Raw genomic sequence first — 66,132 nt, forward strand, 5'->3', positions numbered from 1 at the left:
GCCAGAGAGTGTCTCTCCACCTTCACATGGCAGAGGCCCAGCTAAGGCAAAGATAGAAATAAAAACTAAGACCTACCTTATGGAGAAATTTAACGTGAGGATGTGCAATGAGAATTTCATGTAGAGCTTGTTTCTGTTGTGTGAGGATCTGCTCAAATATCTTCATATGTGGACAGCTAGTCTGTCTCAAGATAAGTTGTTGGGCTTCTCCACATCCTCTCTTGGCACACATGGCTTATTGTTATGGTGTTAGCATATGAGACAGTCATAAGGGTAAGAGACTGATAGAAGAGAGAAATCCATTAAGGAAACTATAGTATTTCCCACAATGACAAACCTGGGAGCTTCTTTGTACTGCTTTTTTTAGGAGAGAGGAGCCCTGAGGCCCAGGTATGAGAGCTGCCCAGATGCTTAGACACACTGCATGTAGATCTTATTCCAGGCTGGAGATCTTCTCACTCTATCATGTTCACAAGTGGGGTAGGAAGCCAGAAGAGCTAGGAAAGAGAAGCAACTAGGCCATCTTGAAACATGGAAGCAATGAACATGAGGTCCACAAAGAAAGCGACAGGCAGTGTGACTAATCCATGGCTGTTTGTGACCTCGATCTCACAAAAGCCAGGATTTTTCCTCTGTGACAACATTTACTTTTAGCTCCTTCCCTTCAGATTTGTACACACATGTCCTGGCCTCCATCCTATGCATCCACTACTTGTCACCCCTATGGAGAAAGCAGTGACCCTTGTCCCTCCTTGTCCCTCCTTTCTCCACATAAGCAATAGATTTTACGTGGAGTCCCATTTTCCCATTTTCTAATCTCTTCCCCCCCCCAATGGGGACCAAATCCAGGGCCTTGCGCTTCCTAGGCAAGCGCTCTACCACTGAGCTAAATCCCCAACCCCCATTTTCTAATCTCTTACACAATTCTCTCTGTTCTCTGAGTCCCTGTCAACACCTTCCCTGTTCAAGTGTGCTTTGAACAATCAAACAGACACAACCACTGTTGTCACTTATAACAAAGTTTTCCAAATTCTTCCAGATGGACTGCTACAAAGATGTGAAAGGCACCATCTACAACTACGAGGCTCTGTCTCTTAATGGGAAGGAACGCATTCCATTCAAGCAGTATGCAGGAAAGCATGTCCTCTTTGTCAATGTGGCTACCTATTGTGGTCTGACAATTCAGTATCCTGGTAAGAATTCAGAGCCATGTGACCTCATGATGCAATATTTTAGCTGACTATATTCTAAATTACATTGGATATTCTATTACAATTCCATATGTCATAGTAATTTACTTCCTTTTCTGCCAAACCTTCCTTACATGCCAAACCTAGACAGTTTTTTGTTAAAGGTTCTATTGGAGGACAGCACACACTCACTTATGGCTGCTTTCACATAATAAGGCAGAGATCAGTAGTTGTGTGGATACTAGCGATAGGAAGCATGTGGTCTGCAAAACCTGAAACACCATTCAGCTCTTTTCAGAAAACAACAAAGCTGCTGGCCCTTCCCTTGGGTAGTCCTGGTGTCTTCTATGAGACACTGGAATCAATATATATGAATGAATTTGGTAATATATCAATGAGTCAGAAAATTCCAGAATTTTCCTTGGCAAATACGGGAGAGACGATCCATGTTTTTGAGATTTTTTCCAGGGAAAGTTATAATGACCACAAAAGGGGAACAGGCTTTATTCCTAGTGTAGCCTATGACCAGAATGGGAGCAGGTGGAGAAGCCTTCTGGTTGTGTGAACTAATAAGGCCTTCTTGTGGATTATTATGGTATTTAGTGTGCTTTGCAAAAGTAATATATTCACAAGGCTCAAAAGTCAAAAGAACAAAATCTTTCCGCTTCTTGTCCCCGCTCCCACAAGAATACTGTCACATTTGTGAGAAATATTCTTTCTTCCCAAGCCCCTATTATTAACATTTTGAGCACTATTTGATGACTTTGAAATTAATAGTATAGTCATCCCAATTCCTCATTCTTTTTTAATTGAAGCATAATTCATCTTATCAATTTATAGAGGCCTTAAAAATGAATTATGTTCTAGTGTGGTGATGCATAGCTGTGAATCTTATTCTCTGAAAGCTGAAGAAGGAGGGTCATGAGCCTCAGGCCAGCCTGGGCTAATAAGATGACCATGTCTCAAAGAGGAAAAAAGAGCAATCTACTTATTTAATTTATACTTGGCCTGTAACAGATAAGTAAACCTGGGAAGAGTTACTAAGGGACTGAAAGGCAGGCTTCCTAATATCTTCTGTCTCTCTCCTGGAGAGAGGGATTGTCTGGTAAAGATGAGAGAGTGAGGAGGAAGAGAGGAAAGTGTGTGGAAATAGGGAGGCAATCTCTAACTTTAAAGGGGCCTTTGAGAGAGTCGAATTAGCCAAGCTGGATCCTAGTGTGATAAGCTCATATTTGGAGAGCCCAGAAAGGGTTAATGAAGGAAACAATTTCCTAAGCAGGGCAGTTGGAACACTTCATGGCAGCGGACAATGGGAGCATTAAAGTTGGAGCATTACTTCAACTTTGAGTCCTTTTTTTTTTTTTTTAAAGTAGAATCCATTTTTTATTTCCCCAGGATGTTTGCTGAGTATCAGGAAGTTCAGCTTGAAGCTCTTGGCTTCTTTCTGCTACCTGCCAAATTTGTCTGCACTTGCTCAGCACCAGCTAGCCTGTACCCAGGAGAGAACCACGCGCTACTCATGCATGCCTAGTCCTTTAGAAAAAGAAAGGGGTTGGGGATTTAGCTCAGTGGTACAGCGCCTGCCTAGGAAGCGCAAGGCCCTGGGTTCAGTCCCCAGCTCCAAAGAAAAAGAAAGGTCCATTCTATCAGTAAGCCAACCAGGAGGGCTAGATGATGAGCTATAGTACTCCGAGCTGGGTTTGTTTTAAATATGGTCTGGGTTTCGAGTGACAACATTGGCTGGTACCATCTCGGAGGAATGGGTTTGGGAATGGGACCTGGGAATCCCTGTTTGAAAACAAATAAACTACATGTGTATGAGTTTGAGAAAGGTTGTGCAATAAGGAGGCTCAGAATGTAGGTCTAGCCATAGTCATGATGTTCAGAGTTTCTGATCTACAGATGGTTTTCTACTTCTGGTTCCTTTTCTGTAAATTGACTAGCCCATAGGGTCTTCCTCTAATAAGCCTGGGCTATATCCATTCCCATATGTTAGTTATGGTAGCAACAGACCCAAGGGATCCTTCCTGGATGGGCGTCTCCAGGTGAGGCCATCACGTTGTCCCCTTTCTAACCACAGAACTGAATGCACTCCAGGATGATCTGAAGCAATTTGGCTTGGTTATATTGGGCTTTCCCTGCAACCAATTTGGAAAGCAAGAACCAGGAGACAATACAGAGATTCTTCCTGGGCTCAAGTAAGTAGCTGGGCTCAGTAAGAGGTCTTTTTGCCTTCCCTGTTTCAGAGACAGATCAGATCCTCTGCCAGGGAGGGTGGCTATTCACAGGTTTGGGGCACTTGCAAGCAAATTTTAATTGATGAGAATCAGATGAGGCCCTTACAGTCCCTCTTCATGCCTGACAGCCCTGATGGATGGATGGATGGATGGATGGATGGATGGATGGATGGATGGATGGATAGATGGATAGTGGGGAAATTGGAGATCAGCTATTCCTGAGACAGGAGCAGTTAAAGGAGTGGAGACAGTTTAGAATCAAGAAAACAAAGTGGATCAGGTAGACCAACATGCAAAATGAGCCCTTTAGCTCTGCCACGCCACCACCCCCTGCTGCATCTCTGCCTCTTTCTGCCCTTCCTGCCTGCAACTCACCATTCTAACTTGTACCCTTATGTCCCAACTTTTGACTTGTTACAGGTATGTTCGTCCGGGAAAAGGATTTTTACCTAATTTCCAGCTTTTTGCGAAAGGGGATGTAAATGGTGAAAAAGAGCAGGAAATCTTTACCTTCTTGAAGGTGAGTGAATGGCTGGAGTTTGTACAATTCCTCTCCTCCAGTCTTCCTACCATCCCTTAGGAGATTAAAATCTCCATAGGCTGTTTATGGTAGAAACAGACCCAAGGGCTCATTCCTGGATATGGGGTCAATCTTTCTGGACAAAATCTGCTTAGCATAGAGATGTGAGCTCATATGTCACAGAGATATGGGTCTGTTAGCATCCATGGAACTCTGGCTTTGTGAGGAACAGACAGTGTACAATGGCAGCTTTTACTCAACCTGTTGCTCATTGACACTCATTCTCTCATTCATCCAAGGAATGTCTGCCATGGGTATGGTAGGCTACATAGTAACAACAGGGAGAACTCAGAGCTGTACAACTGCATTCATGGCTCTCCATAAACTGCTGGAACAGTGTGAGGAAGGATTCATGAATTCTATCCATCTCATTTAAGATGAGCCTTTATTTGAAGGTCATGGGCCAAATGTAAGTTATTCTTACAGTGATCTTTTTAAAATTAACTGACAAAATGTGGTTTAGCCTTTTTCTTTCTTCTTTGATAAAAATCCTAGTGGCTTTAGTTGTTCCCAAAAAGAATTTTTGAAATTCTACTGGTCCACAGAACCCTAGACCTGTAAATAACATTCTAGTTCAAGTCATTCACTTTGCAGAAAAGAAAGATGAACCTGTACAGTGGTATTCATCTGTAACCCCAGCATTGGGAGGTAGAGTCATGAGGATCAGGAATTCAAGGTCGTCTTCAGAAACACATTGACTTTGAGGCCAGCATGGGCTATGTGAGATCCTGTCTCACAAAACAAACGATGACAAGGACAAAAAATGAAAGCTTGAAAGGCAGTAAATACATCTTAAGCTATGTGTTGTGAATGGGACAGAGCCCTGGGGTAAGGAACAAAAAGAGGGAATATACTTAGGCTATGAGATCAGAAAATTCTTGGTTACTGGCATGATGGTGATTAGCAGAATGTGTGGGATTTATCAGGAACCACAGGAGGATAGGATGTTTAGGTATCACAGGGACGGAAGTGCCTATGAACGAGGATACCCTGGATCATCTAGGAAGAGAAATAAAGTGTTTCCTCTTCTCTCCTGCTCTGCTGCAGCGCTCCTGTCCTCACCCCTCAGAGACTGTGGTCACAAGCAAACATACATTCTGGGAGCCAATAAAAGTCCATGACATCCGCTGGAACTTTGAGAAGTTTCTGGTGGGACCCAACGGTGTCCCTGTCATGCGCTGGTTCCACCAGGCTCCTGTCAGCACTGTCAAGTCTGACATCCTGGCGTACCTGAATCAATTCAAAACCATATAGGAAGGCAAGCTTCTGATCTCTTCCTCCTCTTTCTCCCTGAAAGCTGCTCTGAAAAAAGACTCCACCTTCTCAGCATGCTCTTTACTGAAATGGACTCTACCTGCCCAAGTCACCCCTAAATTACCTAAGTTCTTCCCCTGCACAAGCAGATTTGTGTCTGGAAAGCTGAAGATGTTTTTCCTTGTTAGATTTATGAGTTAAAGAAAGAAAAGAGAAGAAAGGAAAAGAAAAGAAAAGAAAAGAAAAGAAAAGAAAAGAAAAGAAAAGCTAAATCCAGAGGCCTCAGTTACAGGTTTGGCTGGGTGTGTTAGTATTCACCTACAATGTGAACACTCAGCAGACATTACAGACATTTCAGACAGACAGAGACAAGAGGAACATGAATTCTAGGCCAGCCTGGGCTACAAGAAATCTTGTGTCAAAACAAAAAAATCCATCAACAACAACGTAACCTGTTTGAACCACTCAAATTCACCAAAGGACATTAGGCTAGCTTGGTTGGACATTGTATCTGGAGGAAGAGTCCCCTTGGCCATTCTGAGTCTTTCTCTTCCCAGCCTGAAGGTGGAGAAAGAGCAATGGAGGATGGTCAGACAACCTAGGTTGTTCCTCCTAAAATGTGTGTCTCCCGAGACAAATGCCTTGTCAGTTCCTGAGTTCTTTTAGTTCGGTCTTCATCCCTGTCCCATCCTGTCTGCCCTTCTCCTGTGGCCAGTCCAAGGGAGAGTAGGAGAAGATTGACTCACACAGGAAGAGGGCATCTCCCTGCTGTCAGGATCCGGGACTTGTCCCTGATGCTGCAAAAGTGCACCTTCTGGTTTGATCTTCACTGGTTCAGCTAGTGCTTTTGAGCAGGGATGTCATTTGAAGAATAGGACCCCGACCCTACCCCAACCTGGGATTCCTCAACTTCAGAACTAGACATATTATTTCCAATAAAATGTTTTCTGAAGCATTCAAGACCTCTGTGGTTCATTCCTAATTGATGCATATGTTTAAATCTCTCCTCCCGCTTTCATTACAAGTGACATCCACATCATGTACCTTCTTGGAGGTAGTGTATCACTCAGGGCCATATAGCCATAGAACTTATGGAATGAATATATAATATATAATACATAATATATAATACATATATTAAAGGGAGAATGTTGGAATAGGTTTCAATCCAACTAATCCAACAATGGCCAGCAGTGAATGGAAAGTCCAAGAATGCAGTAGTTGCTCAGTCCCACAAGGCTGGGTGTTTAGGCTGCCCTTCTGCATAAGCTAGAATCCTGAACAAGTAGATTCCAACAGATGTGCTGGCAAAGTAAGTACAAGCAGGTGAAGAACTTTTTTCTCCCATTGTCCTTATGTAGGCCTCCACCAGAAGGTATGGATCAGATAAAAGGTTTGCCTTTGGATCTGGGATAGAGATGTGTGTATTCCAGCCTGAAAATCTGGATCAAACACTTGTGTCTTCCAGACTCAGGATCTGGGTCACAGGTGTGCTCTCCATTTCTGGATTGTAGTTTATTCCAGATATATGGGAATAGCCATCTCAAAGAGTTGTCACCTGATGGCTCATAGCTGGAACCTGAGTTTAGAAATTGCCTCAGGCCAAGTTTGCTGCATGAAGCCTTGACCTCTCAGCTCCAGAAGCATCTGGGGACTTGACTGGTACCCTTTTGTCCTTGCCCTGCAGTTCAGTCTTCCTCTCTAGTAAAACCCACTTCTCTAACTTGTTATATGTTCTAGTGTCACTCAAGATGAGCATTAAATTCAGAATATATTATTAATTGGAATCCCAAACCCAGGTGTTGACAACTCACTAATGTCCTAGTAAATTTTGTTCATGAAATATTGGGTGTCAAACTGGAACTTGCTCATGATAGGTGGATCCTGCGGACACTGAGCTGCACACCCCAGTAATCCAATAATCAAGGTGAATTAAAATTTCTGTTTCACAGTCTTCTTTCTAACAACTCCAATGTGCAATTATCAAAGCAGGGGGAAAATGCTTATCTAAGGAAGAGATACTAAGGTGACTTTTTAAAGGCTAAATTATCCACACCTGGTTAGTAATTAGAAAATAAATGTAGCACCAATAGCTACTGCCACAAAGTAACTGTGATTATTGAAACTCCCCTCCAATTTGGGTGGTACAGTTTACCAGAGAGGGATACTCACTAGTAATATGCTAGCACTGAAAGCCCTGGGTGGTAATAGAATGGTTATCATTGCTGAAGGAAATACACAGTGAACAGTTGGGGTGACACTTCATAAAATAAAAGCTAAATGTGAAACCATGCCTGCTGGATCCTCTAAAAAAATGCCTCGGGCCCAATGCACATTTATAATGCCAGCATTAAGAAAGCTGAGCCAGGAGAGCCACCCAATCAAGGTCAGACTGAGCAACAAAGAAAGGAAGGGAGGGAGGGACAGACGGAGGGAGGGACAAAAGGAGGGAGGGACAAAAGGAGGGAGGGAAAACATCTTTCATGTTCCGTTACTCAACTGCACAAGAAAACTAAGTTAAATGTCACATTTAGACTGCACCTCTATGCCAGCTGGCAAACGGGTTGGGAAAGGATAGATCCTCTAGACACAGATGTTTTGATGAATCAGCACTTCCATTAAAACAGATGGTGCATGCTGGTGTACTCACTGATTAAAAGTCTAAAATGTCAGGTTCCCACCTCAACAGTGGCAAGGACAGTGGCATCAATGGGGCCAAAAGCTGATGACTTTTGGCAATTTAAGTCTCATCTTGCTATTCGGGGGCCAAAAGCTGACCAGCTTCTAGCAATTAACTCCTGCAGCAAGGGAATTAAGAAAAGAAACTTTGTTACTTGGGCTCTTTTCTCTTTGACTCAAAGGCAGGCCTCTCACTGGTCAAGCAGGAAGCTCAGGGGAGAGGCTCAGGTTCCTTAACTCTTTGTGAGCCAGAGATAAAAAGAAAAGGAAAGAAGGAAGGAAGGAAGGAAGGAAGGAAGGAAGGAAGGAAGGAAGGAAGGAAGGAAGAAAGGAAGCAAGGAAGCAAGGAAGCAAGGAAGATAAGAAAGATAGGCATACACACAGATGCATGCACACTGGATGAAGCAGAAAAGGGTTACAATGCCACTTAGCTTTTATACCTTCTCAGGATAAATGATCATATAATTTTCTAAGCACTTTTACATTCTGTAAGTTCACAGTATGTTTAAAGTAATAGTTCATGTCCTATGTTGATAGGGCTTAAAGAATTGCAGCAGTATTGTTTACATGTCTTTCCATTAAGACTAGTACCTGAGTAAAAATTCATTATCTGTTTTTAAGCTCCATAAGTTCATTATAAGTTTAAAGCAATACTTTTTATGTCCTAAGTTAGCATGGTGTTATCAAGAGATAAATCATCTGCCTTGTGTTTTATTATTTTGAATTCTTGTATAGATAAACTAGTCCACCATTCATTTTCTCTCCTTATACCTACAATAAGTAGCCCATTCTCGGTTTATAATCCTTAGTTACCAAATAATGGCCTTGTTTATTTTATATGCATTAGTGTTGTGTGTGCATGTGTGTCTGCACACCAGATGATGGCATGGGATCCCATAAGACCACAGTTATGTAAGGTTGTGAGTTACCATGTGGGTGTTGGTAATTGAACCCAGGACCCCTGGAAAAGTACCCAGTGGAGCATCTCTCCAGTCCAGCAACAACAACAGCAACAATAGCAATAACAATAAATATGTTTAAAAGAGTTTCTCTGAACCATTGAACCATCTCTTCAGCCTGTCCCCAAGTCAGAAGTCTGGAAACAGACCAACGACTCATTGCAATTCAAGTAAAGATGTGTGTATAAAAGAGTATACAGGGGTTGGGGATTTAGCTGAGTGCAAGCGCAAAGCCCTGGGTTCGGGCCTCAGCTCTGGAAAAAAAAGAAAAAGAAAAGAAAAGAGTATACAGTGTGATACACCATGACACACTACAATTTCCAGGACAAGACTGTTTTCCCTTTCTATTTTATTTAATTTTATTTTATTTTGGGAGGGAAGTAACAAGGGTGGAGGGTAAATACGTGTGACAGGAAGATGAGTGGGATCAGGGCATATGATGTGAAATTCAGAAAGAATTAACAAAAAGTTTAAAGAAAAAAAGAGTTCCTCTTAATCCGAAAATCTTCATAAGGAAAAAAAAGGTAAACCATAGATTAAAAAAATCCCCAATGTAGCCTTGGCAGTACATGCCTGTCGTCCCAGAAATGGGGAGGCTGAAAAAAGAATATTGCTGAAAGTTTGAGACAAGTCTGTGCTGCAAAGTAAGTCCAGGAGTAGCCTTGGTTACTGTGACGCTACCTAAAAAGAAGCCTGACCCTAATAAAAAAATGGGGTACAGAGCTAAACAAAACATTCTCAGCTAAGGATTATTGAACAGCTAAAAAAAACACCTGAAGAAATGTTCAACATCCTTAGTCATAAGGGAAATGCAAATCAAACCAACCCTGAGATTCCACCTCATACCAGTCAGAATGGCTAAGATAAAAAAACTCAGGTGACAGTAGACGCTGGCGAGGATGTGGAGAAAGAGGAACACTCCTCCATTGTTGGTGGGGTTACAAACTTGTACAACCACTCTGGAAATCAGTCTGGAGGTTCCTCAGAAAATTGGACATTGAACTACTCGAGGACCCAGCTATACCTCTCTTGGGCATATACCCAAAAGATAACCCAACATATAACAAAGACACATGCTCCACTATGTTCATAGCAGTTTTATTTATAATAGCCAGAAGCTGGAAAGAACCCAGATGCCCTTCAACAGAGGAATGGATACAGAAAATGTGGTACATCTACACAATGGAATATTACTCAGCTATCAAAAACAATGACTTCATGAAATTCATAGGCAAATGGAATGAACTAGAATATATCATCCAGAGTGAGGTTACTGAATCACAGAAAAACACACTTAGTATGCACTCATTGATAAGTGGATATTAGCCAAAAAGCTCGAATTACCCAAGATACAATCCACAGACCACAGGAAGCTCAAGAAGAGGATGACCAAAATGCAGATGCTCCCATTCCTTCTTAAAAGGGGAAAAAAATATCCATGGGAGGGGATATGGAAGCAAAGTTTAGAGCAGCGACTCAAGGAATGGCCATTCAGAGCCTGACCCACATGTGGCCCAAATATATACAGCCACCAAAACTAGATAAGATTAATGAAGCTAAAAAATGCATGCTGAAAGGGACCGGATATAGATCTCTCCTGAAAGACACATCCAGAGCATGTCCAATACAGATGTCAATGGTAGCATCAAACCACTGAACTGAGAATAGGATCCCCTTTGGGAGAGGGGCGGATTAGAGGTAGTATTGAAAGAGTTGAAGGTGCTTGCAACCCCATAACAACAACAATGCCAAACAACCAGAGCTTCCAGGGACTAAACCACTACTGAAAGACTATACATGGACTGACCCTGGGCTCCAACTGCATATGTAGCAGGGAATAGCTTTGTTGGTGCACCAGTGGAAGGGGAAGACCTTGGTCCTGCCAAGGTTGAACCCCCAGTGCAGAGGAATATGGGGCAGGGGGGCAATAAAGGGGATGTATAGGGGGAATACCCGTATGGGGGAGGGAAGGGGAAGGAGAGAGAATGGGGGCTTAAGGACAGGATACCAGGAAGGGGAATAACATTTGAAATGTAAATTAAGAAATATATCTAATAAAAAAGCAGCGCACTGCCCAGATATTCTCGCAGGTCACCATGAATGAGTCCATAAATTTGCGGCATGCTCTGACGATAGATTCCTCTCAAAATAACTATGAGGAGAATCACCACAAAAAAATAAATAAATAAAAAATAAAGGAGCCTGAAACCTTAGAAATTTTAAAAATTTTAGCCATGTTTTTTCTTTTTCTTTTATTAATGATGATGATGTTCAGTAGGAGTAGTATTGGGTGCTGAGTCTAAAGGTGTTTTTTTTTTCCTTCCCTAAGAAAATGTTATCTTTTTAAACGTTTTACAGCAAGCTGTTTTTGACAGTCTCAAGCAAACCCTAGTGAGGGTGTCTGGAGGAGTCGGAAGACGGCCTGTAATGCAGAAGCCAGCTGAGCAGGCAGGCTAAGCATTCAATAGCCACAGAGTGAGAACCGTGAATACAGGCCACGGTGAACTTTAGTTTCTCGGGAGTGAAACAAACCTTGCGGCGACAAATACATCTGGTTTGCATCCCGGACACCTCCTTTTGTTCAGGCAAGGTGATTTTTAGCTAAATGATTTCATTTAGAGAATCTAAATGTTGAATTCAAGGAAGCCACAGTAAAACCAAGGTTTGCGTGAAAGTAGTGTGGTCTCTGGAGCCTCAGTGTTGAGAGGAAAGGCTTGAGATGATGAATTTTGATATCAACGGATCATGGGGAGTCCCATCCTAACTGATACATCTGTGTCTCCTAAGCTGCGTCATGGCTCAGGGCCATCACTGAAGAGTGAAAAAATGTATACGGGCCAGAATACCAGGAAGTCTGATGTGAAACAGTCTCTCCTAGACATGGCTGCACAAACAGGAAACAACTGGCAACATCAATGGACGTGTTAACACGGAAGGATGGAAAATTTGGGGTCTCACTCCCAGACAAACTATAGGCAACTAATGACTGCTGAGAGGAGAATTAGCCTCTCCTAGGGAGGAGCCTCTTATTCATTGTTTACACAGCAAGCACAGTCAGTCTTGAAACTAACAAAATACACATTAACAAATGGACTTAGAAAGTTGTATTTATGTATACTGGTGTGTGTATGTTTTTGTGTGTGTGTAAAAACAATTAAGTCAAAGAATATATATGTAACAATATATATATGTAACAATAATCAAAGAAAAGAGCATCTCAACTTGAGTGTGGAGGCGGGAACATGGGAGAAGTTCAAAAGGAGGGCAGGCTGAGAGGGACCAGAGTGGGAAAGTGGGGAAACGGATATAATCCTATTTTAACTAAAAACATATTAAAGAAAGAGAAGAAGAAGAAGAAGAAGAAGAAGAAGAAGAAGAAGAAGAAGAAGAAGAAGAAGAAGAAGAAGAAGAAGAAGAAGAAGAAGAAGAAGAAGAAGAAGAAGAAGAAGAAGAGAAGAGAAGAGAAGAAAAGAAAAGAAAAGAAAAGAAAAGAAAAGAAAAGAAAAAGAAGGAGAAAATCCCTCCACCAGACTGGCCCATTCACATGTATTCAGGTCATTTTCCTGATTAATAACTGATGCATGTGCCTGTAACCTTGTATGTCTCAGTAACCTTGACAGTCTCAGATCAACCCCTAGTGAGGTGGAGGCAGGAAGATCAAGAGCTCAAGGCCATCCTAGGCTTCATAAAGAGTTTAAGACCAGTGTGCCTATAAGGTTCCAGTAAATGGGGAGCACTTAACTATATAAAACTTACAGGGATATTTTTAAACGTCTGTTCTCTGACAAGGTTTCAGATACTTTGGGTTCTCAGGCTCCACCACATGCACCTGATTAATGTGGGTGATCCAGCTCCTTTGAGGTATGAGAAATTTTCCTTTCCAATAGAGGCGACCTTTAAATGAACTTGAAAAAGAAAACTCTTTTTATATAAATTCTTTTTATTGACAGTTGTATGCCCAGGGGAAGGTAAGGGTGGGTAGCACCGCAACACCGACACATACTTTTGGGCAAAGCAAGATTCGATACACTCATCCCACAGTACCCATCCACACAACCAACACTACTGCCGCCACAGAGATATTCTGGTTTATGCAGAATTTGTGGACTAGACCCCCACGCACACTCTGTGCTCTGGAGACTTCTAACTAACCAGTCATTTCATAAGCAGCAACAAGAAATACAAAAATTGCCAACCACGAAGGGATTCGAACCCTCAATCTTCTGATCCGAAGTCAGACGCCTTATCCATTAGGCCACGTGGTCGCTCTGAGTTAAGTGTTGGAAAAGTGTAACATATGTCCGAAACATGAACAGCTAACTGTATCCTTTTAGTTTTAATTAAATGATGAGTTCTCCCCTGTGAACATTATTCCAAAGATATAATTGATACTCTAAACAGCTAAATCATTTCTTGAATGTCGCACAGTAACAAGCAAATTACAGATCTCACTCATTTAATCCCAGCACTCTGGAGGCAGAGGTTGGCAGATTTCTAGGAGTTAAAGCCAGTTTGTCACCAGTGAATTCCAGAACAGCCATGGAGGGCTACAAACAGAGACATCTCAAAATAAAAAACAGCAAGAACGAAAAAAAGCATATTCCAATATTCTCCAAACGCCCAAAGGTGCGGAATTCGCCAGGTGTCTCTCAACTGATAAGGGTTTTAGTTTAAAAAAAAAAAAAAAAAAAAAACAGAAAAGGGAAAGAATCCCTCTGTAATCCTTGCTACATGTGGTCGGCCAGTTTAGTCAGATCTGAGACCCTTTGGAAATAAACAATAATTCTGAAAAAGGAGAAGAAAGACCTTCCCTGTGACCCTGCCTTCTGCGCCTGCCGCCAGCCCAACAGGCTGTGAGTAAACCTTGCTATGTATTTGACCATTGGAGTACAGGTGGTGGTTGGTTCATTGTCAATTTGCCACTCAGAAGCGCGTGAGTAAAGAGCCTCACCTGAGAAATTATCTTGATTGCCTTAATTGATGTGGGAGGACTCACCCCTAAAATGGATGGTACTTTCTGATAGCAGCACTGATTTGAGTGAATGGGAGGAAGGAATGGAGGAAGGAAGGAATGGAGGGAGGAAGGAAGGAAGGAAGGAATGGAGGGAAGGAAGGAAGGAAAGAAGGAGGGAAGGAAGGAGGGAAGAAAGGAGGGAAGGAAGGAAGGAAAAGAAAGAACAAATAAACAACAAATACAAAACTCTGCATGGTAGAAATATCATTTGCCTTGGCTGTTTTGGACCAGTGTTTCTAGGCCTCCATCGTTGACAAAAGACCAAGAAACCTCTAGGTTTTCCGTGACAGGTTGGGACTGCTGAGGTCCCCTGCAGAGTGGTCTCTCTGATTTGAAACTGCCACTGTAGGTCTGCACGACCTCGAAATCACCTAGCTTCAAGGATACCACTACAACTGAGCTCCGGGCCTCTCAAGTGTGCGACAACTGTTGTCACTATTTCGACATACGCTGATTTATTGATTTATTTATTTATTTTTAAATAAAGCAAATTATGTAAGAAATGTGGTTACAAAATTCGATTTAAGAAGAAATGAAAAACATTAATATCTCTAAAGTCAAATTTTCTCAGAGGAAAATGTTAAATCCAGATATGTTTAGTGGGTTGTTCTTCAAAATAATACCAGAATAACTATTTCGCCAGGCTCAACCGCTTACAAACACAGCCACAGAGGGAAGACGTTCCTAGTTCATGAACCCTGCCTATCCTAACTCTAAAACCAGAGACAATGTGTGTGGTCAGAGAGGAGTCTTAGTCATGCTAGTGTTTAACTAGCATTTAAGTGTCTCCCAAAGGTTCATACACTGTCAGCTTGGTTCGGTGTGACATTCTTACTAAGCAAGGACAGCTCCCTTCACAACAAACTTCTACACTTGGAATGACCAGATAGCTGCCACCCTTTGGAAGACTGCTAGTGTACTTGCACGTTTCTCTTAATTTATTTCAGCTGGAACGCTTAGGAGAAAAAAGACTAGGTCACTGGGTCATCGCCTCTGCTTTTTAGTGCACCTGGAATAAATAAAAGTAGCACGAGTGTTCTCCGAGTGTGCCCCTGTGTGTATATATATGGACTACGCAATAAAAAAATTAAAATATTGCTACTATAAGATTGTTCCATTGCTCTTCTTAAACGATCATTACTAAAAAGAAAACTCCCTGGCCAGATATGGTGGCCCACGCCTTTAATCCCAACCCCTGAAGCAAAGGCTGCGGCCAGAGATACACAGGGATCCCTGCATCTCTGGTCTCTTCAAAGTAGAATCCTGAGCCTGAGCAGGATAAGAAAGCCGAGTGGGCGGGAAGCGGAATGGATAGGGGAGGTGGGCTCCCCTTGCCCGCTGATTAGGAAGTTTTGGAATAAAGAACTTGGGACCCTGTAGTACGTGCGACCCCTTCTGCACCGACTCTGTACAACTAGCTCAGACTAACGATTCTTTAATCCCCAACCGTCATCAAAACCCTAGGTGATGTAGACCCAAACCCACTACTAAATCACAAAGCGAGCAAAAGAATTGAAGGAGGCTAAAAAGAAGAGGACAGACAGACCTGCCTTTGACCCTGAAGGTAGAAAACGCAGAGACCGAGACATCACTTCCCTCACTCATTCACTCAACAAACCGCGGAAACATCCTGCTTGAGGAGAAGCAGCAGAAAGGGCTCTTTCCAAATTGTTATAATTGATGGTTGGTCAGGAGTTCCCTGAAACCCTCTAGAGTTACCGAGCCCCACAAACAGCTTCCAGGCTGGCAACAGCCTTTTTCTGTTCTAGAACAACAGCTGAGATGTCCCATGCCCCCTCTCTCCCACTGTTGAGCCACTGTAAGCGCGGAGGGCCCAGGCATGCAAACGCGCCTGGAAATGAACTTGGCCTGCGTTTAGCTTTTCGCTCTTTTTATTATTGTAAATTTTATTCATTTGATATGAGAAGAGGGCTTGCAGAAGTTTAGGGATATCCTTTGTTATCCCTCCATTTTCAAAACCGCTGATGGCACCTTGTGGAGAGTATTGTCTTTATCCACTAAAGAAAAAAGGTAGCAGCTAGACAGGCCCCACTGGGATTCGAACCCAGGATCTCCTGTTTACAAGACAGGCGCTTTAACCAACTAAGCCATGGAGCCAACTGCTGCAAGACACCTAAAAACAATCCTCTATTTAATTTCTATGAGTCATTTTTATTTATTTTAAAATAACTTTCATGTAATTTTAAATTTGGCAATTTTTTTTTTTAGAGTTTTTTACGACTAATTTCAATTTATACTATATTATCCACGGGGAACGCTCTCGAAAAGACCAAGAATATCAATTGTCTGTGAAAATGCTCAGCCTTCATTCGGTTCATGTCCACGGGGTCCCTACTCTCACAGAGACACGGCACAGGATGGGTCCTATGCCTGCAAAAACCCACTTTCTGATTACTGAATCCTCTCACCGGAGTCTTTGGGACCAGGGGGACATTTACTATCATTCTCCCCTTTGATTGAGGTTGTTTGCACGTTTAACTAATTAAATTCTTTTCTTCTTGTTTTGTTTGAGATACGATCTCACTTTGTAGCACAGACTCGCCTCCCATTGAGGGCAATTCTTCAGTCCTGGGTGCTGGGGTTACACGTATGAGCCGTTACACCTGTCTGTCTTCTTCGAACATTTGGGGAAATTCTCCTGGTTACTTATTTAAATCCTGACGTATCTTTCCACCCTGAAATCTCCTAATTACTCTTACTTCCCAAGGATTAGGGGACTCCTTTATCAAGTCAGCTAATGTATAGGCAGGCTATATTTTCAGAATTAGGATAACAATAAACGCACTCTTAAACAGTAACTTTCATGTGGTCGCCAGAGGGACCCAAAGGGTTGCTTACAGCAGAGCAGAATCAGGATAGTCTATGATTTTCATCCAACAGCACTATATCAATTCGGCTTATATTTCTTTATCCCAGCACGAGTCTAACTGACTAAGCTGTGCAGTGGGCAGAGTAATCTCACCCAGGAAGAGACAGCAAATGTTTCTGATAATGGTCTACTCCAACAAACAGCCGCGGGTTCTGTGTGCAAAACTCAGAAAAATGTTTTGTTCGTTTTTATTTTCTGTGTTTTTCTCCCTGTGTTGTTGAAAACACTGAGTGTTGTGACTTTAAAGTTGGACCATTGAACACCGAGCATCCGTTTTGTAAAGGTAAACTGAATTCTGCAGATGATGATGTTGCGTAATTGTAGTCCCAGCAATCAGGAAGCTGAGGCGGGAGTGTGGCACCACCCTAGCCTCGGGTACTCAGGGAGCTCCAGGCTAGTCTGGGTTATAGATAGCCTATCAAAAAGAGGAGAGAGGAGGGAGAGAGGGAGTCGGGTAAGCCGGGAGAGAGAAGCAAGATTCATGTGAGCACTGTGGACGAATTCAATCAATATAATCTATAATCGATACATGTATGTGATAAGAGGAGGACTGCAGGCGATAAAAGGTCATGTGAAGCCCGTGAAGACAGAGAAAAGCAAGGTGTTCTTGAGGGCCAACCTAAAGGGTGTGGGGTGGAGTGGGAAAGTATAAGGTACATAATTAGGAAGAAATAATGTAGTGAAGGAGGGAAAAATAAAAACAGAAAGAAGGGGTGGATAACACATGATATTCCGAGTTACTGCAAAAGTTCTGTGGCAGGAAGCCATCCATGGTGGGGCTGTGAGTAGAGGAATGAAAGATTAACTTGTGCTGCTGAGAACACACTGAGGGAGGCTGCCTTGGTTGGTTTATGCTGTTAGAGCCAAAACAGTAGACTGCGTAGCATATGAACATATATATGCAGTTCTGGAGGTCCAGGCATAAAATAAGCCTACATCATTACTAACATTTTTATGATGAACATGTGTTTAGATTTCCCATGCTTACTACTTTAGCTACAATTCTTTTCTTGAGCTCAGCTTTTTCTCCAGGCTCCTCCAGCTTCTTACTGGTTTGATGGGATCTTGTTCTGTAGCCCTGTGGCTGTTTCTTCCACGGCTGCAGTGGAAACACAACTGGAAAAATACTTTGGTAAAGTTTTTTAAAAAAGCATCCTAATATGACCAAGTCATTGATCTCCATGGTCCTGGGAAGACCCCACGGAATTAATAAGACATGTTTGGGGTTAGTTGTTTCAGTAGAAGCTTATCATTGTCAAGTCTCTCATGAAGACTCTGAAAAACTTTATCCTGCCCTGAATCACTTGCTGTTTGCTGTTTTCCTTTATCACTACTTGAGCATCTCTCTGCCACTATGGTGGTCTTGTTTATTAGTTTAGTTTTAACTCTCTTGCTTTGGAACTGTTTTGCAACATGAAGATTTGGGACTTGTTATCAGTTCCAGAATATTCTTGTTTTTGTTTTTGTTTTTTTTTTTTGGTTCTTTTTTTTTTTTTTTTTTTTTCGGAGCTGGGGACCGAACCCAGGGCCTTGCGCTTCCTAGGCAAGCGCTCTGCCACTGAGCCAAATCCCCAACCCCCAGAATATTCTTGCCGTTGATCTTGAAGCTTGCACTCACCTGTTCTCCCCACAGGTGAATTCTTCAGTCTTTCCTCCCTTACTTTAATTCTTCTATGGTATTCTTTTTCCTGATCTATTTGGCTTTCAAGATAATTCCTGTCAGCTCTGAACTAAAGAGTAACTGAATTATTTGAATTCTAAACATTGGAAGCACATAATGGAATATATGTGCAAGTCACTTAACTCGGTGCATGACAGACCCTTGTAGACATCACCCATCCTATGGGCAGTGCATGATAAATTCCCTGTAGGCATCACCCATCCTATGAGCAGAGTATAAACTTGGTGGCTCTATTCCTGTGGCCATCCTTCTTCCTTCTCTACTCAGCTAAGCCCCTCTCTTCAAAATTCTGCAACAGCATTGTGAGCACTTTCTCTGTAAGTTTCTATTCTATAGGATTTCTCATTTATGATGCCATTTATGATTTTTATATAAAAGGGACAATATGGGGTTGGGGATTTAGCTCAGTGGTAGAGCGCTTGCCTAGGAAGCGCAAGGCCCTGGGTTCAGTCCCCAGCTCCGAAAAAAAAAAGAACCAAAAAAAAAAAAAAAGGAACAATATGTTTGTATTCTTCTACAACCTGTCTTTTAAAAAATTACAGTGGTATGCATAACTGTAAGCTATTCATTCTTACTTACTCTTAATTTTTAACTTACTTGTTTATTACTTTAAGACAGGGTTTTGCTATGTAACCCTGGATTGCCTCGAATTTCGAGAATTTCCGGCAGTCTTTCTGATTCTGCCTCTTTAGCCCCGGGGCTGCTGGCCTGAGCTATTGTCTCAGTTACAGTTTCTACTGCTGTGAAAAAGCACAAACAAAACCACTTGAGGAGGAAAGGGTTGATTTCAGCTTATATTTCCAGGTAACAATCCATCACGGAGGGGTGTCAGGGCAGGAACTAGAGACAGGAACTTAAGCAAATGCCATGAAAATGCTGTTTACTGGCTTGTTCGGCCTGCTTTCTTGTAAAACTCAAGATCACCTGCCCACAGGTGGTACCACCCACAATGGCCAGACCCACTCACATCAATCACCAATCAAGAACAGGCACCAAAGGGTCTGAAAGGTGACTGAGTGATTAAGAGCATTCACAACCTTTCCAGACAGCTCAGGTTCATTTCCCAGCACCTACATGGTGCCTCACCGCATTTACAACTCCAGCTTCAGGGGATTAAAAAAGAAAGAAAGAAGAAGACAGTGCACCACAGACTTGTCTACATACTAATCTTATGGGGGTATTTTCTTAATTTAGAGTCTCTCTTTCCAACACATCTGTGGCTTGTATCGGGTTGGCATAAAACTAACCACCACAATTGACCCCTTGTTAACCTGATAGGCAAACACATCACCATTAAACCATAACCTTATCTTTCTTGTTGTCCCCAAGATGTCCATTCATAGCAACATCACAATATTGAACATATTTTTTTTTTGTTCTTTTTTTTTTTCGGAGCTGGGGACCGAACCCAGGGCCTTGCGCTTCCTAGGCAAGCGCTCTACCACTGAGCTAAATCCCCAACCCCGAACATATTTTAAATTTTAAAAATTATATAGTTTTGTAAAACTTAAAATTCTTTAAAAGGACAGTCTCTTTAAAATATTCAAAGTCTTTTTAAAATTCCTAAGTACCTTTAACCACTGACTTCTATAAAATCAAAATAAGTTTTAAAACAAAGAACTTATTATTTCAAGAGAGAAAAATCAGAGAATGGTCACAACCAAATCTAAGCGAAACCCAAGCCCAACAGTGTAAAATCTCTATGTTAGACTTCTAGGCTCCAAAGGGCTTCTTGTAATCACTTTAGAATGCCATCCTCTCTGGTGGTTCCTTACTTTTACAATTCTACCTCCATACAGAACAGGCGATTTTCTACAAAAAGCTTTCTGTCTCTCCTTTTGTATCTGTTTTTGTTTGGTTGTTTTTTTTTTTTTTTCTTTAAGTATCAATAAAGACTTAGATTAAAATCTATTCTACCTTTAATTGTTCTGATGCTCAAATTGCCCCTAATTTGTTTAGTGGAGGCCTATTCACCCTGCTTAGAATTTTAAGGCTATTCACACATCCAACACAATAATATCTCTGTTTGTATTATTATTATTATTATTATTATTTTACTTATTGGCTTCACATCCTGCTCACTGCCCTACTCCCAGTCACCCCCTCCCACAATCCTTACCTCATCTCCTCCTCCCCTTCTCCTCATGAAAAGAACTGTAAAACTAGTCCACTCTTGTGTTTTATGGATAGGAAAACCAGTAAGCTCATCCTATGAACAGGTCTGTGGAAGCACGACTCCAAAAACCTAACAAAGTCTGCATGAGAGGCAAGATAGAGAGACTGAGATTAAGGGAGCATGAGAAAGGGAAGGAAACGAGGCTCCTCAGTGTATCTTATCAGACTGTAATTCTATCCAAGGCATCTCCTGAGCCACTCGAGATTCTGAGTTGTAATCTGAAAGGCATCAAAATGGGATTTGCAGCTGGTGCTAAGACACTTGTGTGACTCCCCTGCCTCACAGAAGCTCACAGCCGTGCTCTAGCCCAGCAGTTCTCACCCTTCCTAATAGCATGACCCTTTAGTATAATTCCTCATGTTGTGGTGACCTCCAGCAACAAAAGTATTTCTTTGCTGCTTCATAACTGTCATTTTGCCACTGTTATGAATTGTGATGTATTTTTGGAGATAGAGGTTTGTCAGGATGTTTCAACCCACAGGTTAACAAACACTGACCGAGACTGTCTCTCTTTCTGAGAATTTCTTTCTCTTAACCTCATGCTGAAAATCTAGGTGTAAAATATCTTGATAAATAAGTTTCATACTGGCTCATCTGGACATTCTATTTTGCAATAAGGCCACAGATCCTGTTTTGTCTGAGTCAAAGTGAGTAAAATATTAGTAGTATTCTTCAGTGCTGCAGGTAACAGTCAGAGCTGTGCCTGCCTTTGCTTTGCTTCTGCTGACAGATGTTCTTTGAGAGCTCCACAAATCACTATTGTGGTTACCAGGAAATCCTCCCTGGTCCATTGTTCTCCTGGCACTGTGACCATCCAGGAAAGGTATTTGCTGGTGTTCTGGTCTGGCACAGCTGGCTGAATGTATCTAATCTACAAGAAGAAAGGGTTGTAGCCACCAGTGTCAACAGCACATAGGAGCATAAGACTCCTCCCATGTTCTAGCTTTGCAGTTCACTTCCCCTCTTCACCCCAGTGTACCCTTAGGAATAAGTACTCTTAGGAGTACTCAACAGAAAAAAGATGCCTGAAAAATGTTGATGAATTTATCTTTCCTCTCTTTTTCTTTCTTCTTCAGTCTCTATTTGATTGTTCATATTTTGGCATTTCTAATTTGAGTTTTGAATAATCAGAGCATTTAAATAGATTCTTATGAGGCCTGGGATAGAATGGTCACTAATTCAATTATATTTAAGTATTTTGTTCAAGTCTGTAGATCATGAGTAATGAGACAGGAGCGTCCCTTCATTTTCCTGACCACAGTTAGTATGCTGCCCTCAGCTCTCATTCTTCTGGCTCCTTCACCCTCTGCCTGTGTAATATAACCACAGCCATAATTTGCAGTCAATACAGAGTAAACATCACTTATAAGAAGGTCTCCTGCTGAGGGATATTTGACTTTTGTGGATTTTTTATTGTAAATACTAAATTAATATATACCAGCTAAAAACTACGAAAGCCAAATACCACAAGCACAGCAAAAGGTGAAGTTACTTCATCTCCAGGATGAAGCCAAGAATTTGATATGTATCTCTCCAATCTATTTTCAAGTGAATATACATTTCATATATTATGACTTACATAATAATGCTACTATTGACAAGAAATAAGAGAACAAATCACAATTCTCACATTAATAACGCTGAGATTCTGAAGTTAGTTATGAGTGATCATGGTCCTAGAACATCTAGAACACCGTATTTAGGTTACCCCAATCTCATGTTCCAATGAGGAACAATGTAGTTTCATGAATATGGTAACAGAACAAAGAAAATTATAGGTCAGCACACTTTTGAAATGCATCTGCAGAAACATCAGAAAGGTGGGTTACAGACAAGTGGAGAAATATGAGCTACAGGCCCCAGATGCTGTCTGAGAGCATTCTTAGTCCTTCTGTTTATCAAAGTAAGGTTTTGGTAAGTTAATAGATTCCCATTGATTTTTATCTGTTAGTCCACAGCATAGGTGGACAAGCAATAGCTCTTTAGAGAGCTGTCGATAACTCAGGATAAACCGCAATTGAGCTCAGGATCTGCAGCAGCCAATCACCCATGGCAGACACAGCCTCTCTCCAGGAATTCTCCTGTACAGTGTACATAACACTCCGACGATAACAGTATCTTGTTTGTTTAACTTAAACCCCTGTTCCCCAAACTTCCAAACCATCAAATAACACACACAACTGTCACATTATTTTTAGTGGCAGTTAAATAGACCTGCATTATTCCAAGTTTGTAGGAACACAATGACTATTCTCGGACATAATTCTGAAAATATTTCTGGGCATTATTAAGGGAAAAGCCAACTTAGATTGTGTTTAACTTCGGATTTTGATGTGTGTGTGTGTGTGTGTGTGTGTGTGTGTGTGTGTGTGTGTGTACACGCGTGCCTGTCTGCTTGTCTGAATGTTATCACGTGTGTGCCAGTGCCCTTGGAGACCAGAGGGCATCAGATCTCCTCTGGAGCTTTAGGTGATAGGGAGTTGCCTGAAATGGGGGCTGGGAATTGAACCCCGGGTCCTCTGAAAGAGCTGCAGGTATTCTTAACTGTTGAATCATCCCTCCAGCACAGGGAGGTTATTTTTATAGACACATTCAAATCACATGCTAGGATGATATTTATCAAGTGTTAAATTAAACGTCAAAATTTCTCATCAGAGGGGCCTTTTCCCTAGCTTTAGTAGAGGTCACCCTAAATAAAATGTGTTTTTTAATTTCCATAAGCTTATTATAATGCAAATCACCTGAAACTCCGAAGGAATTCTTTGCTCCAGTTTTATCCCCATACATCACACTTGGCTTTGGAAGGGCTGTATCTGATTCTGTGTTGCTGTCGGTCTATTCTTTCTCTCTCAGAGGCCCTAGATTGTGTAAGATGCAGGGCTCATAAATCTAAGTCTAGACTTACTGTGTTCTCCAGACTAAAAGAGAAAGATGGCAATTTCTCCCTAATTAGTTAGTTAATCTCTCTCATTAATTAACGTGTTACTTCCACACACACACACACACACCCAAAAAAATCCTTGTCAAAACTGAAGCTTGACTTTACAGTTCATAGAAAGTTCCACAACTCTGGTTACATATTCGTTATCTTTTGTCGGTCCCATGGTGTAATGGTTAGCACTCTGGACTTTGAATCCAGCAATCTGAGTTCAAATCTCGGTGGGACCTACAAAGGCTCTTTTATAAAGAACCTTTTATAATTTCCAGCCTGAGGTCTAAGTGTGGAAAAACTTGTTCCTCTACTACACGTGACATTTGACTCTCAAAACACACGGAGGTAACCCTTCTCAGGTGAATTCCTTCCCCAACAGCTGTAGAAAAACCTTCTTCAGACTGCTCGTGCTCCCCTAGTCCTGCTCCCTCCTGTTTCTCTTTGTCTTTTTCCTGTCCCCAAGCAAAACAATCTCTCTCCGGCTGAAGCCGGGATCTCACACCGGCAGGAGCTGTGATGCCTAAGCCAGCTACACAGGCCAGGCCCTGAAACTGAATCTCTCCAAGGTTCCCCAGCTGAAGATACTGCTGCCATAGCATCCCTTCTCACCTCTCAGCATCCCTCAACAAATAACTCTCCCGAAGAAACAAGAACCTGGACTTGCAATATAAACTAGGAATGAGCCGATAGAGCGTTATGGGGGAGAGGGAGGAAAGCATTCTCTCAGCAGGGTAGGAACTAAATTAGGAAGAAACAAAGATTTCCTTGGTGTTTATGCTTTTATTTGTTTTGTTTTTGGTGGTAAGGTTTTCTGTAGTCTACTCTGGCCTCTATCTCCCAAATTCTAGGATTACAGGCAATGGGCCATCTCACTTGCAAACTTTAAATCCGGCGAACTGTTTTCTCATGCTCTTTTTTTGTTTTAATTCTTTTCATACATAACAGGAAAGCAATTGGAGTCCTATTTCAGAGTCCAAGTGCCCATTAATCCATAAATAATACATTAGCTAGTATTATGAGTTACCACTAGTTATGCAGAGAAACTATAACAAATTGTTTGCTAACCTTGTAAAAACAAGTCACCAAGATTCCTATCATGGTTGTGCTTATTTTGTGTGGCCTCCTATTGTGTCACTTTAACTGGAGGAGAAAATGACCTTTTTCCTCATGGTGTTGCCTTAATGAAGGTGGAGAAGTAGCCCTGTCTTCACTGATGCTATTTAGATGAGCTGTCCCTCAAAGAACTTTCTTTTCTGAATCCTAACAGATCCCTCTACCCCTTGCCATGCATGATGCTTATAACCCCAGGCATTCTTGCAACTAACACATCCAGCCTATGGTTTTCTGAGGGATCCTGTCTTAGGTAAGGTTTTACTGCTGTGAACAGACACCATGACCAATGCAAGTTTTATAAAGTACATTTAGTTGGGGCTGGCTTACAGGTTCACAGGTTCAGTCCTGTATCATCAAGGTAGGAGCATGGCTGCATCCAGGTAGGTGTGGTACAGGAGGAGCTGAGAGTTCTACACCTTCATCCAAAGGAAGCCAGGAACAGACTGAGCATCCTTGGGCAGCTAGGAGGAGGGCCTCCAAGCCCACCCCCACAGGGACCACTTCCTCCAACAAGGCCACACCTTCTAATAGTTCTACTCTCTGGACTGAGCATATGAAAACTATCACAGACCCCCAGCACTGCTTTCCTCCCCAACAAAGTGACTCTTCAAACAGATTCCAAAGACATCTTCCAAAACTTTATGGAATGATAGAAGAGTTCATTTTCAAAATTAAAAGATAATTTAACAGCATGATTCTTACAATCATATCTATCAAGTGTCCACCGTCCTAGTTCAAATCTAACAACTCAGACTTTATCAAAAAGCCTTCAAAGTAATGTGGTAGAAAAGCCCTGATTTTGTGTGGTGCAGAACAGCCATGGAGAGCCTGGGATCACACAGGGATGCTTCTCTTGCTGCCTCATGTACCCACGAGTTTCCTATTCCTTTGGGAAGCTGAGAGACACCCTTGAGAACAAGATGGGAGCAGCATGGTCACAAGAATGCCATCTTAGCCAAACTTTAATTAGGCTTCTTTACTTCTTTAGTCCTCTTCTCAACTAGGTCTCATCATCTGCAACCAAATTTCAACAAGAATCCAGCTAAGCCAGTACAGGCCCAAGTGCTGTTGATATCTAAGTAGGCCTTTCTTTCTCTAACTTTAGCATCAACTCAAAATCATCTTGAGAATTTTCTGTCCAATAGCCCTTACCCTCCCATTGGCTGTGAATCCCCTGATGTTCCTGTTATATCTGGCTCTAAGTTTAATCTCTCTCTCTCTCTCTCTCTCTCTCTCTCTCTCTCTCTCTCTCTCTCATATTACAATACCCTTGAATACAGCCTTCTTGCTTGTTTAACATTATTTGGTATGAATTTTGACTCTTTGCTCAAAGTAACCCAGCTCAGGATTTAGGATGTGATCAGCTTTCCAAAGAAGATATCAGGAACAGATGTCTAGACATCATTAGTAGCTAATTTCCTGAAGAAATGAAAGCAGATCTTCAAACTTATCCTAAACAATAGAGGGAGTGACACAATGATAAAATAAAGTTAAAGAATCTTGCAATCTCAGTATAAGCAAGCAATATTACTCAATGGAATGCAATGTCTTAGTTTGGATTTCCATTGCTGTGAAGAGACACCCTGACCAAGGCAACTCTTATAAACGGCAACATTTAATTGGGGCTCCTTACAGTTCAGTTCAAGCCATTATCATCATAACAGGAAACATGGCAACATGCAGGCATACTTGGTGCAGGAGAAAGAGCTAAGAGTTCTGCATCTTGATTTGAAGGCAACCAGGAGAGACTGGCATCCTCAGGCAGCCAAAAGGAATCTCTCTTCTGAAATGGGTAGTGCCTGATCATAGGAGGAGACCTCCAATGCCCACCCCAACAGTGACACACTTCTTCCAACAAGGCCACACCTCCTAACAGTACCACTCCCTCTAAGCCAAGCATATTTAAACCACCACAATGTCCTTGCATGATTAAAAAACAAACAAACAAACACTTCTTAGCAAATTAGAGGGAGCAGAAATGAGCTTCAACATAGTAAAGGCTGTAGCTGACATACCCTTTGTAAATGTCACACTCAATGAGGAAAAAAAGCTTAAAAGACTTTTCCCTCTTTCAAGGTCAAGACAAGAGCTTTCTCTCACCAGTTCTTTTTAATTTAGTCTCAGACTCTACTAGTCAGGCAAGAGGGGAAAATTATAAAAAGGAATCCTGATAGGAAAAAAATAAAATTGTCTTTCAATCCTCAGTACCACAATTTTTACTAAAAAAAAAAACAAACAAACAAACAAAAGGGAAAAAATTATCTGGTCTTGCTAATGAGATGATTTTACATAGAGAAAATCCTAGAGACTCCACAGAGAAACTATTTGAACTTATAAACTTAATGAAGGTGAGGAACATAAAATGTACTTTAACGAGATGATAGTGTTTCTACATAGTGATATTATAATGTCTGAAAAGGTAGCTCTATGGCAGGGAATTCACCTAGAATGTGCAAAGACCTGGGTTTGATCACCAAGTCAGCATCAATGAGAAAGAAGGAAGAGAAAGAAGCGGGGAGGTGGGGAGGAAGAGGAAAAGAGGTGTGAGCAACAGTTCCTGGAAAGAATGGGTGCCTTCCATTGAATCTTCCACAAGGCTGATTAGGTGCTTAGAACTTCAGGGAATGTGGCTGTTCTAAATGCTGCAAGTCCAGCCACATTATCTTGAGCCACCTTAGGCTCACCCTACAATCATTTATTGCCCTCCTCTCTACCTGACCTAACAGCTTTGTGGCCTCTAGATACATCACTTGCATGTACATATAGGGCACTAGTTTTCTGAGCAAACACAAAACTAAAAATACCGTCAGATAGCCAGAGGCCTGCAGTAGAACTTTCCCATTGAACTATGATTTGGTTTTAAGTTGAAGTAATGGGTCTGTCTCTCTTGACTTCAGATAATCATTATATTGTTGAGTTAAGCCAGAGTATGGAGTCTTCTATCCAGGCAAGATTCTCCTAAAAGGAGAAAATTGATGATGAAAAATAGCTGTTCATGGATGGAGAGATTGTTCAGAGGTTAAAGGCACTTGTCACCCTTCCTGAGTTTGGCTCCCACACCCAAGTCAGGTGGCTCACAACTGTATGTAACTACAGTTCCAAGGGATCTCATACTTCTGACCAAGACACCACCCATCTTTTCTTGTAGCATGGAGGTGACTGTCTCATCTCACTGGTGAGAGGTGAACCTCACAATCTCATAAAATCTGGCTAATCAGTGCAAAGGGGGAAAGCTTAGGAAATATGACTCTTTCTCAGCTAAGTATCTTCAATTGAAGGACATTTTTTATGACTATAAAACCTGAAACTGAAACTACTAGAAGAAAACATGGAGAAAGCTCCATGACATTACTTTGCACAAGCAACGACAGAAACAGAAGCAGATGAGCAGGATTGCACCAAATACAAAGTAGCTGCACAGCAAAGGAAGCACTGAGCAAAATGAAGACACGTGGTGTGGTAATCTCCACAGGATTCATATAAAGACCAAAGAGCTCATGTTGGCACTATTTTCCACCTCCTAAAAGTCCCTGCAACTCAATACCATGCTGGGGACCAAGTAGACAGCACTGAATCTGCAGAGGACAAGCCACTTCCCAACCAAAGCACAGAGTTAGCAGAAGACTGTCCCTGCCTTTCCAGGCAAAAGTGCCGTGTGCAGCAAGTACTAGGAAATGTGGGATGGACACGTGCTGTGATTGACACATTCTGTCCTCTTCATCGCATGACATATGTGGATTCATTCCACTCAGGCTCATCTTCTTGTCTAGACCTAAATCTCTTCAGCAGCTCTCCTGCTGCCGTTGTCTCATCCCTGACACTGGGAGGTACAGGCAGAATGAAAGGAGGGTGCTAACCAAATCTGCTAGAAGCCTTTGCAGTCTCACGGCTATGAAATAACCCAGCAGCATTCCCTCCCTCTTCAGAAGCATCACAGCAAAGAAACACTGCCATTTCCTCTCGAATTTTGGAACTAGGCATCTACTTACATAAGAATAAATAAGGTGTCCATTTATATAAGAACATATATAAGAATACAAATTTAAAAATGTAAGATGTGTTTTTCCTCCTTACTGGGTCCAGCATGGCCTCAGAAGGGGTGGAATAACTTGGTTCCTAGCCGTGGAACAGGACCAACAGGGCATGGGTCTCCACAAATGTCTGTGGCTGCTGTGGGCATAAAGCTTATTTGTATAATAATGTATATATTTTTACGTTCCTCCTTCAAGGAATGCTCCTGTGGTTAATGTTAATGTTTCCATGATTATTAGAAATAGCGCGAGTCCAGGAGTGGAAGGTGTGTCTATGTCTTTAGCAAAATGGTGAATGCCAGGATCTTCAGGACAGCCCACGAGGCTGTGGGAAAGAACTCTAAAAATATGAATTTGAAAATACATAATTTCTCAACTATGCAAAAATGTAAGGATGCAATGAATTGTAGAAGGAGCTTCACAGATCTAAAGGAAAGAGGCAGCTACACTAGGAGCCAGCTTGCCAGAAAGATCTAAAGATGGGCAGATACAAATACAGGCAGACCCCCTGCATTCAGGAGGAAGAGGCAGGCAGGCCTCTGATTTACATAACAAGTTCCAGGCCTGCCAGAACTACCTAGTGAAACCTTGCCTCAAGCAAAATGTGGGAGGGGACATAAGGCAAAGTGTATTGGGTGCCTTAAAAGAGGAAGAGGAGGCAGTTGTCTGACTATGACAAAGGCTCATTGTTGGTATATGTTCTGGCTAGCCTTCTCCTACTGTGATAAAACACTATTTCAGCTTACACTTCAGATCAGAGCTGTAACTCAGTGAGTCCAGGACAGAAACTCAAGCAGGAACTGAAGTAGAAACCATGACAGAACTGTTCTTACTGGCTAGCTTCTGGGTCAGGCTCAGCCAGCTTTCTCATACAACACCCTACTGCCTGGGATGGTACTCCCTCCAAGGCACCACACCTTCCTATATCAATTGTCAATCAATCTCTTGGACATGGCTGCAGGCCACTCTGATGGATGCAATTCTTCAATTGAGGTTCTCTCTTTCCAGGTGGCTCTAGGTTGGGTAGAGTTGACAGTTTTGCTCATGTTGGGCAAGGAGAGGAAGCAGATGGAATTTATACCCTCTTGGAGCTATTATTAGGCAAAGACAATGGATGTAATTGTTTAGTTTTCCTCCAAATTTTTACACTTTAAATGTCTCACAGAAGAATCACTTTTAAACACTAAGTCTTCGAAAGTTGAAAAGAGAAAAGACTGCCAGTTCTGGGACGTTTGATTACGCCATGTCTGTACACTCTCTGTACTTCTGGTTATAGTGCTTCATACCCTTTCTTTTGATTTAAGTATAACTCTACTTTCAAAAACAGAGAGAAAGGAAACTTAGAGGAACAAATCTCAAATGTTGCAGTATTTTCCCTGCCTGGTGATAGTTGGAAGTGAGTGTGTATTATGTCTCCTTGGCTGCTCTTGGCATAGACCGACATCCTCCACCAGAACCTGGTGATGTCTTTGTCTTCTGCGTCCTCTTTCCTAGTCGTGCTTGCCATTTATTCTTGCTAAAGCAGAGTTTGTTTCAATCCCATGCATGTGGCCTAATTCCCTTTAACTAGATTGTTCCATACTCTGCCTTTTTCTCCTACACACTGCTCTCTCTTTGCAGCTGACGTGTACCCTTCTCTGATGTTTCTAGAGTGTTAGTTATTTTCATACTGCTGTGATCAAACTCCTGATAAGAAAAGAAGAGAGGTTGCTTTGGCTTGCAGTGACAGGGAAGGCAGGACAGTGGGGGAACCTGTGACAGCTGTTTGCTCACCCTTCAGCAGGACAGGACCGGAAGCATAGCTGGGCTAAGAACTTCACCATCCAACCTCCGTGACCTGCTTCCTCCATCAAGGTCCCTTCTTTACAAGTGTTGCCAGTTGGAGAACATTTAAAGGAGTCTGTCGGGAAAACTTCACATTCAAAGCATAAAAGCTGATTAAAGAAAATCCCTTTTATATGTTCTCCTAAACATCAGACATCCCTTTAACACTGCCCCAAAGGTGTTTTTATGTTTGTTATTATGTACTGTCTACGCATTTCCTCCTAAGTGAGCTTTTATCTCTCTTGGGTACAAAGATCACTTACCTTTCCATATGCCATATGATCATAAATACAATTAAGTTTTTAATAAACGAGGAACTGAATTGAGCTGCATAATTACCAACTGAAATAGATCAGTGTGTGTCTTCCATTGTACACTTCAGAGAGTTCCTTCCAGAAGCCACTTCAGTCACCCCTCATCCAGAAATGTAACTTAGTGGATTTGACATGCCCATCTAGAGTCTTGCTTTCATTGAGTAGACATGTGCCTCTAATAAACCAGTGGAGGAAAAAGGATGGCTGTCATTTTGTGTCCAGTACTCACCACACACACCTGAGACTCTCAGTTTCATGCTCAACACTGCCAAAGCAAAACAAAGTTATGTTTCCCTAAATCAGCTAAAATCTTTGGAATATTCACTTGTGATTTTGAAAACTATTTTTTACTTTGTTTACCAGGACAGAGCCTCACACCAAGTCCAGACCTTGTCTTCCCCGCCCTAGTGGCTGGCTCTTGATTTGTGATTATCAAGGATGATTTTTCTTTAGCTCACAGACATGAGAAAACTTAAAGAAATCAGTGAACACTTCAAAAGACACGCAAAACTGTATCCATGATTTTGACATGTGAGCATACATACAGACAGCAAAGAGCTGTCTGATCAGCCTGTGTGTCATATAGCTGTAAACAATCTTTTCAAGCAATACTGGATGCTGCTTTTATGAATAGAATGATGTGGTATTTGGGATCAGGAGAAATATTAAGCCTAAATTCTAGTCTCTTTATTTTATGGTTGTGAGATGTAAGCAGTTTGCTTCTTTTCCATTCTCCTCTGCTTCCCCTGCAAGTGTGCACGGGAATGCTTACTTTAGTGAGTATTCCTGTAGATTAAACATGTAGGAGAAAAGACACAAAATGAATATGGAAAGTGTCCAGTAAGCTCCGAGTATTTTTTCATCTATTGTGGTTTAAGTACTTAGAATTTGAGAACTCAGTAGAATATTTCATATGGATTAAATTGAAACACTTTGAATTTTCTGTTAAAAATTCTTTAGTGCTGTGCTAGATCATTAGAGAGCTTGAAGCAGTAATCTTGGAGGAAGCGGAAGTAGTGGTCAAAGAGGCTGAACCTCCAAATAATAGCATAAAAATGATTGCATGCTAAGAATTTCAAAAACCATTACTCAGGCCCCACTGGGATTCGAACCCAGGATCTCCTGTTTACGAGACAGGCGCTTTAGCCAACTAAGCCACGGAGCCACCCGGAAGGCCCTCTTTAGTTTTGGATCAAATTGGAGTTGACTAGGTGAGATGCTAATGTTATTTAGAATTATTGTGCATGTACCGTTCGGATAGACACTGGCCGAAAGAAAAGGACCCCCTTTCAGGCCAACAACACTTGAGCACACTTGACTATTCCGAAATTGCACTAAGCGAGTACCCGAAAACGAAGAAGCCAGGGACCCGAAAGGATTCCGTGAGATTATTACTCCGAGAGACGCTAGACCTGTTCCCAGTTATGGTAACTCAGAATCGTCAGTGCCTGCATGTTCCCTTAGCGCTGTCTCAAAATATATCAGTCAGAAGTTCTAACAAAATCAATGGTATTCCTGACAGGATAGAAAAATAGTACTTTTGAATATTGAAAAATAAAACCCAACGCTTTGTTTTCAAACAGAGTCGTTTCAATTGCAAAAAGCTACAGAGCGGCAGGCCTTTCTGCTGACGCTCGCTCCATGCTTCTAAAATGCAAACCCCAGAGTCCATCGCTGTCCTACCGCTCTTAGGAAGGCGCTGAGATGAGTCCCAAGACCTAAGTTAGGGTTAGGTTAAGTTAGGGTTAGGATAGGGTTAGGGTTAGGGTACCTACAGTCTTCGGAAGGCGTCAGGAGTCCCGAAACTGCTCCTTACCTTCTCTGCTTTTCATTTTTGTGGTTGCTCTGCGATGCTCCTCACGGATCCTCTCTTGGAGAAGCTAAATTCTGGAGAAGCCGAATGCAATGCTTAGTGTTTTACAGAGGGATTGGTTCCAAGATCCCGCCGGCGCCAAAATCAGTGGGCGCTCAAGTATTTGTGCAAAGTGTGTATTACTAAGATACAACTTTATGTGTAACTTCCGAGCATCTCTGGACTATCAACAATCTCTAATTCTTGATTGTTCTATGACTCGTTTTTAGTTCGGTTTAACGGATGGTGTGAGATCCAATTTTATTCTTCTGTGTGTGAATAATTTAGCTGCTCAAACAACATCTGAGATAGTTCATTTTAGTTGTCAACGTGACTGGATTAAGGACCCCAGTGCTTTAGAGAGGGACGTTTTCAAAAAGTTTTAACTAAGGAAAGAAGACCCACCTCAAAGGTGGGAGGCACCATTCGCTAGGCTTAGGCTTCACATTACATGCAAAGAAAAGGAGAAAACAGCTAAGGGCAGACTATCCATCCCCTTTCTCCTTCTCCTCATCTGTTCAAATGTGAGCGGTTTTACATTCTCTTCACCACGGACCCAAACACCCCAACCACTCTGCCAGAATGGATTACACTTTTTGAAACAGGAGCCAAAGTAAATCTTTCCCACCTTAACTTGTTTGAGCCAGGTATTTTGTCAGTGATAAGAAAAGTACTTTTCCCAGCTATACCTCTCTTGGGCATATACCCAAAAGATGCCTCAACATATAAAAGAGACACGTGCTCCACTATGTTCATCGCAGCCTTATTTATAATAGCCAGAAAATGGAAAGAACCCAGATGCCCTTCAACAGAGGAATGGATACAGAAAATGTGGTACATCTACACAATGGAATACTACTCAGCTATCAAAAACAACGAGTTTATGAAATTCGTAGGCAAATGGTTGGAACTGGAAAATATCATCCTGAGTGAACTAACCCAATCACAGAAAGACATACATGGTATGCACTCATTGATAAGTGGCCATTAGCCCAAATGCTTGAATTACCCTAGATCCCTAGAACAAACGAAACTCAAGACGGATGATCAAAATGTGAATGCTTCACTCCTTCTTTAAATGAGGAAAAAGAATACCCTTGGCAGGGAAGGGAGAGGCAAAGATTAAAACAGAGACTGAAGGAACACCCATTCAGAGCCTGCCCCACATTTGGCCCATACATATACAGCCACCCAATTGGACTAGATGGATGAAGCAAAGAAGTGCAGGCCGACAGGAGCCGAATGTAGATCGCTCCTGAGAGACACAGCCAGAATACAGCAAATACAGAGGCGAATGCCAGCAGCAAACCACTGAGCTGAGAATAGGTCCCCTATTGAAGGAATCAGAGAAAGAACTGGAAGAGCTTGAAGGGGCTCGAGACCCCAAAAGTACAACAATGCCAAGCAACCAGAGCTTCCAGGGACTAAGCCACTACCTAAAGACTATACATGGACTGACCCTGGACTCTGACCCCATAGGTAGCAATGAATATCCTAGTAAGAGCACCAGTGGAAGGGGAAGCCCTGGGTCCTGCTAAGACTGAACCCCCAGTGAACTAGTCTATGGGGGGAGGGCGGCAATGGTGGGAGGGTTGGGAGGGGAACACCCATAAGGAAGGGGAGGGGGGAGGGGGATGTTTAAAAAAAAAATAAAAAAATAAAAAAAAAAAGAAAAGAAAAGTACTTTTCTCAAAATGCCTAACAAAAGCAACTTAAGGAAGAAAAGTTTAACATGACTCACAGTTGGAGGGTACAGTCAATCAGGATGGGAAATCAGGAGAGCAGAAGCTGAGGCCACACAGTATCTGCAGTCCAACGCGGGGAAACATGTTCAGAACCAGCTGCTTCTCCTTTTTAACTAAGTCCATAAGAATAAGAGTCCTTAATCACCATGGTAGCGTAGCTGGCATCAGGCAGGCATGGCTACCCCAGCAGAAGGTAAAGGCTTATATCTTGAACTGAAACCCCAAAGCTCAACCAAAGCCACACTTCTTAAACCTCCCAAACAACATCACCAACTGAGGACCAAGTGTTCAAATGCCTAAAATTATGGGGAATATCTCATTCAAACCATCACACTGCTCGACAAGATTCATGTAAAGAAATCACACGAAGACGCAGTACCTCCATAGAGGGCAGGAGCTGGACAGACACTGGGATGCTTTGTTTTTTGCTGAGGAAATGTTGTGGGAGACTTTCAGGAATTAGCACTGTGACACCAAAGACAGTGGAAGGAGAAGTTCTGGGACCAAAGCCAGGATGGTCCTGAAAAGCCTCCATCTGGATCCAGTTGGCTTTCTCATTTTAGACTCTAAAACCACAAGGTGAAGTGAGCAAGTAGGCAAGATTTTACACATGTGTATGTGGCAGTCGGCATGTCATTTTGGCTATTTCTTCAGGTCATTCTGTTCCAGGTGGCAAGTAAAGTCATGCTTGGCAAATACACAGTGCAAGCAGTGCTTTAAGTAGATCCTCAAATAAACAATGAATCGATACCCAATCACTGGTCTTCTGTACCTAATTCATTTCAGAAGAACAAGTGTACAAGCTGAAGGAGGTCTGAAGCAGCTAAAGGGGCCTCATGTGCATGTCTGAAGCAGACTTGCTGGAGCCTCTCTCAGTTACTTTCTCTTGCTGTGCGAAGACACCCATGACCAAGGAAGGCACTTACAGAAGAAAGTTTATTTGGAACTTACAGTCTCAGAGGGTTAGAGTCCAGGGCGTTCCAGGCTTCACCTGAGTGGAAGTTGCTGAAAGAACTCAGAGTGTCCCGCCCAGGACAGCAAAGGGCTTCATCCCCACTCCTGCTGCCTCGGCTACTTCTTATCAACATAATGGGGTTTTTGTCCAGAAAACTTTACGAGGTTTATTTATAATTGATACAAAGTTGAACTGTTGAAATGTGTTCACTGAAACATTTTGCTTGCATTGATGCTTTACACCTTGCATTTATATTAAAAATTCACACACAAATGAACATGGAGAAACTGCCAATACCTAATTCTGTCCCCTAGGTTTCCACTCACAATCATATACTTTGACCTTTGACCCCATGAAAAAATATCTAACATTCAGAATAGGAAGAAGAGGAAAAAAATTTTTGAGAATGAAATGTTTCCCCTCATAGTGGACTCTTAAGCACATTCTCCGCGTATGTGGTGTGCTAGCTGGATATCTTTTTGGCATTATTGTTACACATTTGGCATGGATAGCACACAGGTTGGTATCTTCAAAAAGGCCAACCAGATAGGCCTCACTTGCATCCTGCAAAGCACCAACCGCTGCACTCTGGAAGCGCAAATCTGTTTTGAAGTCCTCAGCAATTTCTCACACCAAAAGCTGAGACGGGAGCTTGCAAATCAGAAGTTCAGTGGACTTCCAATAGCACCTGTTTTCAGAGTGCCACGGTATGGGAAGTAACGGTAAGTTTTCTTCAGTTCTCCAGTAGAGGGCACACTCTTGGGAGTGGGCTTTTGTAGTCAATTGTTTCCTGGTCTGCTCTGTAGGGAGCTGCGGTTTGGGCACCTCCTTACTTACCCTCCTTTTCCTTTGGCTGGAGCTCGCAATCGAGAGGCAGCGCAGGTGTTAGAAAGTGGCAGAGGGGTGAGGAAGGCTGCAAACACATCAATTTAACTTTTTATTACAAGAAGAGGAGGACGAGAAGAAGAGCTTACATTCTTTTAATCACCTCCCTCTGCCTTTGATTTTAAAACATTTCTAGGGATTGCTTGCATGTCTGTAACTGTTTCAGTGGCCAATGATGTCTCAGCAAGGCTGAAAATGGAAGAAACGTACAGACAAATGTCTTGATGCTGCCCACATAGGAGTCCCCCTTTAGTACTCCCACTAAGGTGAAACTGGGATCGTGACTGCTTCATGAAGAAGGAGGATGTATTAGAAGATGTGATATAATATAATATAGTGCAAGCTCTAGATATGAGAGTAGGTGTCCAGAGAAGTGCCTCTGTGCTGGAACAATGGCAGTGAATGAATTTTTAATTTTGTCTGTCTGTCTGCTTGTTTCTAAGACATACTCTCAGTGTATAGCTCTGACTGTAAACCATGCTCTAAAACTCAGAGATTTGCCTGCCTCTGTCCCAATTGCTGGGATTGATGGCATGTGTCACCATGCCTAGGCTTAACAGAGTGCTATTCTTCAGGGTTTTCTGGAGGAACAGGATGGACAGAGTGCCCATCTGCTTGGGTTTTCATTCATTTTAAATGAAGTCAAGTTGACAACCAAGATTGGCCATCACAGTGTATTCTGCTGATGGCCATGAAGTGACATCAAAGGAAGCCGAGTGGGGAGTGAAAGGCGGGTAAGGAGTAACCACAGCCTGAAGCTAGTTACCAAACCAGGAATGGTGGCCAGAGCTGTCATCCCAGATACCTGGAGGCTAGCCTGAGCAAATTAGTGAGAACTTGCTTCAAACTAAACAGTAGAAAGAGGCCTGGGAATACAGCTAAGAGGTCAGAAATGGAGTGGTTGGTTGCCTCCCATGCACTAGATTTGATCTCCTGACTCTCCACCAATAAAACAAACAACACCAATAGCAAAAAACAAAACAAACAAAAAAACCCCCCAAAATTCAAACCCTAAAACTGATGAGTAGAAGTCTTGGGATCTGGCAAGTTCCGGTTAGATTGCAGAAGCATGACGTAGCAGAAATGACTACCACTCATGAGGAAAAGGCCTCTGGACTCTTAGCCTGTGGCCTGAAAAGCTGATGAACGCTGTGGCTATTTTTGAATTAACTAAAGTACTCTTGGATCTTAGTACCATCTTACAGTCGCATTTCTCAGACCTATACTGTTGTCAGTAGTTGGCAGAACAGACTGATTTAACCAGAAGGATTACCAAGCCCAAAAACACCTTAGCAAGCCTAAGACTCACACCTTAATGTCCTCTTTCCTTAGGACCAAGTTGCTTCAGCACAAGACCCTATTATAATTGATTGTTCAAAATGCTGTAGTCAGACAGAAGGAAGAGCTGGTATCTGTTGTTAGAACAGACTGATTTAACCAGAAGGATTACCAAGCCCAAAAACACCTTAGCATGCCTAAGACTCACACCTTAATGTCCTCTTTCCTTAGGACCAAGTTGCTTCAGCACAAGACCCTATTATAATTGATTGTTCAAAATGCTGTAGTCAGACAGAAGGAAGAGCTGGTATCTGTTGTTCTCTTCAAGAACTTGACTAATCCATACCCCAACCTGGTAACTCTCCACAACCCCTACATCCCCAGGTTTAAAAGCTTTTAATTCATTTGTAACCAGGCAGAATGCCAATAATGGTTGCTCTGGACTTGGTTGGGGACCAGATGAGGTGGGGCAGTGGAAGGAATAAAGCCACTGGAAAACTTTTCTAAACTCCCTTTACTTGTTAATATCAGTGTCGAAAGTTGGGAGTAGAGGGAAAAGTTCAAGGAGGAATCCCTCCGGACAAAGGGCCCACTAGACAAAGCCCCTTACACAGTGCTACAGAAACAGTCACTAGTTGTGCGAGGAGTCGGGAGAGGCAGAAGAGCACCAGTCCTCAGCATTCAGAGGTGCGGATGTGCATCTTCCCTGATCCCAGACTGGAGCCACGAGAGCGTCCCCAAGATTGGTGCAAATACAGTTCCTAATACAGCTGGTTAACTAAACCTGTTCGTTTGCGAACAGCAATAACAAATTAGTAGGAATAGCTTTGTGCATAGCCCGAAACAGGCTAAAGAGAGAATTGAAATTCTAAAAATGAATGTGGGCCTTCCCCACCATCAAAAATCTGGAGATGCTGGGGATCGAACCCAGGACCTCATGCATGCTAAGCATGCGCTCTACCACTGAGCTACATCCCCACTGCCCAGAAATGCCTGTTTCCTATTCATCTTCATAAAAATTCAAGAGCCTTTCTAGAATTGTTATTTTGGTCTTCTTTGTCAAAATAATAAAATAAATAAAGAGGCCCCCAACACAAGGGGTATTCTGATCAACCTGCACTTTCACAGACACGCCAGTGAGGGTTATGAACTGTCTGGGGTCTAAAACCTCAGTTTAAAAAGCGACCGGGATCCTCTTTTCTTCCTTCAGGACTAAGGACAGATCCTCCCAGAAAAGTTGGGGAACCCTTTGCCAAGTGTTACCTATAATTACGGAGAGGAAGAAAGCACTCACCTGCCGTTGTCATACGGTCTCCGCAGTCTGTCCTAGAGCTATGAAAGACAATGAAAATTAGGAGCCTTGGAGGACAGAGTTCTACAATAAAACCCAGCCCCCCTGTCTTAGCCACAGAGAACGTTTTAAGAATAAAGATGTTAGAGACTTCCCTTCCGCCGATCTTCGCCGCGCCAGGCTTTATCCAAAGGAAGCCAATGAAACCCATAGAACTTGAAATCTCAGACTCTTCAGTGACTTTTGAGAGGAGACAGGGATGCAGTCAGGAGTGCTCTTCTCGCCGACTCGGCTACTTTTCTCTGGGGTTTGCTTTCTGTACGAATAATGGCTCTTCCACTTTTGTAAATTTCCTATTCAGGAAGTAGGGTCTTATTCCTGCCTGGAGAGTTCTCTCTTCCCTTCCCCTTCCCCTCCTCTTCCCTCCCCTTCCCCCTCCCTTTTTCTCCCTTCTCTTCCCCCTCTTCGCTATCCCCTCTCCCCTCTCTCCTCTCCCCTCTCCCTTTCTCTCCTTCCCTTTCCCTTCCCTAAAGAAATGTATCTCTGTCGTTGAGTTTTAAAGTTCTGCTCTGATCTGGCACAGCACAACACCTGTAAAGCAGTGCTTTGGGGGCAGGGGCGCTAAAGGAAAAGAATTGCTACAAGTTCTCACTTAGCCTAGAAAGCATGGGAAAGGGGCACTGAGCTCAGGTAAGGTGGGAAGGAGATAACAGTAATGAAGTTGTGTTCTTTGAAAAACAGCCATAATAAAGCTCACAGGCAAACACATATAGAGACAGACAGACAGACAGACAGACAGAGGCAAATGTATGACACATGGGTGCAACAGAGGATGGAAAAGGGTATCTGTTTCCTGGAATTGGAGTTACAGAGTTGTGATCCACTATATAGTGTTAAGAATCAAACCCTCTATCCTCCAGAAGAACAGCCAGTGCTCTTGACCGCCCAGCCATCTCTTTGGGCTCAGCAATTCTAAATACAAAGCAAAACAAATCTGTTTTTAAGCTGAAACTATACAATGTATACTAGTTGGTGAGTTTGAACATATGTGTGAACCACTGGAAACATCATCATGGTCAAGAAAGTTAACACACTCATCAACTCTAAAAGCTTCCTTCTGTTTTCACCTGTGGGTAACTGCGTGCACTCGTCCATTCACTTGTGTGTGCACCTGAGTGGGTAAAGAACATTTAACTTGAGTTCTGCTTTCAATGTTCTCAGTGTAAAATACAGTATTGTTAACTACAGTTGCAACTTTCCTTCTTAATCTTAAAAATCTTAAAAGTAAGACCTCAAAGTTCTTCTGAAGGGATTCCATACTCTACACAGATTTGGGGAGTACAAGGTAACCTAAATTTCCAGTAGTACCAAGTGGTGCACAGTCTGCCTGACCACACTCACCTGACAGTTCACCCAGAGTCCCTATCTGGACTTCAAAACGCAGGATATTAAATGCATTGAAAATAATAACACAAATAATAAATAACAATAAATAATAAATTCCACCTTTGGGTGGATGTGTTTTGGAGGAAGGGGAAGAACCTGGTGGTCACTTAGTGCAGAAAGCTGAGAGCCTCTGCAGTCCTGATTCGTTCCCGTTAGTTTTTGAGATAGTCTCTCACTGAACCTGGAGCTTGTCATTTAGGTTAAACTAGCCAGTAAGTGGTAGAGTCTGGCTTTACTATACATATTATGGAATTCAAAGGCAGATCCACCTGCTTAAGCATTTCGCCCACTGGGTCATCTCCCCAGCACCTATACTCTGGTTGGTTGGTTGGTTGGTTTTGACATTGCTTCTTTGTTATTTGAGCTCACTCTGTAGCTTTATAGACCAGGCTGGGCTTACAGTCACAGCAATCCTCCTGCATCAGCCTCCTAGATGCTGAGGTTGCATTATATGCTTTCTTCCTCCTGCATTCCTTGCTGACATGAAATCGGAGTGATAAGGAACAGGTCACATAAAAATACAAAAACATCCTGTGAACTCAAGCCACATGGCAAGAGAAAGAACGGGCGATTTAACCTTGGAAACACAGTCCAGAGATCAGTGTTTTAGAACATTGGGAAAGGTGAACAGGGCTTAGGTTCCATATAATTAATGTCTATGGGGCAAGGCAGCAGCCCATGGTTGTTTCCCAACAGTCTTTCCTCGTTTCTCATTATTAGTCTTATAAACTTAGTTTTGCTCAGGTAGTCATGTACCCCATACACGGAGATGGATGAATGGTCAGTCATGCAGGTAAGCCATGCCTCTTAACCTAGTAAAATCAATACCATTTCCTTCCAAGAAATATCTTATAACTTATTCTTTGTTATCCTAAAATTGAAGTGAGTTGATTTAGGCTAAGCATATAACTTTCCTTCAAAGTCAACAAGTCCCTAACTAGTATGAGAAATAAAAACAAATTAGTTTGACATATCAAATAAAAAAAATTACATGAACGCTCAGAGCAACTGCTTAGAAAACATCACTATACAGTCATGTTCTTGTAGCTTTAAAAAATGGCCGCTGTGATTGAAGTAAATACAAAGAAAAGCAGACACTTTGTGTGAACTTTGAAAACCACGCTCACACTCCCCTTGCCCAGGCTGGCTTCCAACGCAATCAGTGATTCTTAGTCAAGTCTCAGAGCATATTTCCATAATTTACAGAAAAAAAATAAATTAAAGCAGAAGATATACTCCCGGTTTACTAATGTGAAAAATTGTTCAGTAGAAAAGGAATCTTGAGGTCTTTGTTTTCCCCCATTAATTAATTATTTATTTAGTTTACATCTCGATCACAGTTCCTCCTTTCCTCCCAGTCCCCTCCCCTCACGAATCCCCATGCCCCATCCCTCCTCCTTCATCTGTAGAAAGAGGAGGTCGCTCCTGGTTATCAATCCACCCTGACACCCTGTGCAGGACTAGGCACAAACTCTCCCACTGAGTCTAGCCAAGACAGCCTAGAGAGGTGGACAGGGTCCGCAGGCAGGCAACAGAGTCAGCGTAAGCGCCCTCTCCAGTTGTTGGAGGACCCTCATGAAGACCAGGTTCCATGTCTACTGCATACGTTGGGGAAGGGAGGGGCTGTGTCCTTGCATGTTCTTTGGTCGGCAGTTCGGTTTCTGGGAAGGTGTTTTAGGGGTTCCCATCAAGGTGTTCTACAGTTGTGTTTTGTTGTTGCAGTGGTATTACTGTGGCTTAAACCTACCAGTAATCCACCAGCCTCCCACCAGGGAGGACTACATCCCCCACCCACCGCCTGGCATTCAAAGTTTGATTCGAAGTTGCTCAGGCAGACACAGTTTAATAACTTTTGATACTTTTACCTTGAGGCCCAGCCCCATCTTTTCCCTAGCCGTCTCACAGTGAGAATGATCAGCTGTCCTGTACAAAAGCAGTTAATAAAACCAAAGGCAGAGAGAGAAATTAAATGTTAAGTACCTCCAGTGTGTGAGAGACTCTCTATTCTGAATTCCTATGTACAATTAATGAATGTTAGCAATGGATGCTATTAGTACCTCCCCTAGCCCCACTATTTTCCAAAATATATATAGAGTCATTTTATTTTTACTAAGGGTAGCCCCTGGTGGGCCTGTACATCCTTCCTTCTGGATGCTTTCACAGGGTGACTTGTCCGACAACCACCTTAGAGCTGTCTCTAGGAAGGACGCGGTGTTTCGATAGCTAAATAGACACGAAATAAGTATAAGGATATAAAGCGCTTAAATAAATATCGTAAGAAAGTAGTTTAAAAGGACAAAATATTTTGAGAAAAAGCTTTGGAGATGCCGGGGATCGAACCCGGGGCCTCATACATGCGAAGCATGCGCTCTACCACTGAGCTACATCCCCATCTACACCAAGGAGGCTACTCACAATCCCTATCTTTTTTAAAAAAAAAAAAAAACCCAGCGTGATTTTTCTAACGGTTCTATTTAGTGAAAGGCATTCTTAGGACAAATTTCAGCTGTACCGGAGCAGCTCCTTTGGAGACCCCCAACAAAGCTCAGGATCGCCGGAAGAAAACAGAGTTTCAAAAGTCTCCACACTACCGATTCTTCTGATGACCAAGTCACCTACCAGACACAGGCAGAAAGGATTGAGGGAACCGAGGGATTTCCCACCCTCTTTTCTGGAGCATTTTCTTCAGCTCAAAGGGCCAAAATTTTTGCGTCTGATTAAATCTAATTAATGCCAATGAAAACGCTGTAAGCTGAAACCGTCAACACCTACCCTGGTCTTTGTTCACATTGGCAAGGGCTATCTAAGCGCACCTGACTGTAAAGCAGGGACCCACGAACTTCAGCTTCACCAGGGATCCTAGAAGGTCCTTTCTGCACCTCCTCAAAGGGCCCTAGCTGCAGCACCTTCACCCTGGATCCGTACAACCAGAATCTCAGACAGGTGCCGCCGCCTCTGAGTCACTAAACCACACTCAGTGGTCGCAGCCGCAGACAAAAAACAAAGGTTCTGTTTCTCGGTTCAGAAAGTCTGTAGCAGAGAACAGTGACTCTTCAGAAGTAGAAATGAACCTCAAAGACACGATCCAGGAAAGTGGTCATTAATTAATATATTGAACTTCATTAAAATTAAAACAGCCTGTAAAAGACAAAAGACAGGCCCCAGGCTGAGGGAAAAAATACTGTTCTGTCATGCTTGATAAATCGGGTATCCTCAATATCTAAAGCATGGTGGTGAAGGTACCTCCGGAGGCTGAAGCAACAGTATTGCTGAGTTTGGAGAAGTCTGGACCACATATTGAGTTCTAGGCCAATCTGGACCACAGAATGAGACACTGTCACAGAATAAAACAAACTGTGAGCCGCCTTGAATTAGTCCATTGTGTTAAACTCCACTGTCTCTGATGTTCTGCACTCTGAAGTATGTTCTGTGTAAGAACCCAGCGGAGGTCTATACCGCAGAGGTTCTGAGTTGCACGGACTCTTCCATTCCTTCACAGCAAAGCTTCAACTTTCATCAGAAACCTATGGGCGAATTCTTTGAAACCACATAGGTCTTTTTAAACTACAATCGATTGATACATTTTGCCTGACGCTGAGCATATAGCTCAGTGATAGAGTGCTTGAGATGCCTTAAGGTGGGCCAACGGGAGTGCCCTTCAGGCATCATCTTGGGAACTGACTTAGGCTAGCAGTATAGCACTTAGAATAGGCCTTAGCCTTGTTAACCTTGTTCTGGTTTGGCTTTGAGGTAGAATGCAGTCCAGCAGGTTCTGAAAGAACAGAGTTGTATAAAAGGATCGATGTAGCCAGTACATTTTAGGTTCTGAAGACTCAGATAGAAAGACCTCTCTACAGTATTTATGAGGCAAGTTTTGATGTTGCTAGTGTAGCTCAGGAGAGGCATGCTTAGCATACAAAGGCCCTGAGTTCAGCCCCCATCTCTTCCACCCACAAATCCATCCTGTAGGCTGAAGACTGTGAGCTAAGCTTTCCCACCAACAATTCTTAGTTGCAATCTTCCGCGGTGGCGTATTTGTTAACCTCTATGAGATTTAAGAAGCTACTTTGCTTATTTATATGACCTTGGACTTTTTTCATGAAGTATGATGTTTATTAACTTGGCAAATTCTATGCACTCTCCGTGCGCAATATGATAATTTGAAATACATACATTTCAGACATATATTCACACATAAATTTCCAATGGCTTACTAGAATTTATCAGTGTATGTTTCTTTGATCTGGAGGTCTGGAGACCTTCCTCCCATCTGTCCTTCCTGTGAGTGGCTGAGAAGGGAAGAGGGGAGGAAGAAAAGATGAAAAGGAAAGAAAAAGAGAAGGTGGAGAAGGAAGGGAGGGGAGGGAGGAGAGGGAGGGAGGGGAAGAATAGTCTATGAGGAGCCTTTGTGGAAGCTCAGAGGAGGGAAGAGCCTCACACCCACACTTACTCTGGACTCTGGCTTTGCCCTGGATGATTCTTTCAATCCCATCCAGCAGTCTGATTTTGGGGTCCCAACAAGAGCTTTGATGGGCCAACGTAATTCTGATCACACAGTTCAGTTTATGAAGCAAAATTGTTTCTGTGTATCACCTAAATGAGGAGAAATATTTTAGAAAAACTGAGTGTAAAAGAAGGTTTGAGGAAAAGATAAAAGACTCGAGTTCTAATATCTGACAAGGGGAAATGGTTAGTTTGCTGCTGTAGGATGGAGACACTGCTGATGATACTTACTCAATAACATGATACATTCCAATACCTCCACAAACTGTCTTCTGCTTACATTTTCATACGTTCTTAACCTCATTCAACAAAAGCCTTTCTGTCCCTCTCATAATTTTACCCTCACTACCATTGTGTGTTAGTAGATTTGGCTTCATGCTTTCATGAACTATTGCTTCTTAACTCCTTAGAAAATATTCTCATCTATAGTTGTGCCTTATAAATGACTCATGCACTTTACTCTTCAATCACTTTGAACAGTCATTGACTCTGACTGAACTTTAAAATAATATTGGTAACATCCATACTAATTAAATATCAGGGAAAGAAAGAATGTAAGCTCGAAGCCATCCTGGCTATCTACAGTGTGATTTCTAGGACAAATGTCTTTTAGAGAGATTTGGTTGTAATGAAAATAAAAGTCACTTTTGGGCTGGAGAGATGGCTCAGCCAGCGGTTAAGAGCACCCGACTGCTCTTCCAGAGGTCATGAGCTCAATTCCCAGCAACCACATGGTGGCTCACAACCATCTGTAAAGAGATCCGATTCTCTCTTCTGGTGTATCTGAAGATAGCTACAGTGTACTTATATATAATAAATGAATAAATCTTTTAAAAAAAAGTCACTTTTATTTCTCTGGTGTTGTTGGTGTAAGTTTGAGATTTGGTCATGTGGTCAGGCTGGCAATGTTTACATATGTAATCTTTGAGCAAAGCTGTATTGCCGGCGAACCTGCAGATCTGTGAAGATTATGAGAAATTAAAGATCTAGATTGATAGAAAAAGAAGCCTCAAGAATGTTTCCTTCAGTTTCTTTAAGTTGCTGAGTGGTGCCTTCTAGGATGTGGATGATCAGAAAGCTGTCTGGGACTCCTGTCTGTCTCTCTCCTCAAGCCTTTTTCTCCACACTGCCTGCAAGGGCTCTAATCAGTATTGTAGAACAGAGAGACTCCAGGTCCTTCTAGGGAAGCTGGGTGCATTGGACAATTAACAACACTTTTCAAATCTCAAACATCCTAGAAAGACAAAAGGGTTGGGGAGGGAAAAGAAAACTGACAAGAAATAAAAAAGAAAAACTCTTCTCTGCATGACTTCTGTGGTTCGGCTGGGAAAGCATTGTGAGGAAAATAGGAAGAAGGTTCTAGGCTCAATCCTGAGTCTTGGTGAATCAAATTTTTACTAATGTGAGATTATTCCTTTGTGATATGGGAATTCTGAATGTTTAGTACAATAATCTCCTCTACCGTTGGTATTATACTGTTGGTATATTGTAGTGTGTTGACACTCAAGTCTTCACCTAGGAAAACTATAGTTTGATTTTGTAATGATTTTATAACTCGATAAATTTTTTCTTTTCCTCTTTCACCCTCTCTTCTTCCTTTCTTCGCTCTTTTGTTTTTGAAATAGTGACAGTTCAGCTCAGGGCTCAGCAATTAAGACATTTTTAATTTGATAATGAGCTTGACAATCAAAGCCCACATCTATTGTTTTGACTGTATATGCATTGGTAAGGAAAAATAACAGAATGTGGTACACAGACATGTGACCCTGAAAAAGAATGAAACAGCACTCAACCACTACTGGAGAGGGGTCCACAGCAACCGGAGAGGAAAATGTCACATAGTATCTTCAAGGAACCTGAACTGTCACCGTTGTTTGGTCATCTGCACATGAGGAACAGTAATCATTTAATTTTCAGGTACTTAAGTTTGTCTGAAACACTGCCTACCTATGCTCTCTCCTAAGAGGAAACTACCTCAATTTGTAAGGGCTCTGTGGCTTAGCTGGTTAAAGCACCTGTCTAGTAAACAGGAGATCCTGGGTTCAAATCCCAGCAGGGCCTCTAGGAGACTTGTCTGTCAGTTTTAAGGATTGAGGATTTCGCACTACTGTTTTGTTACCAGTCCCACTACACACCCTACTGTATCTGTAACCATTATCAACCAATACCTTTGGTAAAATAAAACTGATTTTAAAGCACTGGCTCAACCTAACCCTGCCAGAAAGAAGTCAAAGGCAGATCTGTGTGTGCAGTCCAGTTTTGGGGTTCTTAGTGGGTGAGGGAGTGGTTGTAAAAGTTAGATCTTTCCCTTGGATTGTCCCACTCATCAATATCTTAATTACTCTAGCTGTAATTTTCTATAAAGAACTAAAACTGAATGCCTCAAATTCAGAAAGGGTCTGTAGACCTTGCTCAAGAATTTTAGTGAAATGTCAAGAAACTTGTGGAGAAATATTATGAATGTAGATTTATTATGGTTGGGGCCAGCAGCATGTGCACTGGCCCAGTGTGCCCAGAACAACAGAACAACATAGAAGTATCAGTTCTTATTCACTCAAACAAAACTTGAGTTCATTCTCAGTTTCTCCTCCCCTCCCCAGCTCTCCTTGTCCCCTCCTCCAACCCTCCAATTCCTCCCCCCACCTCTCCACCCCTCCACTGAATTTAGCTCCAGGCACAAGACTCTGTCTCAGGTCCACTCAGTAACTCAAGTAAGAGAGCCTTTGCAGATTCCCACCACTTCCTCTCAGTTTCTTATTTCTGAGTAAAAGAAGTTTCCAGTGTTTAATTATTTTTTTTTTTTTAACATTGGCAATTTGTTCTCAGCTGTGATTTGGCTCTTGAGTGAGTAGCTTCCTCAAAGCACGTCTCAATGGTAGGTGACCATCAACTGCAGAAAATCCAAGACAGAGGGTAAAAAAGAGGAACATATAGTTAAACACCACAGGGCAGCCTTGGACTTCAGCCACACAAGTGAAACCTACCCCAGCTACAGAGAAAATGCTCAGTGTGGCCATGTCCCAAATTTAAACTCAGATTGTTGTGAGCAAATAAACAAGTGTGTTTTGTTTTCAATCACTTGATTTTCAGTAGTTAGCTATACAACGAAGGTAAACTCTGTGTTGTTTCTTTTGTCTTGCTGACAGTTTTGTACAAGGAATCAAAGGGAACTGAAAGAAAAGCAATTGTAACAGAGCACATTCTGATACTTTCCCTATGCAGAGAAAGCATCTCAAAAGGATCACAGCAGCAGACCAAGGTGTGGACTGACAGAGTGGGAGAAAGAACGGTCTCTTCTAAGGTAGCATTCACAACCAAACTGAGTGCTTGCAGGTAGAAAAAGGATCCAGTCTGAATTTTTTTGGAAATCAGGAATTCCTGTCTAGCCTGAGAATAACCGGAAATGAAGCTGATCACATTTGTTGCTGAATAACTTCAAGACCATTGTGTGACTCAGAGGTAGATTGCAGGCTAAGCATTGAGGGAGTCCAGTGATCTTGGACTCCACATTGCTTTTCTTTCTCCCCATAACTCAATAAAGCGTCCAAGGTTCCCATCTTTAAATTGTCTTTAACCATATTTTTTCTTGCTGATATGCCAAGTAAATCCATCACTGGACAGTTTTTGAATGCATCTATTTAACTCTAGTTCCTGGCCGCTGTAAGCCTGGCTGCATCAGCACATGTAGGCCTGTAAGTCTCCAGCCATCAGTTCACAGTTTCCTGGATTATAGAAAAGACAAAAGGAAGGAAGGAAGGAAGGAAGGAAGGAAGGAAGGAAGGAAGGAAGGAAGAAAGAAAGAAAGAAAGAAAGATGCTGAAAATGCAACTCTGCTGTAGTGCTTCTGTCAGGGTGAGGTCCTGGTTCAATTCCCAGCCCATCTTAGCACTGTGGGGTTATAGGCTGAGGAGTAAAGAGCCATCCTTAGCTCCTCCTCCTTTAGTCTGCAGCTCACTCTGACAGTAGAAATCAATTACAAAAGGTGTTGGAAGGGATGGGGGTGCACATACCTGTAATCCTAACACGTGAGAGAGAGGTCGGGGTAGAATGACTGGGGAATTCAAGGCCATCTTCTGCTACATAGTTTAGTTGGAGGCAAGCCTTAGCTACATGTAACTGTCTCAAACAAAGTGGTGGAATACCCAGCCAACATCCCTGAATATTCAGGATGAGAGAATAAGAGAACAACATCTTTGAAGAAATGTTAAGGTTTTCAAATTCCAAAGGGGGGGAAATGTAGTCAAAACAAAGATGTTGTCAAATGATCACATACAGGAACTTCAGGTGATCTCAGCTTTGGACTGAAAGCAGTGATCTAGTTCCGTAATTTTGATTCTTTGTGAAAGTCCAATCATGCACCCCCTAGCTCCGTAATCTTAACAGTTCAAATTTTATGTACAAAATAATTTCTCAATGGCGCCCCTCCACACTCAAGACCTGCCTGGGTTTCAGAGTGATTTCAAGACCAACCGGGGGAACTAAGTGAGCTCCTGTCTCAAAATAGAAAGTAGAGACCTAGGGGTATAGCCAGTGGTAAGTGCTTGCCTAACACATGCAAAATCCTATATTGAACCCCCGGCATCAAAAACATTTTGATTAGTTTTAAAAATCTAGTTAAATAAAAATAATTTCCATCAACAACACAGGAAAGAGACTGGTGACTCTGTGGAGATTGGCAGTCACATACAGAAACATAAGAGCCATTCCATGACAGAACTGTTACTACCTAGATTCTGGCTGGCTTTCACCAGTCCAACCCTATCTGCTTTGTGCTGTCTGTGACTTTCTTACATAATTTTTCTTTCTTTGAAGGCACTTTATGAAGAATTCAACAATTGTATGGCTTTATTCTTTGAGATACATGCTTTGAAATATCTCTCAGAGGTTTTCCTATGAGAGATGGTTTTAGCAAGGTCACCTACTGGGCTTTGGGGACATATATTAGTAAGAATGGGTTCATCTCCCCAGTAATGAAGAATGTCATTTCTTTGGATAATGAAAGCTTATGACAGGATACTTTGTAGCCTATATGAAACCAGCACCAGAAGGAAGAAGTCGTCTGATTATACAATTTAAACTTAATTTAATAAAATTTAAAACTAAAACATGTAGTAGTAAATAATAATAATAAAAATAAATAATAATAATAATAATAATAATAATAATAATAATAATAATAATAATAGGAGCGGGACACCATCTAACGCCAGCACCGGCACCAGCAGGCCACATGGCGACAGCGGTCTCATTCGGCCAGCCAGACTCAGCAGACTCTCTGGCTCTCAAAACGTCTCCACCCGACTCGCTAAGTTCCCAATTTCCACACCACTCTACCAGCGGCTACTCTCTGGGCCCTGTAGCGATCTCTCCGTCTCCAAGACTAGCCCTCTCTGCTATGATGGGCTCTGCTCGCATTCCCAGCATCCACATCCTGTATAGTCGCAACTCTCCGTAACCTGTTAAAATCAAAACTCTAGAAGCTTGTGATTAATCAATCAGATTTATATCAGTAAATTCTCACTCCACAAAACGTCCACACAATAAACTCAGAGCCAATTGATACTGATATAAACTGCCCACCTAGATAAAACAAATTATCCTATAATAATCCATCCCTTATAAGATATTCATAGCTACCTGTGGCTAATTAAAGCTACACGGGGGTGGGTCATCCTTCTCCTCTGTCTTCTCTTCTCTCTTTCCCACCTTTCAAAAACTCTGACCCCATCTTTCTTTTTCACTGCCCAATCACAGACCTTGCCTTATCTTGTGCCTGCCCTCACCTGCACATAGACATCAATCCACAAAACCAAGGTTCTGAAGTTGAAGAAACTTTGAAAAACACCCACCCCCGAACCTTAAGGGGAAAAGGACACCTTTTCCTTCCAAGGTTATATTGTTTCATAACAATAATAATACAAACTAGTCTATAACATCCTACAGTCAACAGTAAGGTCTCCGATGAGGCAAACGGTTAGAATGGAGGTGCTGGGGATCGAACCCAGGGCCTCGTGCATGCTAAGCACGCGCTCTACCACTGAGCTACACCCCCGCTGGCGGACAGAGCTTCAGACTATTCTGTACTGTGGTTTACATTATTATTTGAGGTTGGGCATCTAATGCTTAGTCTCTTGAAATTCTGTTTCTCGAGTTTTGAATAGTTGGATTTTCCCATAGTTGTCAACTGCAAGACAGCAGGCAAAACACTCATGCACATCACGCGCGCGCGCGCACACACACACCTGCTGTTAGAATGCCGGGTTTTGAGCATGTTCATCAAGAACTATATCATTGACATACATACCGGACTCTTGCCAGATAAGAATTTTATTAACTCTGCTTATGAAGTTAATTTACAAACTGTGGACGTAGTGCATCTATTTCCTTAGACCTCTTTTATTAGTGTGAGTACATTGTTTGCTTTTCAGAACATGTTTTGTATATTGTCACACGGACATTCGAATATTTCTCTTTTGTGAGAGGTTATACCTGTGGCTTCTGTGCCCTCTCCCCACACACTCCCCATGTTCTCTGCACATCTTAGTCAAGTGCTGTCCGGTGCTGTACCACTGAACCATAACCCGAGTCCCTGTCAAGAGACTTGGGCTTGCTTTTTCTTTCAGGCGCTTCATAGAATCGAGCCTTCAATGTGCTAGACTTAACTCTATTTTTCAGTTGATTCCTATCTTCCCACCTATATCTACATTTCTCAGAAAAGCCATAGGCTCCTTTAAAAAAAAAAAAATCTGGCATTCCTTTTTGGAGTCTTTTCGACAGCTTCCTGGGCACTCCTGTAGGAATCTGAAGTCCCACTTAAGATTCGGTATTGGGATCTGCCCTGGAGGGGTGCTGGGATCTGCTGCCTTGCGGTTGGCAACTATGGGAAGATTTTGAAGTCTTTCATTCAGAACACCTTTCTGTGTCTAGAGCAAACAATTCAAAACTCGAGAAACAGAATTTCAAAAGTCTAAGCATTAGATGTCCAACCTCAAACAACAATGTAAACCACAGTACAGAACAGTCTGAAGCCTTGTTCGCCAGCGGGGGTGTAGCTCAGTGGTAGAGCGCGTGCTTAGCATGCACGAGGCCCTGGGTTCGATCCCCAGCACCTCCATTCTAGCCATTTGCCATCGTATGGGATCTTACTGTAGTAGGGTGCTTTGTACATTTTCCTCGCGTTTTACGTCCATAAAAGTGTGTTTCTCTTATTCACAGAGATGTAACTTTGCTATTTATTCATTTCGTCAACGGCTCATCGGTTTCTACAACAAGACTGCTTCTCCTCAAGGGAACGGCTGGGAGGCCATGTACTGAAATGCAACTGCCGAGTGAAAGTTTCATGAAATTATACATTTTACATCTACTGTGTGTGTGTGTGTAATGTGCATGGGTATTTTGCCTGCATGTATGTATGTTCTTGTTGCCCACAGCCTAGTAGAGGCTATTGGACCCCCTGGAACTGGAATTATACAAGGCTGTGAGCAGCTGTGTAGATGCTGGGTATTGAACCTGGGTTTCTGAAAGAACAATTACTGTTTTTGGATTTTTGGGTTTTGTTTTTTGTTTTTGTTTTATTTTAACCACTAAGCCATCCGTCCAGCTCCACGACCATTTTTTTAAATCTCAGCGAGATATTTTGTAGATATAGAATAGACGATTCTAAAATGTGTATAGAAAGTCATAATTCTAATAAATGTGTATAGAATTATAATAGCTGAAATTCTCCTAAACAATTTATCACAGGGCCAATCTACCTAGTTACTATTTCTACTATTATGTAACTGCAATTACAAGGACTGTTTGTTCATTGCAGAGACACAGACACATGGAAGTAGAATAAAACAGAAAAATAAACTCCCACAGATATTCCCAACTGTTCAGAAGTAATACTGGTCAGGGAAAATAGACTTTTAAGAAGTGGTGCTGGAAAGTTTGGGCGTCCGAGCATATGAATGAATGGAAGAACTCTAACATCTCATATGAGAATTAAATCGAAATGGATTATGGATATAAACTTAAACTTTTAGGGAAAATGGAAGGAAATCTCGCTGTCTTGGGAGCCGGCAAAGGTTTAAACATTTAAGCAAGTAGGACTATCTTCTGTATCCCTGACAAGGTATCCTCAACAGTAAAACCAACGGAGTTTGGAAAGGCCTTCTCACAGAAGTGCATTGGGAACAGAATCTCTTGTTTCTTGCAGTTTTGACAAGCTCAAAAGATGGAGGTGCCGGGGACCGAACCCGGGGCCTCATGCATGCAAAGCATGCGCTCTACCACTGAGCTACACCCCCTGTACCTGAAAGCTCCTGAATTCAGCTCTCCAGCTTTGTTACAAGTGTTGAAATACTTCCAATACAGGACCCTAAATATAGGAAAAGATTTAGATGGTCACAGGGAGCTAACTCTGAGTCTCAAGAATCTCCTACTGCTCCTGGAGAAGAATCCAATTCTGAATTCTCTTAATATTCTCCAGAAATTCTTCAACCAAGGCACAAAGTGACAGAAACATCCCTTTTCCTCACCCAGGAGGCTTTATTTTTCTTGTTTATTCAATGAAAATATGAAAAGCAAGAGTTGTTGGAAGAAATGTATCGTCAGAAAGCACCCTGAAAGAGGCTTTGTTGTATTACAACTATCCACAGAACAAGTCGAAAATTACAAATTTAAATGCAAAAGAATCCACACACTGAGCTTTATTCAAAGTGCAAACCCAAGATGCTCTGATTGAAAACCTTTGCAAATTCCAGACCCTCCATGCTCACAGTATATAATTATTTTTCTATGAATTGGTTCATAATTCTGGTAAAAATACCTCTTCTATATACATACCCAATATCAAAGTAGGAATAAATTGTAAATGCACATTAGATTAAGAAAATCTTCAAAGCTAATAGTATTCTAAGTTTAAAATTTTAAATAAAGCCTACGCTATATCATTAAGACTTTACAAATCTTAGCTAGCAGGACATGCAACCAAAGGAGTAGGAAGAGCACACAAAACTTTGGGTTTGCAAAACAGTAAAAGCTATAGTTACATAGAGTGTACTTTTGAGTGTGAGATGCAAATGTTAAAGTCATCATAGTTATCGATTTGTAGTTATCAGTTGGTTCCCTGGGATTCAACCAGAGACCTTTAGATCATTATCCGCTTCCAGTTGCACTATTTCAACTACCTGGAGTCTCCGTTCTTCACCATTCTCTCAGAATACTAAAACTTTCATGTGTAGGATCAGTGTATTTTTTAAATGTCTTTCTTTACATCTGGATCACCCACCATTCGCACCCTTAATGTCAGTTCTACAGTAATCTGTGTCTGAGACTATGTTCACTTTTGACGTTAAATAGGTTCCTTTCACAAGTGTTGGTAATGGAACCCAAGTGTTGCAGGATGGTTGATTATTTTACATAAAAAACCTAATTGTTACCAAAATAGGAAAGCTTAAAAAGGTACTGAGTTTGTCAGATGCAGTTAGCTAGTTGTGTCCTGAAGCAATACACTGGGTGTGCCTCTATGAGCCTCCATAGAATAGAACAATAAAGAATGGAAAGTTCCTGCCTAGTTTAAGGCAAGATGCTTGGTAAGGTCTTGTGGTCTTTGCTCTATAACCTGAGGCAAAGTCAGCTGGGTGGCCTAGAGCTACCCCATCATAAAATGGTGAAATGGTGGAGCATTACTGACTTGATTACCCCTCACCACCATGACAGTGGCATGGATCAGCCTGCCAAGGGTGTGGGGTAGAGCTGAAGACTTCTTTGAGAAGCAATAGGCTTTTGATAGATCTCCATTTCTGGCTTGGAAGAGCCTTTACGGAAGGAGCTCCTGGTAATAAGGATTTTCTCTTTGGGCTTGCAGGAAAAAGAGAGAAGCAGCTGGCAAGGCACAGGTAAAACAGTGTTCCAGGAAAGAGAGCTGAGGGACCTGCTTGGGTTTGGAGGAGCTCAAGAGAAAGGTAGATTAACTGGGTAGAATGACACAGATTTCTAAAGACCTAGCAGTTTAGTTTTGGGATCCCACTTGAAAAAAGATACTTTGTATATCATTAAAATAAAGTTATCTCTGTGAGCTAGCAGGTTTTTATCTCAGTTTACACCTCTGGTGTCTTTATTGGTATAAACATTAGTTTACACCCAAGGTCTCACATGGCCAGGCAAATGTTCTGACTCTAGGCCTCATCCCCTGCCTCCTGTTCTACCTTCTAAGGACGTGGTAGAAAGAAATGAATAGACTGGGCTTGGTAGTCGGATGAGGTTTCTCCTTCCAGTTGAAAAACAAAACAAAACTAACAACCAAAACCCCAAAGGCAGCAGATCCCCATTGTTATTTTTGTTGTTGTTATTGTTGTTTGCAGGTCCCCTTTCCTTTGCACTGGCTGTGTTGACAGTCATTCATGCTTGTGCCAGACTCTGGGGTTGATACAGGAATGACCATTTACATGCACTTACCACCAGACACACAGTTTCACCCAAAAATGTCATGAAGCTCTCCTTAAAATGTAGCCCCAGTTCATTGGGGAGGAGGTTGGGCGAGCACTTGAGAACACACATAAGGAAGCATTTTCTTGTGTGATTCAGGAACCTCTGGTTTTGGCAGCTCCTAGGGGAGCCAGGGGATTTCCTAGTTTCCTGTAGATGGAATCATCTGATTTAATGGGTTTTACTGTTATGAAATATAATGGGTTAAGGGGTACCTGGTAGGTCCATGCTAATGTATGCCCCTGAGAAATTACGCCATGATATAAAGGGGGTTTATTGAGGGAAGAGAGAAGAACCAAGTCCTGGAGAAAGGATAAAGGCAGACAAGTGGAAATGTAGACAGGCAAACAGAGCAGAACAGAGCCATGAGGGTAGACAGTGGGGCACAGAAGGGCAGAAAGGGGGAAGGAGAGACCCACTAGGAACACATGGCAACAGAGAAAGAGGGGAGGAGAGAGAGGGAGAGAGGAGAGGGAGGGAGAGAAGGAGGGAGAGATGGAGAAAGGAAGAGATAGAGATAGAGATAGAGATAGAGAGAGAGAGAGAGAGAGAGAGAGAGAGAGAGAGAGAGAGCTTTTATACACACAAAACCCACCTGCCACCTGGTACACCTAGGTTGTTAGTCCCTGGGAGGAGCCTAGTGGAATCACCTGTATAAGCTAATGTTATTCCAAGTGAAAAAGATAAGAGCTTACTTATAGATTTGCTAACTCCTAATTCAAAAATCTACTGACACTGAATTTCACCCCAATGAACTCTATCAGCAAAGACGTTCTTCCACCTTCACACCCAGCTCTCAGTCCAGAAGGACTTAGGAGAGTCTCAGGAACATTGTAGCCAGTCATGAGAGGCAGTGTCTCCCTCCTCCATCCTGACAGAGGCCCAGAGACCACACAGTTGAGTCATCTGTGGGCCCACAGTGGGTTGACCTCATATTGCTCTTGTTCTGGAAGACCTCCAGGATGCTTGACCCTTGAAGAAAGAGAAAGATTGCATTTCTACTTTCTGGGTGCTTCATTCCAGATCTGTCTCTTTGACAGTGGAGACAGCTCTAGAATAAACACTGATTGAAGTTCTGTGGCATGTCATACTGTGAGTTTTCCCGCTTAGCACTGTGGTTATAGAATCTGCAGATGCAAAGAGTTTTGCTTTGGGGATAGTTCAGTGTTTCCTGGAGGGTGGGAGAAGGGAGGTTTAAAAAGTACATTGTAAACCCTGCATTGCCATGTAGGTAGTCCATGCCTATGACCCCAGTATTTGGAATTTCAAAACAGAAGATATCCAAAAGTTCATAGTAAGGCCCTGTCTTTGGAAAAAAGCAAACAGAGTCTACTGTAGCTGAGAGTGTGATCTCACTCGTTATTTGTCTCTTGGAGAGCTGAGGCAGAAGCATTCCAAGGTCTAGTTCTAGAGCTCTAATGTGTGGGGCTTCAGACAGCAGACCTTTTCCAGAGGCACATAGCTGTCCCTTTCCCAGACACCTGTGACCTCTGCCCTGTCTGTAGTTGAGGGATGATTATGTTAAGTCCAGTTTGTGGCTAACAAAAGCTGAGCTTGGCAAATACATGACTTCTCTCTACTACACTGAAATGTCTGGAACCATTTGGAAAGAATGAATGTGAAACAGAGTTAATAGCAGTGGCTTTGGGGAAGGAACATAAATTTCTTCACTCCTGAAACCTCAATGTCACTCAGCAGGGTGTTTTGGACAGTAAAACTGGGAAGCTGGCGGACAAATGAGGTTACAGCCTCATACAAGCAATAGTTGTACCCAGAACCTTAGATATGCTGAGCATACAGTCTGACACTGAACTACACCACAAACTGGCAGGGAGTGATTTAGAAACCTTTCTGACTAGTTACCACCTTTCCATTCTGTGATGTGTTTTAGGATTAAAATGAGCTCCGTTCATGTTCTTAAACTTCCTATAGTATGAGTTCTTTGGCATAGTTATACCAGCTTTAAAGATGGAGGAAGGGAAGAGGAGGAAAAAGGAAGGAGAAGGAGGAAGAGAAGGAGAGAAAGAAGAACGTTGCTCTTGATCTACAGTCAGCTGGTGAACAGCTTACCACCAAACTCCTGGCCATTTGTTAGACCAACCGTATTAGGGTTCTCTAAAGGAACAGAACTAATAGAATGAATGCATGCTAAGAGACTGTGTGTATGTCCCTCATCTGCCCAAACGGTTTTGTGGCTCATGCGAACTGCCTTAATTTTATTACTGTGATAAAACCACAACCAAAAGCAATTTGAGAAAAAAAGAGTTTATGACATCTTAGAAGTTAGACTCCATCATAACAGGAAGCAAGGGCAGAAACTCAAGCAGAGAGTATGTAGGAACCAGTAACTGGGTTGCTCCACTTACTGTTTTGTTTTGTCTTATTTTGTTTTTTAGAAACAGTTTCTCTGTGTAGCCCTGGCTGGCCTGGAACTCCCTCTATAGATAGATAAGGCATTCACTTGCCTCTGCTTCCCAAGTGCTGGACTAAAGACATGTGCCATCACCACCCAGCTTCAGCTTCCTTGATTATATAACCCAGGACCTTTTGCACTGCTAGCAAAGGACTGGGCCCTCCCAAATCAATCATTAATCAAGAACGTGCCCCCTGCAGGCCAATCCGATGGAGCCAATTTTTCAACTGTGAGTTCCTGCTAACCAAGTCACTTTTCTGTCAGCTTCAAAAAAAACCTAACCAGCACAAGGTCCAAATTGTGTAGGTTTAAAATGAACCTTCTGTATTATGTGTTGACTTCTTTTGTGTGCAGGAAATGAAGGCAGTCCGGGAACTGAGTGTTTCTTTGCTAGGGTGTGGGAGGTATTAGGAACCTGCACTCAGCCTCAAGGTATCACCCAACCCATCTCAAAGGCAGTATTCAAGGCCTTTCCAGAACCATCTTGTAGTCTTTGGGCCCCCATTCCTGGCTTAATTTCTTTCTAACACTGGGGGTGAGGATGCACTTGTGACTTCAGATCAAGGAACCAAGCATTGTGGGAGATGCGGATTCTTTAGGAAGTAGAGCTTGAATGGGAATGGGTAATATTGGAAATTTGTTCAGAAACTGTCTGCCTCTTCTTTAGAGTAAAAAAAAAATCATTTTCCTCCTTCTTATGTCCTCCACAGGAATGTTGGGGACAATGTTTCTGAGGTTCTGATGGAGAGACCCAGATCAGAACATCTTGCTATTCACTCCCAATAGTCTGTCTCCTTCCAGCAGGAAGGAAGCTAAGAGAATTGTGGGAGACTTTAATAGTGCTCCAGACACAAACCAAAGAGTAAATTTAGGGATGACAAAATGTAAGGAATTCTGAAAGCATTTTAATAGGAAGCTAGTTCTATAGGGTCTTATTAGGTTTATAATACAAACTGGAAAGTGGGAGAGGCAAGAAAGAGCCCAATTATTCAACAAGTAGAAAGAGAACCAAAACACAAAACTCTTCTTCCTTGTGTTAAGGTGCTGGGGGCCAAACCCACCATTGTAACACTGGGGAAGTGTTTACCACTAAGCTGCATCCATAATCCTTTTTTCTTCTGGGTAAAATGGGGAAAAGATTAGGATGTGATGAGTTTGACTTGAGAAAGATTGAATATAACATGTTCTTCTCTGGGTCTCTTCTTAAGGGTGTAGCCCATTGAGCTTATTTGATCCAGGACTCTAAACTAAATACTTGTGGGTGAAGTGCTGCACAGTGATGCCTGCCTACAATCCCATGTAATCCCTTGTCTCAAAAAGAAGAATTAATAACTATCGAATACATACACTGCAGATGACAATTATCTATAGGAGCAGGAAAGGGGGTAATGAAAACCGAAATTGTTCTTTGGCACCTGGAGATCAAGAGCTCATTTTCTGAAGCTGTAAATAGGTAAGACACTGAACTTCCCCCTAGACTTTTCTTGGACCCAGTTTTTTTACAATGATTATCACTGAGGTCGTGGAATTTCCATAGGCGATGCAGGAGTCTTCATTTGGGGACCAGATTCCTAGCAAGTGTGCTGTCTTTTTCATTTGTCTGTGCTGTGGTTTACTTTATGACATTTATCCCAAGCCTCTTTTGAGCTTGGGAACACCTTGTCCATTTAGCAGTTTCAGCCACCCTGTGGGTCTGGTACAACAGATAAGAGGAAACAGAAACTGCAGGTTTCACTGAAATGAAAAGCTGGAGAAGTGTCACCATAAAACTGCAAACCAGTGTGTGTGTGTGTGTGTGTGTGTGTGTGTGTGTGTGTGTGTGTGTGTGTTTAAGGCTCGGAAGTGGAGCCAAATAGAAAATTATCTCCAAATTGTGTGTGAAGAAAGCCCACATACCAACTAGACTAACAGAACATTTTTTATAACAAATTTTTGTTTTGCTTTTCTGTTTTCTCCAAGGTGGCACCAACTCCAAAGTGTGAGAATTGTTAATTTTATGTGGCAATATTCAGACTATTCATAGCATTATTAAAATATTTGTCCAAAGAGGAAGTGGTGAAACTAGGTTCCAAATATCTACTTCTTCTGATAAACTAACCATTGATCTCGGGAGTAGAGGAGTCCATTTAGGTTGAGGAGGCCTGGGCTCAACAGACGCTCAGAACCAATCGCATACTCTTATTCTACTCAGGAACAGACAGGTGCAGAAAGCGTGCTTCGGGTGTAGCTAGGGTCCAGAAGAAAATTGTGATTGTTTCAGCGAGGGGTTTTAAAATTGACAGATTCAAAAGGAGGAATTTTCTATGACCTTTCCTGGGGAGACAAGAACAAATATCTGTCCACTCCAGATAGAGCATTAACCACAGACCAAAGAAGCGATTCCACCCAAGTCCTGCTGGGAGATCTAATGAGTTCTCTTACAGGGCTGTGGGAAAGAAGTTACTAGCAGGAGCATGGATGACTTTGCAATCCCACCTAGCACGGGCGATGACGCACAAAAGCTGCATCCTTGGAGCGCCCTCCACTACTTGAAGGCAGCGTGGTCAGAGTCTCTTCCTTCCAAGAAACTCGTTAAGTTTCAGCTTTCTGAGAGTTGTAAGTTATACTTATGCAGTCTTATGAACCAGTCCCCATTCTTCTGGAGTATTGCAATTCAGAGGAACCAGCTACATATTACGGAAACATGAGACTCAGTTTGCTTTGGTGTTCCTGACATTTAGTTTGCGGCCTTAGAGCGTGTCAGGTTATATCGCTCGGATTCTTTCACCTTGTCTGAATGTGAAAGATGGGGCCTTTATTAGGCAGAAAAGGAATAAAGAACTTTTTTTAAAAAATTAAATGCCTGTGAAAAAAGAATAAAACACAGCACTTTGAATCGGAGGGTAACCCTTAAGGACATTTACATCCACACAACTTCCACCTCTCACAAGGAAACACTAGGTCTCACATCACCATACCCCCTTTCCTTAAGGCTTGAGCTAGGATGACAGAGTGCTTGCCTAGAGGCTCTGACTACCACAAAACAAATTGTTAACTAAAATAACAAAAACTTCTCAATCTTATTTCTACCAGAGAAAGCAAAACAAAAAGATGAGATTGTTAGCTTGAAGGGGCTCGTGACCCCATATGTACAACAATGCCAAGCAACCAGAGCTTCCAGGGACTAAGCCACTACCTAAAGACTATACATGGACACCCGCGGATCCCGGCCCGCAGCAGCTCTCTGCTCCCAGACCCGGTGAGAGAGAGACGCAACCGCCTGGTCAGGTGGGCACTCCTGAGGCTGCAGAGCGGAAGAGACCACCAACACTGCTCACCCCTGCCCACATCCCTGGCCCAAGAGGCAACTGTATAAGGCCTCTGGGCTCCCGTGGGGGAGGGCCCAGGAGCGGCAGGACACCAGCCTGAGACACCACCGGAACCTGAAAGAAACAGACCGGATAAACAGTTCTCTGCACCCAAACCCCGTGGGAGGGAGAGCTAAACCTTCAGAGAGGCAGACAAGCCTGGGAAACCAGAAGAGACTGCTCCCTGCACACACATCTCGGACGCCAGAGGAAAAAGCCAAAGACCATCTGGAACCCTGGTGCACTGAAGCTCCCGGAAGGGGCGGCACAGGTCTTCCTGGTTGCTGCCGCTGCAGAGAGCCCCTGGGCAGCACCCCACGAGCGTACTTGAGCCTCAGGACCACAGGTAAGACCAAATTTTCTGCTGCAAGAAAGCTGCCTGGTGAACTCAAGACACAGGCCCACAGGAACAGCTGAAGACCTGTAGAGAGGAAAAACTACACACCCGAAAGCAGAACACTCTGTCCCCATAACTGACTGAAAGAGAGGAAAACAGGTCTACAGCACTCCTGACACACAGGCTTATAGGACAGTCTAGCCACTGTCAGAAATAGCAGAACAAAGTAACACTAGAGATAATCTGATGGCGAGAGGCAAGCGCAGGAACCCAAGCAACAGAAACCAAGACTACATGCCATCATCGGAGCCCAATTCTCCCACCAAAACAAACATGGAATATCCAAACACACCAGAAAAGCAAGATCTAGTTTCAAAATCATATTTGATCATGATGCTGGAGGACTTCAAGAAAGACATGAACACACTTAGGGAAACACAGGAAAACATTAATAAACAAGTAGAAGCCTACAGAGAGGAATCGCAAAAATCCCTGAAAGAATTCCAGGAAAACACAATCAAACAGTTGAAGGAATTAAAAATGGAAATAGAAGCAATCAAGAAAGAACACATGGAAACAACCCTGGATATAGAAAACCAAAAGAAGAGACAAGGAGCTGTTGATACAAGCTTCACCAACAGAATACAAGAGATGGAAGAGAGAATCTCAGGAGCAGAAGATTCCATAGAAATCATTGACTCAACTGTCAAAGATAATGTAAAGCAGAAAAAGCTACTGGTCCAAAACATACAGGAAATCCAGGACTCAATGAGAAGATCAAACCTAAGGATAATAGGTATAGAAGAGAGTGAAGACTCCCAGCTCAAAGGACCAGTAAATATCTTCAACAAAATCATAGAAGAAAACTTCCCTAACCTAAAAAAAGAGATACCCATAGACATACAAGAAGCCTACAGAACTCCAAATAGATTGGACCAGAAAAGAAACACCTCCCGTCACATAATTGTCAAAACACCAAACGCACAAAATAAAGAAAGAATATTAAAAGCAGTAAGGGAAAAAGGTCAAGTAACATATAAAGGGAGACCTATCAGAATCACACCAGACTTCTCGCCAGAAACTATGAAGGCCAGAAGATCCTGGACTGATGTCATACAGACCCTAAGAGAACACAAATGCCAGCCCAGGTTACTGTATCCAGCAAAACTCGCAATTAACATTGATGGAGAAACCAAGATATTCCATGACAAAACCAAATTTACACAATATCTTTCTACAAATCCAGCACTACAAAGGATAATAAATGGTAAAGCCCAACATAAGGAGGCAAGCTATACCCTAGAAGAAGCAAGAAACTAATCGTCTTGGCAACAAAACAAAGAGAATGAAAGCACACAAACATAACCTCACATCCAAATATGAATATAACGGGAAGCAATAATCACTATTCCTTAATATCTCTCAACATCAATGGACTCAACTCCCCAATAAAAAGACATAGATTAACAAACTGGATACGCAACGAGGACCCTGCATTCTGCTGCCTACAGGAAACACACCTCAGAGACAAAGACAAACACTACCTCAGAGTGAAAGGCTGGAAAACAACTTTCCAAGCAAATGGTCAGAAGAAGCAAGCTGGAGTAGCCATTCTAATATCAAATAAAATCAATTTCCAACTAAAAGTCATCAAAAAAGATAAGGAAGGACACTTCATATTCATCAAAGGAAAAATCCACCAAGATGAACTCTCAATCCTAAATATCTATGCCCCAAATACAAGGGCACCTACATACGTAAAAGAAACCCTACTAAAGCTCAAAACACACATTGCACCTCACACAATAATAGTGGGAGATTTCAACACCCCACTCTCATCAATGGACAGATCATGGAAACAGAAATTAAACAGTGATGTCGACAGACTAAGAGAAGTCATGAGCCAAATGGACTTAACGGATATTTATAGAACATTCTATCCTAAAGCAAAAGGATATACCTTCTTCTCAGCTCCTCATGGTACTTTCTCCAAAATTGACCATATAATTGGTCAAAAAACGGGCCTCAACAGGTACAGAAAGATAGAAATAATCCCATGCGTGCTATCGGACCACCACGGCCTAAAACTGGTCTTCAATAACAATAAGGGAAGAATGCCCACATATACTTGGAAATTGAACAATGCTCTACTCAATGATAACCTGGTCAAGGAAGAAATAAAGAAAGAAATTAAAAACTTTTTAGAATTTAATGAAAATGAAGATACAACATACTCAAACTTATGGGAGACAATGAAAGCTGTGCTAAGAGGAAAACTCATAGCGCTGAGTGCCTGCAGAAAGAAACAGGAAAGAGCATATGTCAGCAGCTTGACAGCACACCTAAAAGCTCTAGAACAAAAAGAAGCAAATACACCCAGGAGGAGCAGAAGGCAGGAAATAATCAAACTCAGAGCTGAAATCAACCAAGTAGAAACAAAAAGGACCATAGAAAGAATCAACAGAACCAAAAGTTGGTTCTTTGAGAAAATCAACAAGATAGATAAACCCTTAGCCAGACTAACGAGAGGACACAGAGAGTGCGTCCAAATTAACAAAATCAGAAATGAAAAGGGAGACATAACTACAGATTCAGAGGAAATTCAAAAAATCATCAGATCTTACTATAAAAACCTATATTCAACAAAATTTGAAAATCTTCAGGAAATGGACAATTTCCTAGACAGATACCAGGTATCGAAGTTAAATCAGGAACAGATAAACCAGTTAAACAACCCCATAACTCCTAAGGAAATAGAAGCAGTCATTAAAGGTCTCCCAACCAAAAAGAGTCCAGGTCCAGACGGGTTTAGTGCAGAATTCTATCAAACCTTCATAGAAGACCTCATACCAATATTATCCAAACTATTCCACAAAATTGAAACAGATGGAGCCCTACCGAATTCCTTCTACGAAGCCACAATTACTCTTATACCTAAACCACACAAAGACACAACAAAGAAAGAGAACTTCAGACCAATTTCCCTTATGAATATCGACGCAAAAATACTCAATAAAATTCTGGCAAACCGAATTCAAGAGCACATCAAAACAATCATCCACCATGATCAAGTAGGCTTCATCCCAGGCATGCAGGGATGGTTTAATATACGGAAAACCATCAACGTGATCCATTATATAAACAAACTGAAAGAACAGAACCACATGATCATTTCATTAGATGCTGAGAAAGCATTTGACAAAATTCAACACCCCTTCATGATAAAAGTCCTGGAAAGAATAGGAATTCAAGGCCCATACCTGAACATAGTAAAAGCCATATACAGCAAACCAGTTGCTAACATTAAACTAAATGGAGAGAAACTTGAAGCAATCCCACTAAAATCAGGGACTAGACAAGGCTGCCCACTCTCTCCCTACTTATTCAATATAGTTCTTGAAGTTCTAGCCAGAGCAATCAGACAACAAAAGGAGATCAAGGGGCTACAGATCGGAAAAGAAGAGGTCAAAATATCACTATTTGCAGATGACATGATAGTATATTTAAGTGATCCCAAAAGTTCCACCAGAGAACTACTAAAGCTGATAAACAACTTCAGCAAAGTGGCTGGGTATAAAATTAACTCAAATAAATCAGTAGCCTTCCTCTATACAAAAGAGAAACAAGCCGAGAAAGAAATTAGGGAAACGACACCCTTCATAATAGACCCAAATAATATAAAGTACCTCGGTGTGACTTTAACCAAGCAAGTAAAAGATCTGTACAATAAGAACTTCAAGACTCTGAAGAAAGAAATTGAAGAAGACCTCAGAAGATGGAAAGATCTCCCATGCTCATGGATTGGCAGGATTAATATAGTAAAAATGGCCATTTTACCAAAAGCAATTTACAGATTCAATGCAATCCCCATCAAAATACCAATCCAATTCTTCAAAGAGTTAGACAGAACAATTTGCAAATTCATCTGGAATAACAAAAAACCCAGGATAGCTAAAGCTATCCTCAACAATAAAAGGACTTCAGGGGGAATCACTATCCCTGAACTCAAGCAGTATTACAGAGCAATAGTGATAAAAACTGCATGGTATTGGTACAGAGACAGACAGATAGACCAATGGAATAGAATTGAAGACCCAGAAATGAACCCACACACCTATGGTCACTTGATTTTTGACAAAGGAGCCAAAACCATCCAATGGAAAAAAGATAGCATTTTCAGCAAATGGTGCTGGTTCAACTGGAGGGCAACATGTAGAAGAATGCAGATCGATCCATGCTTATCACCCTGTACAAAGCTTAAGTCCAAGTGGATCAAGGACCTCCACATCAAACCAGACACACTCAAACTAATAGAAGAAAAACTAGGGAAGCATCTGGAACACATGGGCACTGGAAAAAATTTCCTGAACAAGACACCAATGGCTTATGCTCTAAGATCAAGAATCGACAAATGGGATCTCATAAAACTGCAAAGCTTCTGTAAGGCAAAGGACACTGTGGTTAGGACAAAACGGCAACCAACAGATTGGGAAAAGATCTTTACCAATCCTACAACAGATAGAGGCCTTATATCCAAAATATACAAAGAACTCAAGAAGTTAGACCGCAGGGAAACAAATAACCCTATTAAAAAATGGGGTTCAGAGCTAAACAAAGAATTCACAGCTGAGGAATGCCGAATGGCTGAGAAACACCTAAAGAAATGTTCAACATCTTTAGTCATAAGGGAAATGCAAATCAAAACAACCCTGAGATTTCACCTCACACCAGTG

General features: G+C 42.1%; 1 protein-coding gene and 10 non-coding genes across 11 annotated transcripts in view; 4 read left to right on the top strand and 7 right to left on the bottom strand.

The window, feature by feature from the left end:
• The window catches only part of Gpx5 (glutathione peroxidase 5), a 6,949-nt gene extending 734 nt beyond the window's left edge, over positions 1 to 6,215 (top strand). The window contains 4 exon segments of the mRNA NM_001105738.2: positions 1,040 to 1,193; positions 3,271 to 3,388; positions 3,848 to 3,947; positions 5,055 to 6,215. Of these exon segments, the coding sequence (NP_001099208.1) occupies positions 1,040 to 1,193; positions 3,271 to 3,388; positions 3,848 to 3,947; positions 5,055 to 5,261 (579 nt within the window). The 3' untranslated portion in view covers positions 5,262 to 6,215.
• A 6,876-nt stretch (positions 6,216 to 13,091) lies between these two features.
• On the bottom strand, positions 13,092 to 13,164 carry Trnar-ucg5 (transfer RNA arginine (anticodon UCG) 5). The gene has a single exon. It is a non-coding gene; the product is annotated as a tRNA-Arg (tRNA).
• Positions 13,165 to 15,957: 2,793 nt separating this feature from the next.
• Trnat-ugu5 (transfer RNA threonine (anticodon UGU) 5) lies at positions 15,958 to 16,031 on the bottom strand. The gene has a single exon. It is a non-coding gene; the product is annotated as a tRNA-Thr (tRNA).
• A 7,725-nt stretch (positions 16,032 to 23,756) lies between these two features.
• On the top strand, positions 23,757 to 23,828 carry Trnaq-uug4 (transfer RNA glutamine (anticodon UUG) 4). Its single transcript has one exon. It is a non-coding gene; the product is annotated as a tRNA-Gln (tRNA).
• Positions 23,829 to 31,965: 8,137 nt separating this feature from the next.
• Trnat-cgu4 (transfer RNA threonine (anticodon CGU) 4) lies at positions 31,966 to 32,039 on the bottom strand. The gene has a single exon. It is a non-coding gene; the product is annotated as a tRNA-Thr (tRNA).
• A 6,456-nt stretch (positions 32,040 to 38,495) lies between these two features.
• On the bottom strand, positions 38,496 to 38,567 carry Trnaa-agc15 (transfer RNA alanine (anticodon AGC) 15). The gene has a single exon. It is a non-coding gene; the product is annotated as a tRNA-Ala (tRNA).
• A 4,078-nt stretch (positions 38,568 to 42,645) lies between these two features.
• Trnaa-cgc3 (transfer RNA alanine (anticodon CGC) 3) lies at positions 42,646 to 42,717 on the bottom strand. The gene has a single exon. It is a non-coding gene; the product is annotated as a tRNA-Ala (tRNA).
• Positions 42,718 to 46,816: 4,099 nt separating this feature from the next.
• Trnat-agu7 (transfer RNA threonine (anticodon AGU) 7) lies at positions 46,817 to 46,890 on the top strand. Its single transcript has one exon. It is a non-coding gene; the product is annotated as a tRNA-Thr (tRNA).
• Positions 46,891 to 50,809: 3,919 nt separating this feature from the next.
• Trnaa-agc16 (transfer RNA alanine (anticodon AGC) 16) lies at positions 50,810 to 50,881 on the bottom strand. The gene has a single exon. It is a non-coding gene; the product is annotated as a tRNA-Ala (tRNA).
• Positions 50,882 to 51,871: 990 nt separating this feature from the next.
• Trnaa-agc17 (transfer RNA alanine (anticodon AGC) 17) lies at positions 51,872 to 51,943 on the top strand. The gene has a single exon. It is a non-coding gene; the product is annotated as a tRNA-Ala (tRNA).
• A 1,105-nt stretch (positions 51,944 to 53,048) lies between these two features.
• On the bottom strand, positions 53,049 to 53,120 carry Trnaa-ugc6 (transfer RNA alanine (anticodon UGC) 6). The gene has a single exon. It is a non-coding gene; the product is annotated as a tRNA-Ala (tRNA).
• Positions 53,121 to 66,132: the final 13,012 nt, after the last annotated feature.

This window comes from Rattus norvegicus, chromosome 17 (genome assembly GCF_021556685.1).
Source record: "Rattus norvegicus strain SHRSP/BbbUtx chromosome 17, alternate assembly SHRSP_T2T, whole genome shotgun sequence".
In the NCBI taxonomy this organism is placed as follows: Eukaryota; Metazoa; Chordata; class Mammalia; order Rodentia; family Muridae; genus Rattus; species Rattus norvegicus.